The 72,089-nt window shown below is 39.7% G+C and overlaps 2 protein-coding genes across 4 annotated transcripts; both read right to left on the bottom strand.

The window, feature by feature from the left end:
• Positions 1 to 35,743: 35,743 nt before the first annotated feature.
• SELL (selectin L) lies at positions 35,744 to 54,624 on the bottom strand. Of its 2 annotated transcripts, none has more exon segments than NM_001112678.1 (9): positions 35,744 to 35,848; positions 41,839 to 41,857; positions 45,887 to 46,015; positions 47,576 to 47,761; positions 48,992 to 49,177; positions 50,994 to 51,101; positions 51,985 to 52,371; positions 53,574 to 53,655; positions 54,485 to 54,590. In NM_001112678.1, coding segments are annotated over 9 exon segments (1,119 nt in total). In that variant the 5' UTR covers positions 54,488 to 54,590; the 3' UTR covers positions 35,744 to 35,829.
• Positions 54,625 to 61,699: 7,075 nt separating this feature from the next.
• Positions 61,700 to 71,852, bottom strand: SELE (selectin E). Of its 2 annotated transcripts, none has more exons than XM_013996784.3 (12): positions 71,753 to 71,852; positions 71,334 to 71,417; positions 70,390 to 70,776; positions 69,732 to 69,839; positions 68,165 to 68,341; positions 67,870 to 68,058; positions 66,550 to 66,738; positions 66,174 to 66,350; positions 65,439 to 65,549; positions 64,689 to 64,710; positions 64,511 to 64,580; positions 61,700 to 63,596 (listed from the first exon to the last, which is right to left on the bottom strand). In XM_013996784.3, exons 2-11 carry the CDS (start codon positions 71,368 to 71,370, stop codon positions 64,526 to 64,528), a joined length of 1,452 nt encoding a protein of 483 aa, XP_013852238.2. In that variant the 5' UTR covers positions 71,371 to 71,417; positions 71,753 to 71,852; the 3' UTR covers positions 61,700 to 63,596; positions 64,511 to 64,525.
• Between the last annotated feature and the right edge of the window lie 237 nt (positions 71,853 to 72,089).

Genomic DNA, 72,089 nt, shown 5'->3' with positions numbered 1-72,089 from the left:
AATCAAATACAGGATAAAAATATGAATTTAGCACTTAGAGGCACCTGCTCTAGTTCAGAACAGTGCTCCTCCAGTTAAGCTTTTCATTTAATTGAAGATGCTTAACTGCATCTCTCAGACCAGCATCCAGCTATGTAACATTATCATAATCAACAAAAAATTATTGAATCTCTCTTTTATGTAGGACATTGTTCTAGGATTTGGGACTTCACAAAGCTACAAGACTCAGTCTGCTGCGTCTGCATGGAAAGCTGCTTCTAGGAGCTTTCAATCTAGTTGGAGATGTAAGCCAGATGCAAAGAAAGGAGAACTATCTTAATGAGACAGTGCATGCAGATAATAAGGGCAACCAGAGTTCAAGAAGAGAGCTGGAGCTCAGAAGATACAGAAGAGGAGAAGTATTTTGTGCTTTCTGCCCCAACCTCACAAGTCTAGATGAGGTCAGCTCAGTTCCCATAGCTCCCTGTACAGCTGTGAATGTCCCCAGACAGGCAGTTCTATGACAGTTGACCTTGAACAACTGTGGGATGTTAATTCATGTGCAATTTACCATTTGAACAGCTTTTGGTATCCACTGTTCCTCTATATCAAGGGATTCAATCAACCACAGACTGTGTGGAACTGTACTATTTACTATTGAAAAATATCCACATATAAGTGAATCCAGGCTGTTCCAATCTGTGTTGTTCAAGGATCAACTGTATTTCTTAAAATGCTAATATTTTGATCAGGTTTTAGACATTATGCTACTTCAGATTAAACAGAGAGGAACTGTAGGGGAGAAATGCATTCTACATTTCCAACACACACACACACACACACACACACACACACACACACACTGCAAGGCACTTTATTTTTAAAAAATGTACACATTTATTTATTACTATCTTTTATTTTATTTATTTTATTTATTTATTTATTTATTTATTTGTGTCTTTTTGCCATTTCTTGGGCCGCTCCTGTGGCATATGGAGGTTCCCAGGCTAGGGATCGAATCGGAGCTGTAGCCACCAGCCTACGCCAGAGCCACAGCAACGTGGGATCCGAGCTGCATCTGCAACCTACACCACAGCTCATGGCAACGCCGGATCCTTAACCCACTGAGCAAGGGCAGGGACCGAACCCGCAACCTCATGGTTCCTAGTCGGATTTGTTAACCACTGCGCCACGACAGGAACTCCAATATTACTATCTTTTAAAGTAAAAGAATTCTACTTTTAACTTTAAGGAATGTATGAGTGTGGCGAATATAGAAAACTTTCCTTTTTCTTTATTATTTGCGCCTATTACAGGTTCCTAAATTCAGACTCAGAAATTTATGTCCTCCTTTGAGCCCTGGCTTGTACTGGCAGGAAGGGTCTGAACCCTATTAAGGGGCCAGGACCAGGCCAGCTTCAGTTTAGGGCCACGCATGTCCCTGGGAACTGAAGGAGAGAGGCCCTGGGGAAAAGGGTCAAACAGGGGGGTCTGGGGCCAAATCCTGAAGATCAGGAGTCAAAACCCTGAGGCCACAAGCAGCATCAAGGTTAAAGGCTAGGAGAGGAGGGGCTTTGAAGGGGAGAAGAAGCCAAAGGTCAGTGGGCAGACAGACTGGAATGCCAGAGAGGAGTCCACCATCTTCCTTGGTCATCCTGGCTTAAGTACCAGAGGATCAGGAAAGGTAAACTGAAAGGAGAGCTTAACAAAGGGTCTGGGGAAGGAAAGTGTTGCTGGTTTTTGAAACCAACAGTACTAACAGCCTAAACCTAGCCAGAACATACACTGGGACTTGAACCCACAAGCCGGGACGTGAACCCACATGCCAGGACTGAAACCCAGCCTAAAACCAGACCAGGACTTGAACCCACGTGCCGGGACTTGAACCCATGTCCTGGGACTCGAACCTGGACCCAAACCCAAATTAAGACTTGGACCCACGTGCAGGAACTCGAACCTGGGCAAAAACCCAGACTGGGACTTGGACCCACGTGCAGGACTCAAACCTGGGCAAAAACTCAGACTGGGATTGGACCCGCGGGCCAGGACTCTAAGCTGGCACAAACCCAGACTGGGACTTGAACCCACTTGTCAGAACTCAAACCCAGGCCCAAACGCAGACTGGAACTTGAACCTACTTGCTGGGACTCAAACCCAGGCCCTAAAAACCAGATTGGGACTTGAACCCACGGTTTTAAATTAGAATCACTCACCCTGTGTCTGGACTCACTGATGCTCAGGTTCTTCATGTTTCTGCTCAGAAGGAATTCAGCGAGAGACAAAGTGATAGGCAAGAAACAGATTTATTAGGAGGGGAAGCTTGTAAGAGATGCAAGCAGGCAGTCAAGGAAGCTCTGCCCAAGGATGCGGTGGGCCACAGTTTTATCATCCAAGGGGAGTGGGGGTCGGAAAAGACTGCTTCTTCCTTTACTAGCTCCTCCTTGGTATCCCATAAGGTACCTATTCAAATCAGCAGAAGGGTGGTCTTCAAACTCCTACCCTTGGTCTAAATCTGAATGCAGGCCTCATCCCATTCCCTACCCAATGACCTGAGGCAATTCTCACACCTCCACTAGGCAAGAAATCCTGCCTTGTTCTGATGGCTTTTTTGAGCTATTTATTAACTTACAGTGATCTCCCAAAGTCCCCTAGATTTCCTTTTCTATCTATGATCCTCTACTGGGACTTCTGTAACTACCTGTGTCTACTCCATCCCTATCAGTTTGGCATCAGCAGCAGCAGCTCTTCAAGTATTTCAAGGAATGCTATGTGGAAGAAGAACTGTGTTTTCTGTGGAGCTTGAAGTGGCAGGCATATGGGAGGCAGGCATATGGGTAAAAGCTGCAGGCTCTGTAAGGAGGGCAAGGCCGTAGGCTTTTGCCTGGGTGCCAAGTACCCTGTACACCCAAACATACCCCTCTGCTGGTCGGGCCTGGGACCCAGTGTCCCTCAGTGGAATTTGAGTTTCTCCAACTTAAATGATCATGTCTTAGCTCATCTTTATATCCTCTGGCCCTTAGGATCCTCACTGAAACCCAATTCAAGTCACTTCAGATTCCCTGCATCTGATGTTTCCTTTGCTTATAGCAATCAATACTTCTCTATAGCCCTGATGGGATTGGCACCCTCTCCATGGCCCATGTTAGCCCATTGCTCTTAGAATGTCTGTGCATTTGCAGCCACAAACCCATGTCCTGATGATGCTGGAAAGATGTCACCAGAATCCGGGTTCTTATTCATGCAGTCGAAGAATGAACTCCACAAACACACAGGCAGCAAGCAAGCAAAGTCTTTATTACAGGAAAGCAAATAGCACCCAGAGATGAAGAGCCCCCCACCATTGTCCTATAGGGGTTTTTATCCCTTAAAGATGGGGGGGGGGTACCAATATGGGGTCCAGAAAGATGTGGTTTTCTCCTGTTGGCTTTGCCCAGTTACCTATATCAGTCCTTGTCCAATAGGTGTCTTGGGGTGGAAATGTCCCCTAAATCTCATAATTTCTTTGTCCTTTTCTTCCACTGAACTGAGTCAGAAGGGCTAGGGATTTACTATACTGCCTATAGTAAACGAGGCCTGTGGGGATGTTACTCCCTGGAGCCCTTAAGCCACAGATGTTAATCAATAGCCATATCAAAGAATGCATCGAAGCCCATGCTCCTGAGTTAGTATTCTGCCTCGCCCTCTCACCACACACGTACCCAGTACACAAATTTTCAGCTGAACAAAAATATACAGAATTGAAAAAATACTATATTTTTTACAGATAGATTTGGAAATGTATTTTTTGTAATGGCTTCCTTAGCAGTGTCTCTGCTCTGAAGTTGGGACTAAGAAGAGTTTGCTTATGTAAGTAACCTGACCAAGCAGTTCTTACACAGAGGACACAGAGTGCCCAGGAGTGATTCAAACAAAAGCAACTTTAATTGTAACTTCAATTAAAGCAACTTTAATTGTAACTGGCCTGGGAGTCCTTGAGTGAATCCTACAAGGATAGATAATTCTGAACAATGCTTCAAACCTTTCTGACATACACACATCAATTACTTCCTTTCCTTGTGAATATCTTTGTTGTCAATATGGGTAACTTATTGAAATACATGTAAACTCTGGCTGTGACATTAAACAATAGATTATAATCAAATAAAGAAATGAAAAAATGGCAGCTGTACAAAGTCCCTTAGCTGGAAGTAATCAAATTAAATCCAATTTTTTAATCTTCAAATAATTCTATGCTCCTGGCTCCTGATAAAAGGAATTGTCTTACAAAGAGGTAAAACAGCCTCCTAGGGATTTGCTTTCCTTTCCTCTAACAATGAAGAGATGGAAAAGGCATCTTTTGAGATTTTAATTTGAGTGGCTTCTTTGCACTTACCCTGTGCTTAATAAAAGTTCTTCTCTTTCTATATCTAGTGTTTGTTGTTTTGCTCTTTGTTATTACAATAAAACTACACTTCTTTAGCCTGTCACTATCATTAACAAAACTAAATTTTCACAGGAAAATAATTTTTTCTCAAATGAAAACATAAAAACAGGAGTTCCCATTGTGGCTCAGTGGTTAATGAATCTGACTAGTATCCATGAAGATTTGGGTTCAATCCCTGGCCATGCTTAATGGGTTAAGGATCCAGTGTTGCTATGAGCTGTGGTGTATGTAGATCGCAGATGTGGCTCGGATCCCATGTTGCTGCGGCTGTGGCATAGGCCAGCAGCTGCAGCTCTGATTTGATCCCTAGCTTGGGAACTTCCATATGTTGTGGATGTGGCCCTAAAAAAGCAAAAAAAAAAGAAAAAAAAATCCCATACTGATGAAAATCTTGCTCATAAACAATATTGCAAATTGCAAAACATCTTAGGATACTTACCTTTGACTACATTTGTCCTATGATTTCTCTAGGAAATTTACTAGAAGTGGATTTACTAGGCCAAAGTGTAAGTACACTTAAAAATGCTGATGACATTATTTCATTACCCTCCAGATAAAAGTACAAATTTGAATTCTCACCACTAATGTATGAAAGTGTCCATTGCCTCACTTTTGCTCTAATACTCAGCTTTGTCAATTTAAAGAAACTTGGCCAAGCTAGTAAACAGCTGCAACAAAAAAAAAATCTCATTTTTCTAATTTCTATAACTTAGATTACTATGGAGCTTACCCAGTGTGTAATGTTTTGAGAATGTAATGCAGACATTAAGACACTGCATAAAGGTGCCTTGGATGTTTTCTCCTGCCACTTTGCAAACTTGGGTACTTTGGTGCAATCACTGATAATTCTTTTTATGTTCAAATAAGTAACAGGAATCCAAAGAAAACAAAATGGTGGTATCATGATGATACTTGATGCCACTGTTATCATCTTCCTCGCAGAAGATAGTCCTACTGAGAAAAAGAGCACTTTGATCATTCAGTCTTTGAACTTTAACCTTTGACTGGAAGGGACCTATAGGCAATGAAGACTACTTCATTTTACTGTATTTTTACTCATGTGCATTCTGGGTGCATATTGATTGATGGTTCCGTCCAGGCAACTGACATGCTTCATCAGTCGTACAGTATTAATGCAGGTTTCAGGAAATGTCAAATATAATTCCATTTTTTTTTAAGCTTTTGGAAAAGTTCCAGGTCCTCATGCATTGTGTAATAACAATGACTTCCTTGGCGGCTTGGGGACGTTGATTGCTGGCAATGGACGTTGTAACAGGAAAAATTTTCATTAACTCCTGCCACCCAGTGATTAATGCATGATAGGGCCTATGACATGAACTTATCAGTTAGAATGGGATTATAAATAAAGTGAGGAATCCAACATTACCTTGAAAGTCACCCCAACTGTTTATATTTGGATTCTATGCACTGTGAACCTAAGGTTAACAGAATGAATTAACGTGCATCTTAATGAACTATAATGAAGGACTATAATAAAAGATCATTGCATATTTATTGAATTGTTTATATCTGCTGTCAAATTGTTTTGACATGGACAGTTTCCAAGTAACACTGGCAGAGAGGTGCAATATGTTATTCCTATGGTGAAAAAAATTCATTTGCTGTATATAGTTCCTCAATCTCTGAAGTCAAGGTATGAGTAATATAGGATATGAATGGTTTAATCAAGGCTTTATTTTGGAAGTAAGGAAAATGGCAGTGATGATTAAACTGCTGCAGTCCATAATTTGGGCTTGTTATTTGTACATTAATGATTTTTTTCCAAGTAGATTATGCTCTGTTACATCAGCATGAGCCCTACTGCTAAACACTATTTCATTTATTTATGTTTGGAAAATCCACAAACATTTTTGTTTGCAATATTGTTTCTTCTGTTACTTTTGTGTGTGTGTGTGTGTCTTTTGTCTTTTTTAGGGCCACAACCACGGCATATGGAGGTTCCTAGGCTAAGGGTGGAATCGGAGCTGTAGCCGCCAGCCTACACCACAGCCACAGCAACACAGGATCCCAGCCGCTTCTGTGACCTACACCACAGCTCACGGCAAAGCCGGATCCTTAACCCACTGAGCAAGGCCAGGGATCGAACCTGCAACCTCATGGTTCCTAGTTGGATTTGTTTCTGCTGAGCCATGATGGGAATTCCTCTTTTGTTACGTTTTAAGTCAAGTTTGAATGTTACAATACTTTAATTGAAAAACTTCCATCAAGTTTTTTTCTTATAAATTTTCCTTACTTGTAAGTATCATCTTGTCCTTCAATCCTGTACCCTAAAATAAGAAATACATTTTTGACAGAGGCTTAATGTTTAAAAAAAAAAAAAATCCTCCAGCTGTGATATTAAACAATAGATCATAATATAATAAATAAATTGAAAAACAGCAACTATATAAAGTCACTTAGCTGGAAGTAATCAAATCAAGTCTGATTTTGTGAGCCTAAATAATTCTGTGATCCTGGCTCTTGACAAGAGGGAATTGTTTTTCTCAGAGGTTTAAATCCCTGAGGATTTACTTCAAAGGCGATAAGGACCCTGCATGACCCTGAATGGAACACTGGGGTCCTAGTTCTGTAAGACAAGTTTAATTCTAGGTGCTATTATCTGAGGGGCAGAGTGGGTCTTTCTGAATGAAGTGGTGCTTGCTGAACATGTGAATCCATTTTTTTTTTCCGGTCTGCACTACTCATAACTTCAAGGATTCCATAATTTGCTTTTACAGGCTCTGGGGCTGTGTGGCCTTGGGCAATTTTCCCTATATGACCAATGGAAGAAATGGAGACTTTGCATAATGTACCATGACTAAATGGGATTTATCCCAGGAATGTAAATAATGGTTTAATGTTAGAAAACACCTACAGGAGTCCCTGTTGTGGCACAGTGGAAACGAATTCAATTAGTATCTCTGAGGATGCAGGTTCAATCCCTGGCCTCATTCAGTGGGTTGGGGATCCAGCGTTGCTATGAGCTGCGGTGTAGGTCACAGACACAGCTTGGATCCCATGTTGCTGTGGCTGTGGTGTAGGCTGGCAGCTGTAGCTCCGATTTGACCCCTAGTCTGGGAACTTCTATATACTGTGGGAGTGTCCCTTAAAAGCAAAAAAAAAAAAAAGAAAAGAAAAAACAGCTATATAATTCTCTATGTTTACATATTAAAGAAGAAAAACAATCTTCTCAATATACCAAAAATGTTCAATGAAACTCAACATCCATTTGTTTAAAAATAATCTATAATTTGATAAATAGTATCTACAAAAAAACTACAGTAAGTATTGCATGTAATGGTAGAATATTCTAAACATTCCCTTTAAGATCTATAACAAGATAGGATCCCACTAGTTCCACTTCTATTTAATATTGTTCTAGCTGTCTTAGGCAAGGAATAGAGGAAAGAATGTTAAAAAGATATAAAGATTGGAGAGTAAGAAATAAAATTGTCTTTATTTGCAAATTATGTGATTGAGTAGAAACCCTCAGTGAATCTACAGATAAATTATTAGAACTAATAAAAAACTTTAAAATGTAACTCAACAAAGAAACAATATACAAGTTGCAATTCTAATCATCAACACAAAGAATTAGAAAATATGATGTTTTTATACAGAGGCTTTTACAGTGTTGTAAAAATGTCAGACACAGAGGGATAAATCTAACAAAAGATGTATATGCCTCTGAAGCAAAAAATTATAAAATTTTATAGAAAACATTGCAGAACACATAAAGATATGTTTATGAATCATGAAAATATAAGTACTCCTAAAATGAATCTAATTCCATATAATTATGATTCTAATAAAAATCCCAGTAGATTTTTTTTTATTATAGAGCTTCTTATTAACTTAATAGCTGTTTATTGATCACTTAGTCCTTGCCAGACACTGTACTAGGCATGGTAGAATAAGCAATGAATAAGACATGTCCTTCTCCATGGACCTTAGTCTAGAAGGAGAAACTGACTTAAAATCAGCTAATACCAGGAGTTTCTGTTGTGGTTCAGAGGGTTAAGAAAGTGACATTGTCTCTGTGAGGAGTTCAATCCCTGGCCTCAGTGGGTTAAGGATTCAGCATTGCCACAAGCTGTGGTGTAGGTACCAATACAGCTCAGATCTGGTGTTGCCTGTGGCTGTGGTTCCTATTCAGCCCCTAACCTGCGAACTTCCACATGCTGCAGAGGTGGCCATAAAAAGAAAAAGAAAAAAAAAAAAAAAAACAGCTAATACTAGCATGCTATGCTGATTATAGGCTGTATAACATTTTGCACATAACAAAACTGAAGCTTAGAAGTTCCCATCATGGGGACAGCAGAAATGAATCTGACTAGGAACCTTGAGGTTATGGGTTCCATCACTGGCCTCACTCAGTGGGTTAAGGATCCAGCGTTGCTATGAGCTCTGGTGTAGGTCACAGACGCGGCTCAGATCTGGCATTGCTGTGGCTATGGCATAGGCCGGTAGCTGTGGCTCTGATTGGATCCCTAGCCTGGGAACCTCCATATGCCATGGGTGCAGCCCTAAAAAGCAAAAACAAAAAAACTGAAGCTTAAACAAGTTGCTTTGTCCAGGACTGCAGGGCTAATACCAGACCCACTTCTTAAATCCAAGGCCAAAAGCCCAGCCACTACACATTGCTCTCTGTACCTCTGTGGAGTCACAAATACTTCTAGAAGTTCCACAAAATTTATATGGCCCGGAGTTCCCGTCGTGGCACGGTGGAAACAAATCCAACTAGGAACCATGAGTTGTGGGTTCAATCCCTGGCCTCACTCAGTGGGTTAAGGATAAGATGTTTCCGTGAGCTGCGGTGTAGATCACAGATGCAGCTCACATCTGGCTTTGCTGTGGCTCTGGCATAGCTAGGTAGCAACGGCTCCAATTAGACCCCTAGACTGGGAACCTCTATATGCCACGGGTACAGCCCTAAAAAAGACAAAAGACAAGAAAAAAAAAATTTATATGACCTGAACACAAAACTGCACAAGTCAAGAGCTGCAGCAGCACCAAAGGGCATGTTGAAACTCATGTATGCCCATACAAGTGGGCTCGGTGCTTATGCAAAGTTGGCAGCTGCTGTGATGTGATGTGATCCTAGGATGCTTCTACTCTAAAATCTCTCCTTCCTAGACTATCTTAGGACTATTTCTAAAAAATTCCATCATTTGAGCTTAAGGCTAGAGGATTTCTTGGAAGATTGTGTAATAAGAGAACATACCAGCAACCTCCTGTTGCTAATGCCATTACTTTTGGGTTTTTTTTTTTTTTTTTTTTTTTTTTTCCCCTCCAGAAAGTGTAGTAGTAATGACACAAAGACTTGACCCTGCCTCACAATCAGGTAAGATTTTGCCACACTGGCTTTCTCCCCTTGGTCACCTAATCTCAGTACCCAGATGCAGAGCTATGCCTCAGAAATGGGATCTGAGGCCTATGCCCCGAGTCCAAGCTAAAGAAACCCAGTGGCTCACCTGGCGGGAGTCCAGGGCTGCCAGTCTGTCTTGCCTGCTACCTTGTCCTTGTCATAGAAAGTTTCACCAAGTAATTTAAGACAAGCGCTGCTTAGAACTATCTTTTCAGATTTGTGAATTACAATGAGCATCAATAAGTCAAAATCATGATGACTGAATATTAGGAAGGAAAAGAAATTCTTCATAGTAAAGGGGAATCAAAGCCAAGAGCTGAAAAAAAGCCTTTCTCCAGAAAGAGTTTTATTTCACGAACCTGAAAAATCAGGATACTATTTAACACAATGAGATATGTCCAATGAGATAAAAGAGAATATGGCATCAGGAACAGGCGTATGAAAAAAACAAGTCCAATGCTTTATCTGGTAGAGCAAAGAAAATAATGGCTATAAGCAGTAAAAATCAGAATTGTTACTGCAGAAACGAAAATGCACAATACAAAATAGAGTGTTTATGTTGTCATGACTGAGAACTCAGGTCTTGAATCAGGTTTAGCTGTAATTGAATTAAGCTCTGCCACTTATGCTCTTGAGAAATTTACTAGAGCTTTCCACTTCATTCATAAAATGAGGATAATAGGAAGATTAAACAAGATAATGCATTTGCACTGCTATTGCTGGAATTTGGCCTTTGTCTGCTGATGCCATATTGACATGCAGAGACAGAGTTTTCAGTAAAGGAGAAAAAAATAGATTTATACTTTGCCAGGCAAAGGAGGGCCACAGCAGGCCAATGCCTTAAAGACTGTGTCTCCCCTTTAGAAAGAATTGCAAGGAGATTTATATTACAAAGGAGAAAAACAGATTTTCAGATAGAAATCAGGATTAGGACAAACACACATTCTTTCTTTGGGGGAATCTTAGCCGTCAAAGCTGGAGTCAGGAGATCTCAGCCTGATCCCGATGGTGGTCTTCTGGGTTATTGCCTAGAATAAAAGTACTTGCGGAAAAAGGCATATTGATCAGAGATTAGAACAAACTAGGAAAGTTCCTGAAAAACATCATGTGCTAATAATCTTTAATCCACAGGCAATTATGCCTAATCTTTAGCTTACGGGTGATTGTGTTTTGGGTGTAACTAAGTCAGGGAGAGGGACAAGGAAAGACTCTAAGCTGTTCAATTTCAAAGTATTCATTTCAAAAAGAAGTGTAAGGAATATAACTTTTCTCTCAGGGGTATGAGGCGTCTCATCACTGCTTCACATAGTACTTGGCACATAGCAAATGTTCTGAAAGCTAATGACTATTATTATTTTTATTCTAGCCAATCAGCTCAACCAACATGTATCCCTTGGGTTTAGGCACTCAGGATCTTCTGTTAAAATGCCAGCATCCCTGAGAAAGGTCGACATTATAATACTGTTGTTGAGCCTCTGCGTGGTAGAGGCAAATTTATTAACTACCTAACTAAAAAGGAGGAAGAGGCCAATATTTTGAAGCCTGAGATAAGCAGGGGTTTCCCCAATGTGACCATGATAACACTAGGGCACAGGAGACAGACAGAGAAGAGCACCTGATTTTTGGTTCTTCCCACTTCCATGCACATAACTGACCTGACCATTCTAGAAGAATGATGATGGTACTAGCAGACCCCACTCTTTAGTATGGAATTACAAATTGTTCTCCATTGCCTCTTGAAGATTCATGTTCTCACTAGGGTTTCCCATATCTTACTAGGTTTTTGAATTCATATTCCTCTCCTTAGGAGATAACTTGGTCCCTAAGTATCTCTGACATAAAGACACCATTATACATGAGAGGGCATAGTACAGTGTAGGAAAATGGACTTATAATACTATCTCTAAGATCCCAACTGGGTTGATAAATGATGGAGAAATAGTCGAAAACTACTGAGTGAAAACATTTCTAGATGGTGTATATCTACTGATGAAGAAGAGGGCCATAATCAGAGGTTTCTGAGTGAGTCATGGGAAACTGCAGATGGTGGTAAAAAGAATGGAGCAAAAGCAGAGACCAATTTAAACCACGTCACATGCGGGCCTGGCTCCTACTTTGGTTTGGGCACCACTATAGAAGCGGAGAGACAGCAGCGTCTTTTCCTGTCTTCAAGCACCTAGGGAATTACACAGGAAGTCAGTTACACTAGCCTGGAAAACTTGGATGACAAACAGTGGATCTTTCCCAGGCAGCAGCATACTTGCCCTGTAGACACCCCCCATTGTGGAAACATTTAAACAAACCAGAATTAACGGGAATCCAATATTTTCCTTTCATAGTGAAAAATTTCCTTGATAAACTCTTTTAGGAAACTCCATGTGGCAGGGGTTAGGAAATGTGAGAAAGAAACCTTTAGCACCAGTGCATAATTATTCTTAAATCTATGTGTTGAAAACAAATATCTGATCAGAAAATGTTACACATACAGCAGGTTGCTCTAAAGCCATGACTTTGATAAACAACCTGGGTGAGTCTCATAGAAGAAATACTGAGTGAAAGAAACCAAACAAGAAAAGAATATAAGATTCTATGAAGTTCAAAAATTGTGTGGATCAATCTATGCTATTAGAAATAGAGAGAAGGCTTACTCTTGACTGGAAGAGGTAATGGGGAAAGCTGAGAGGGGTTGGTGATGGTCTGTTTCTTGATCTGAATGCTGATTACAGCAATGTGTTCAGTAGGTGAAAATTCATCAATCTGTGTGTATGTATATGTGTGTGTGTATACATATACATACATATATATATACACACACACATATGTGTGTGTGTGTGTGTGTGTGTGTATGTATATATATTGCTTCTCAGGGCTGCACCCGAAGCATATGGAGATTCCCAGGCTAGTTGGATGCTAGTTGGGTTTGTTAACTGCTGAGCCACAACGGAGACTCCTCCATTTGTATCTTATACTTCAAAGAACATTTGAAGAATAATTAGCAATCAAGACTAGCTAACTTAGCCTTAGCCTTCTGGCTTGATCATGGTTTTATCTTTTTGGAAAAGAAGTCATCAATTACTTTAAGAATGGGCAAATTTCAGGGGAAATCTGAAGTTTAAAGAAACTCAGAATTTAGGTATACTGGGTCATTAATTGAGTCATTAGCATTATTAAGTTTATAGGTTTATTCTCTCCCCAGATTACAGCAACAGGGGTTTGTTCATTCCTTGATTCCAGCCCTTAAGGGGTCAGGGCATTTTGTCTTTTTCTTTTAAAAAGTCAGGGCATTTTGTCTTTTTCTTTTACAAAGTTAAAAAGTCAACTTCTGTCTCCAGTGCCTGATACTTGCATTTAAACAGGGAAAAGGTTTTGGAGGAGAAATTTTTTTCTATGTCCTATCAGATACAGAAAGTATTTAAAACTCAGCAGGAGAAAGTAGTCTGAAAACAAATGTACGCTATAGATAGAAGTTCCAGACTTCTCTTTCTTTGTTCTCAAGATCTGTTCCCTAAGATCTTGGAGACTGTCCCAGCTCCTGCTGCTGCTCTATCCCTTTCCCCCAGAGCCAGCTCTGAGAAGAGCAGACTACGGCCAGGGAGGGCTCCCCAAAGAAGCACAAAGGGAAGTTACCCTAAGAAGAAGACATTTCTGAAAATCACTTGAAATCCTGCCACCTAGAGATACTAGCAGTTAAGAGTTCAATATAAAGTACATACATGCCCATGTATGTATATATGTATATCATCCCAGACTTATTTTCTTACTACTATGAATGTTGCTTATAACACATTTCCTTAAAAAAAAAAAAGGTGTGGGGGGGAGGTTGAAATGTTTTATGGTGTAAACTGAGCATTCATTTTAAAATAAAATATTTATTAGTGAAACCAATATTTATTGGAGTTTCTGTTGTGGTGCAAGGGAAACAAATCCAACTAGAATCCATGAGGATGGGGGTTTGATCCCTGGCCTTGCTCAGTGGCTTAAGGATCTGGCATTGCCGTGAACTGTGGTGTAGATTGCAGATTTGGCTTGGATCCTGCATTACTGTGGCTGTGGTGTGGGCTGGCAGCTGTAGCTCCAATTCAACCTCTAGCCTGGAAACTTGCATATGCCACCAGTGCGGCCCTAAAAAAGCAAAACAATACAAAACAAAACAAAACAAAATTCCAAACATTTATTGAGCAAAATGTCAGGTGCCCAATATGGGTGATGTTTAATCTCACAATGGACCTTAATCTCATAACAACTCTGCAGGATGACATATCCTTTATTTTATACACAAATGTGGAAATTGAGCCTTAGAGAGATTAAATTAGTGGGGCAAATCCATTTAACTTAGAAGGGGAAGAACCAGAATTTGGACCCAGTTCTGAATGATTTGGAAAGCTTTGCCCTTTCCACATTATATCATACCTCCCATGAAGAGTGGACACTTATGTGTTTATTTGATTTAAATCAGACAAATAAGTATTTAAATATTTGAGATTTACTGTTAAATGATCAAAAATTTGAGTCTACTATGAGATCTTCTGAAGTCAAAGAATTCTTATATACTAGTTAGTTAAGAAATATACTGGGGAGTTCCTGTTGTGACTCAGTGGCTAACGAATCTGACTAGCATCCATGAGGATGTGGATTTGATCCCTGGCCTCACTCAGTGAGTTAAGGATCCTGTGTTGCTGCGACTTGTGCTGTTAGCCGGCGGCTATAGCTCTGGTTGGACCCCTAGCTTGGGAACCTCCATATACTGCAGGTACAGCCCTAAAAAGACAAAAAGACAAGAAAAAAAAGAAGAAGGAAAAGAAAAAAAAAGAAAGAAATTTAGTGAATATAGTTCTCAATTTTTATGTATTTTCACCACAGAGGTGAGTTATAGAAAGACTCATTGTGAAATTTGAGTGTGTGTGTGTGTGTGTGTGTGTGTGTGTTTGCTATTTCTAGGGCTGCTTCTGCGGCATATAGAGGTTCCCAGGCTAGGGATCTAATCGGAGCTGTAGCCACCAGCCTACACCACAGCCACAGCAACTTGGGACCCAAACGCCAGATCCTTAACCCACTGAGCAAGGCCAGGGATCAAACCTGCAACCTCATGGTTCCTAGTCGGATTTGTTAACCACTGAGCCACGAGGGGAACTCCTCATTGTGAATTTTATTCCCTTTCAACATCAGGTTTTTTTCCCCTCAGTCCTTTTAAAAGATGATTTCTTAATCAAAACCTAGTTTCATAGCCCATGGGGCATTGTCCCAAGACTAAAAGAGCTCTATAGAGTGACTGAAATAGCTCAGTTGGGAGAGTGTTAGACTAAAAGTGCTCTATAATTTTATAATGATAAAATTCACATATTATTCTTGTTTTTAAAAAATAGCTATTACAAAAAATCATAAATTAATAAAATTTTAAAAATTGTTTAAACTCCTAGAAAATCATTGTTATAAAGTAAGAATCTCACCTAAAGTAAGTATACACACACACACATTTCTAGACTTCTTTCTCTGTTTAAATGTATATATGGGTTTTAATAAAAACTGAGACTACTGCCCTTTGAATAAAAATAAATACCATATTACTTGCTTCCACACTATGCATTTACTTTATAGCCTTTATCACAGCAGTCAACATGACATCATTGTTACTACTGCTAATAGTTAAATGCTTTTGGAGCTAGATTCCCTGGCCTTTAAACCTAGATCTGTCATTGGCCACTTCTGTAATCTTGGGCAAATTACTCTTGTTCCTCGGCTTCCTCATCTATAAAACAGAAAAATAGTATCTACCTCATAGGGTTGGTTTGAGAATTAAATACATGTATGTAAAATACATAAAACTGGGAGTTCCCATTGTGGCGCAATAGAAACGAATCCTACTAGGAACCATGAGGTTGCAGGTTCGATTCCTGGCCTTGCTCAGTGGGTTAAGGATCCGGCATTGCCATGAGCTGTGGTGTAGGTCGCAGATGCATCTGGGATCCTGGTTGCTGTGGCTGTGGCATAGGCTGGCAGTGTAGCTCAATTGGACCCCTAACCTGGGAAACTCCATGTGCCACGGGTGCGGCCCTAAAATAAAATGGTTGTTAACTATTATTATTAATGGCATTCAATAAACCTGTGTTGAATGGATGAGGGAATAGCCATACTGCTAGGGTATTTGATATTGAGGGAATAGTGGGAAAAGCCCACATTTGACCATCAATAGATTTCAAAACCTGATTTCCTCATCTTCAATTATTGACTTTCTTAGGGGAGATGGAGGTGGGGGGTTGGAAAAACAACATTTTGAACTTTTTGTTTTGGTTTTTGCTTTTTAGGGGCGCTCTTGTGGCGTATGGAGGTTCCAGGCTAGGGAACTGGAGCTACAGTTACCAGCCAATGCCAGAGCCGCAGCAACGCCAGACCTGAGCCACATCTGGGACCTACACTGTAGCTCATGGCAATGCCGGATCCTTAACCCACTGATAGAAGCCTGGGATCAAACCCGCAACCTTAATCCTAGTCAGATTCGTTTCCACTGCACCCCGAGGAGAACTCCAATTTTGAACATTTTTGAGCCTGATTTCCCATCTGTATGGAGATAACAATTCCTTCCTGCAACATTGTTATATGAATTAGAGAAAATTGTATTAGTTTGTCAGTAAAAAGTAACTGTTTCTTGAACAAATATAAATATAGTGTAATCATTATAGTACCCAGAGTATTATGCTCTGCATATCCCAGAGGGGCAGGATTCATGTGGAATACAACACAAATGGTGTACAGGACACGCTGCAGTTTGTAAAAATGACAAAGTAGCCTTTTATTAAAGGCTCTTGCGGTTGGATTTCTTGGGGTCCATGAGAACAATTTAGGGTTAACATTAGCTGCATAGACTTTCTGCAGGTGATATTTTCACTTTAAAGCCATGGAAAATTAGATACAACTATAAACTTGAAGCCTGGGTTTAAGCTCAAGCCTTTTAAATTCTGAGTTCACTATACTCTAAAACTCAGTAAATACAATGAGGGAGAAAGAAGGGTAAAACGAACTCTGAATAAACTAGTGTCAGTGTTTGTGCTACCTGCTCCTTTATCATTGATTCAACATCTATCAAATGTTCCAGAGGTAAGGAACATCAACTCCACTCTGCACTCCATCTCCCTCCTGCATCCTGGGGTGGATTCTGTTCAACTGGTATCTACAGTCAATACGGAGTTGCAAAATACAAAGAGAACCTCTGTTCCAAATCAGATGAACAGGATATTTAGCAATAACACGTTGCCTCTGAGGAAAAAGGAGTTTCTTGGCATGTTCCTTGTCAGCATTATAAAAGTGGAAGTTAAATTTATCTTGACTTATAGCAACATACCCTGTTGCCCAAATGTCTTGTTTCATTTGCCTCTGCTATTGCGGCTGTGCGTGCATGAATCAGGACCCCAGCCCACAGATTTCCCAGGACTTTCTTCTTGGCATGATCTGAAAGTGTTTGATGAAGTCATGGCTTGACACGCAAGAGGGCCAACCTGGAGGCTGGCTAGGGCTTGGCCAGGGAGGCCTTGGCAGAGCCCAGGTCATTTGCATTTCAATAAAGCTGGAAAGGGAAGTGGTGACCTCTAACCTCGGGCAATATTTCCAGAGGACCCATCCCAATCTCTCTCCTGCTTTGAGGAAGTGGCCTAGCCTAGAATAGCACTACCCATGGGAGAAGTGCAAACCTTAATCAGGAGAAGCAGACCCTTACCTAGAGGGAATAAATAGTTCAGGGCCACCACCAGATCCTGCTAAAATTTATTAAAGCACTCAAGTGTTGGCAAAAATAAGTAAATAGATGATCTTGTGTTAATTATAACTAGAATATTGGCTTTCTCTTTGTGGAAGAGTCAGTCAATCATATCTGCCTGCACCTATTCCCCCCAAGAAGAAAAAAATATACAGAGGTTGCAGAAAAATAAATGTAAGCTAGATGTAAAGAAAAACTTCCTGAATACTAGTTTAATAATATTGGAACTATTTTTTTTGTTCAGTGTCTTTCCTGAAGAGGACAAGCTAAAATGACCTTGTAGCTAACCAGTACCACTGCCCTGATGTTTATTCTACTATTACTGAAATAAAGTGTGGTGGAATAAGTGAAAATGTTTTGTATGTATGTTTTATTCTTATTTATAAGGCATACATAGATAGATTAGGTTTTGATGTGATTTAATGCTAACATTTATGAGCACATTTGTGAGTAATTTTCATCAGTTAATTGCCTGGCCCTGACCAATATTGAAGGTGGTAATCATCTGGTTAGAAAAATCATGCGGAGTTCCCGTCGTGGCGCAGTGGTTAACGAATCCGACTAGGAACCATGAGGTTGCGGGTTCGATCCCTGCCCTTGCTCAGTGGGTCAAGGTTCCGGCGTTTGCCGTGAGTTGTGGTGTAGGTCACAGACGCGGCTCGGATCCTGCGTTGCTGTGGCTCTGGCGTAGGCTGGCAGCTACAGCTCCGATTCGACCTCTAGCCCGGGAACCTCCATATGCCGCAGGAGCGGCCCAAGAAATGGCAAAAAGACAAAAAAAAAAAAAAAAAAAAAAAAGAAAAATCATGCACATAAATAAGATATGCATGGCAGAATGTGGATTCACAGAGTGATGTTGAATTTTAGTAAAGGCAGATATTACTCCAGTTTGGAGATTTAGGAGAAATCCTCTTTCATGGGCTGGGTCTTGTAGGATGAATTGACTTAAATAAATGGAGATTAGGAAAAGTAGAGGCAACAGCTCAAGTAAAGATTTGCAAACAAAAGCACAGTGAATTCAAGGAAAAGCAACTACTCTAGTGAGTCTAGAACCTAAGTCAAGGTTCAGAGATGGGCTAGCCAGATCGTCAGTTCATAGGGCAGTAGTGGGAGATCCCGTTGTGGCTCAGTGGTTAACGAATCCGACTATGAACCATGAGGTTGTGGGTTCGATCCCTGGCCTTGCTCAGTGGGTTAAGGATCCGGTGTTGGTCGTGAGCTGTGGTGTAGGTTGCAGACGCAGCTCAGATCCCATGTTGCTGTGGCTCTGGCGTAGGCCGGCAGCCACAGCTCTGATTGGACCCCTAGCCTGGGAACCTCCACATGCCATGGGAGCGGCCCTAGAAAAGGCCAAAAAAAAAAAAAAAAAAAAAAAGACCTAGTGCAGTAGTGAATAGAAGTAATGGTCGTTGGTGTGTCAGTTCATGTTTTCTAAGAAATAGGCACTAAGGTGGGTAGACATCCAAAGGCTGTGCTGAATATCAAGCTGTTCTTACTATATTTCTTTTTTCTTTCTTTCTTTCTTTCTTTTTTTTTTTTTTGGCTTTTTAGGGATGCACTCACAGCATATGGAGGTTCCCAGGATAGGAGTTGAATCAGGGCTATAGCTGCCAGCCTACACCACAGCCACAGCAACACCAGATCCGAGCTGTGTCTGCAACCTACACCACAGCTCACAGCAACACAGGATCCTTAACCCACTGAGCAAGGCCAGGGATCGAACCCACGCCTTCATGAATGCTATTCAGATTAGTTTCCACTAAGCCATGATGGAAACTCCAATTTTTTCTTTTTTTTTTTTAAGAAACATCTCTGAAGGATAAAGGGCCCAGAGCAAAGGTAGATGGGAAGAGACTTAGGAATGGAGTGCAAGCATGGCACCTATAAAAAGGAGAGAAGGAAGGGGTAAGAAACACCACACACTGCAGCACATCCCTGAGACAGCTTCATCCAGGCCAGTGGGGAAGCCTTGAGGCAAGGTTGCTGATGAGAGGAGTCCACACCCACATAATGGGCTTGCACAATATCGCAAATGTCAGTCATTGGCTAAGAGCAGCCTGAGGGGTGTGTAGCCTCAGCTTGAAAATGGTGGTGGATCCAGAGGTGTGGCAGCTAGGATTGTCAGCGGATTTGCCTCCCTAAACAGGACATCTGAATGGTAAATTTCATGGCTGCTACAATTGGTCAGCATCACCGATTGACCCCTGATTAAAGAGGCACAGTGTGTAACAATTCAACATTAAAGATGATGTTTGTTGGAGTTCCCATCGTGGCACAGTGGTTAATGAATCCAACTAGGAACCATGAGGTTGTGGGTTCAATCTCTGGCCTTGTTCAGTGGGATGAGGATCCGGTGTTGGCCGTGAGCTGTGGTGTAGGTTGCAGACGCAGCTCAGATCCCATGTTGCTGTGGCTCTGGCGTAGGCCGGCGGCTACAGCTCCGGTTAGACCCCTAGCCTGGGAACCTCCATATGCCACAGAAGCGGCCCTAGAAATGGCAAAAGGCCAAAAAAAAAAAAAAAAGAGGATGTTTGTTGCAGTGTTTACTAGGATTCCTTTTTTGGTTAAGGAAATCCTCTCTTCTGACTTCCTAAAGGCTTTTCTTTTCCTTTCTAAGAATAATGAATTCAGGAGTTCCTGTCATGGCTCAGCGGTTAGCAAACCCATCTAGTATCCATGAAGACACAGGTTCAATCCCTGGCCCCACTTGGTGGATTAAAGGATCCTGTGTTGCTATGACTGTGGTGTAGGCCAGCAGCTGTAGCTCCGATAACAACCCCTGGCCTGGGCACCTCCATATGCCGCAGGTATGACCCTAAAAAGACACAAAGACAAAGAAATAAATAAATAAAATTATGAATTCTTTCTTTGCAGTATTGATTGAGATGATTATGTAGTTTTTCTCCTCTAAGCTATTAAAATGGTCATTTGTGGTTAGAAATTTTCTAATGTCAATTCTATTATTGTTCAGAAATCAAGTTAAAATGAGCATGAGTTTTGGGGTTTTGTTTTGTTTTGTTTTTGCTTTATTTAACTTGCTCATACTGTGTTTAAGATTTTTTCACAAATATTTACAAGTGGGATTTGACCGTAATTTCTTTTTCTTGCAAAGTCCTTGTCTGATTTCTAAGACAAGGATATTTTGGCCTCAGAATAATTGGGGAAATAGTTCTTCATTTTATACTGCTAGAAAATGTTGAATAAATTTGGGAAAAAAATCACTTGGAAACTTGATAGAGCTCACATAAAAAATTATCTGAGCCTGACATTTGCTTTGTGGGAAGAATTTTAACTCCAGATTAAAATTCTTTAATGGTTATAGGAGACCATTCAGGCTTTTCATTTCTTCGGGAGTAAATTTGCCAAGTACATTTTTTTCAGCATACTTGTTGGTTTTGACTATTACCAAATACATTTTCATTGAGTTATTCTTAGGATTTTAAATAAAGAAAAATAATCTGTGATATCTTTAGATATAACCTTTTTGTACTCCTAATTTGTATATTTATGCCATTTTTCTTTTTTTCCCTGATCAGTTCATCTACTTTTGGTCCTTTTTGAGTCTCTCTTGTTCTTTGTTTCTATATGTTAATTTCTGCCCTTAGATTTATTATTTCCCTCTTTTTACTTTCTTATGATTTATTTTATCATCTTTTTCTCTAACTTAAGTTGGGTATTTAATTTTTAGCCTCCTTTGCTTTTCTAAAATAAGCATTAAAATGGTAAAAATTTCCTTGAGTTTTCTTTTGCTGTACTCTACAATTACTAATAGGTAGTATCTTAAATTATATTAAATTATAATAATTCAAAATTTTCTTTGTGATATTTTTGATGGGAGTTATTTATATATTTTTAAATTATTAAGCACGCTGGTATTTTTAAAAGTTTGTGTTTATTATTAACGTACAAATAGAGGAGGCTTTGATCTGTATGGTTCTTGTCCTCTAAGACTTGTTGACACATGCTTTATAGTCTATGATATGATCTACTTCTCCACATGTTCTATGTGTAGTAAAATTGTCTAATTGTTAAGCAAAGTGTTCTGTACTCTATATCAAACAGAAGTCTTTGCATGGGAGTTGCAATTGAATATACAGTCTGATGAAGATGAAAGATCTGATATCTGTAAATTCAGGGTCTTTAAACATCTTACAGTATAGGAACAAATAAATAGTAGTTTCTAATCTCCAGAACTTAACTTCTCTCTGGGTAAGGAGTCTTTTATTTTTATCATCCATTTATATGTTTGTATTTTCTAAATTAGTAGAGAGCAAAAATAAGTACTATCCTGCAATTTTTAAACTTTAATGAGTTTTTTGTCATGAATAGAAAAGTTTGGAAACTACTCCTGTGCGTGCATGCTTTCTAAAGAGATACTGATTTCTCTGGAACATTCACACAACACTCCAGAAGTAATTAACACAATTGTGCATGCCATGTGCACCATCAAACCTGCCTCCTGCTTATTAACTCTAAATCCACATGAAACTGACCATATAATCAAAGTTGGGCCCAATGGACAGGCTCCCAACACACAGAGACTGGGGAGGCCAGTCTGCATGAGGGTTTCTGTCAAAACTGCATTTTGGATACTAAACTCAGATTGCTTTCATTTTAGGGGTCAGAATTGATTCAAACCCACATTTTAAAAAGTCTTTAGTTTGGGGACTTGTTCTATTCTCAGTATCCACCACTTGTCTTTGTGTAGCCAAAGCCATTTTGACATCTCCTTGACTCAGTCCTATGTTGAGAATAAAGGAGACATGTTCATGCAGAGGAAATGTAACAAAGGAGGGACTTTCCTACAATATCTTAAAAAAAAAAAAAAAGAAAGAAAGAACATTTGCATAAACCATTTTTAACCAGAGTCTTTGTTTTATGTTTTTCCTTTCTGAATACTTCGTTGAACTCCCTTGCTGTCCTCCTCCCTGTCCCTGGACCCTCAACTAGTCAGAGACCAAAGACTTGACAATGCTTCCCTGTGGAATCTTCCTGGCCCCACCCTAATCACCATGCCTGTATGATTACATTTTCTGACCAGCCTCCCTGCTTCCGTTTCTTCCACTCCTAAACCCCCAGACGCGCTGACCTTCCCAGAATATCACTGTGATCCTGTCCCTCTCTTGCTCAGGTTTTCCCAGAAACTACCAAGTAAATTTCACAAGCATTAGTCTGGATAGTAAATCTATTCTATGCCTTTCCACAGCTGAGTCTCTGCTAAACCCATAAACCTGTCCTCCCTCTCTGACTTTAATGCCTTTGTCTTAGATGCTTAACTCACCTCTGGTTCCTAATTAGACCTCACTCTGGGTCTATTTTATCTATAAATTCTGCTGCACTTTGATAAGTGCATCTGGACTGCAGCATCTCTGAGTTTGCACACTCAGCATGCCGTGGCACACTCTGCCTCCCTCTGCTTTAGCAGTGCTTTTCCTCCTCCACTTTCAGATTCTGGATCCTTCAGAGGAGGACTTTACCCTGAGTGTCCACAGCCTCTGGTAATAGTTCTAACAATAGTGAATTTTTAGTAGATGTTTAATTGGTTAGTTGAAAACCACAATCCCATCACATCACCCCCCCACACTATATATGCCCATATAATTTAACATTCAAATAACCATTTTGAGCAGATATATGGGTGAGTTCTAAGGATGCTAAGATCAAGAGACACAGCCTGTTTTCTCAGGTCACTTTTTTTATTTTGGTGTGAATTGGGGAATAGCCATATTCTTTTGGCCTGCCCAAGCAGCCTAGCATTAGTATCTGAAATCAGATCTATTTTGAACGTTCTCTTAATTCCTGTTACTCTTTAGTATTAGACACACAGCTTTTATTTTATTTATTTTATTTTTTATTGAGTTTTAGTTTATTTACAATGTTGTGTTAGTTTCAGGCATACAGTATAGTGATTCAGTAAAACATATGTATTCCTTTTCATATTCTTTTTAATTATGAGTTATTACCAGATACTGAATGTAGTTCCCTGTGCTGTATAGTAGGTCCTTGCTGTTTATCTATTTTATATATAGAAATATGTATTTGCTGGTGCCAAACTCATAATTTATCCCTCCCCCACCCCTTTTCCCATTTGGTAACCATAAATTTGTTTTCTATGTCTGGGAGTCTGTTTCTGTTTTGTAAATAAGTTGTCCATTTGTATCATATTTTAGATTCCATATATAAGTGATATATATTTGTCTGTATTTGTCTGACTCACTTCACTCAGTTTTATAATCTCTACACCCATCTCTGTTGCTGCACATGGCATTATTTCATTCTTTTCTATGGCTGTGTAGTATTCCATTGTATGTATATACCAAATCTTTATCCATTCATCCTCTGATGGACGTTTAGGTTGCTTGCATGTGTTAGCTATTGTAAATAATGCTGCTATGAACACTGGGGCACATTGTCTTTTTGAATTAGAGTTTTCTCTGGATGTGCTCAGGAATGGTATAACTGGATCATATGGTAACTCCATTTTTAGTCTTTCAAGGAACCTCCATACTGTTTTCTATAGTGCTGCCACTAATTTACACACTTACCACACCCTCTCTAGCATTTATTTGTGGACTTTTTGATGATGGCCATTCTGACTGGTGTGAGGTGATACCTCACTATAGTTTTGATTTGCATTTCTCTGATAATTAGCATCTTCTCATGTGTCTATTGGCTATTTGTATGTCTTATTTGGACAAGTGTCTATTTCAATCTTCTGTCCATTTTTTGATTGGGTTGTTTGCTTTTTGTTATTGAGTTGTATGAGCTGTTTGCATATTTTGGAAATTAAGCTCCTGTCACACATAGCTCTTTTCAATACCACCTTTCCTTACCTGTTGGACATTTACTATCCATGTGGACTTAAGTTATCTAATGTCTCTGAGCCTCAGTTTCTTAAAATTTGAAATGGAGATAATAATACCTGTGGCAAAGTGTTAAATTCTATGGGGAATGTAACCCAGATGTTAAGTGGGGTCCCTCTGCCCCTTAAAATCCAGATTATTAATGGATTTTATGAAGTAATATTAATAGATTATACAATGGATTAAAGTACTGATCATTGTGGAAGCCCAAATCCCACATTGATTTCTCAAAATTCCCAGAGATCTTACTTTTCACGCTTGCTTTGGTACTGATTTTCTTCTAAATATTTTGTTTCTGCCAAAATCTTTTGTTCCGACATTGCTTTTTGTGGCTATTCTTTCACACCTGCTATTTTCCCAAACTAAGGAAAGCAACCTGAATATGGGTCTATGTTTGTAGTAGTTGTTTACAAGTTTGTGCAATGGGAAGGGAATCACACGATTTAATATTTTCATTAGTCCTAAGAGGCAGGGCTGCCCCTATGGGGGTCTTGCTTCCCACAACTTCCCTCTTTCTCCTCACACCCTCATGGGGGCAAAGAAAACTAACTTCCCTGAATTTTGTTCCACAGAACAGGGCAGCCTAATTACATATAAGTACTGCTTAAGTTCCCACCAACACAGAGTCTGCTGGGTCTCACCTTCAGCCTTAGAGGATTATTAAGAGGACATTCTCGGGAGGAGGCAAGATGGCAGAAGAGTAGGGGGATGTGATCGCCCTTTCAACAAACACACACAAAAAAACACATCTACACATAAAATGACTCACAAAACAGCAACAGAATGCTGGCAGAAGAACTTAAACCTCCAAAAATGACAAGAATCTCTTGACATAACTGGGTAAAACAAGAGAAAAGAGGAGAGAGAGAGAAGGGGAATTAGGACCGGACTGGCACGCCAAGAGGGAACTGTGAAGGAGAAAGGGAAACCACACCCTGGAAAGTCACCTAACTGATGGAAAGATCAACCCAGTCGGAGGGATCTCCAAAGGCGGAAAAAAGCACAGCAGCAGGTCTGAGATCTGAAAAGCAGAGTGAGAGCCTCACAGATCATCTGAACCACTGGCACAGACACCAAAAACCGAAATGCTCGGGTGAGGCTGGGCATGGAGACCTAAGCTCTGGAAATTAGTCTCTGGGAGCCAGCTGAGGTTGGCTATGTGGAGACAGCCTGAGGGGCTAGGAAGCAGTACATCGCAGATGGAGAGAGCAATACACTAAGGGCTGGGGAGTGGAAAGCCACAACAGAGGGAACCCAGAAGAAGGTCTGGATGCACAGGAGACACAAGGTGCCGGTGTTTGGGACAGGAGAGGAGGAGGGGTGGGCCACCATAGAATACTCCTTGCACCACAGTGAGCATGCTTGCCCACCAGCTACTAGAGAGCAGAGCTTCCTAGGGCATCCCCCTTCCCTACTCCACATGCGCCTGGCCAGAAGCCTCCTGCCATCCGGGCAGACTGGCCTCACCACCTGCGGGAAGCCAACCACCACCACGGCTTTCCCTGGCCTGGCCTGCCCGCACACAAGAAGTGCACCAATCCTGCAGAGCAAGCCGCCCAGCACCGCCCACCCTCAGGAAGAGCTCTGCAGCCCAGGAGCACCAGGACAAGCCCTCCCAGCCATGGAAATTGCACCTCCACCACAATGTGACCTGCCAGTCCTGCCCACACTCAAGAAGTGCTCCTTTGCCTGGGAGTGACTCTGCTAGCCCTGCTCGCCCTCAGAAAGTACCCTCTGCTGGAGTGACATGGCTAGCCCCATCCACCCTTGGGAAATGCCCCACTGCCTCAAAGCAGTCCAGCCAACACTGCCTGCCCTCAGGAAGCACTCTGCAGTAGCATCAGGGCAAACCCCGCCCAGCCATGGGGAGTTCACCTCCACCACGAAAAAGAAAAACACAAGCAAAATGAAGAAGCTCAGAAACTATCCCAGTTAAAGGAACAGGAGAACTCACCTAAAGCAGTCAACAATGAAACAAACCTCTGCAGTCTGACAGACTTGGAGTTCCAGAGGGAGATAGTGAAAATACTGAAGGAATTAAAAGAAGATATGAACAGTAACAGACTCCCTCAGAAAGGAACTAGAAAATAAAAGGAGGAGCCAAGAAAAACTAGAAAATTCAATTGCAGAGACACAAACTGAGCTAAGGGCAGTAAAAACCAGAATGAATAATGCAGAGGAATGAATTAGTGATGTGGAAGATAGAATAATAATGGAAATCATACAAACAGGACATCAGACAGAAAACCAAATGAAAAAAACATGAAAGCAATATAAGAGACCTATGGGATAATATAAAGTGGGCCAATCTACGCATAATAGGAATTCCAGAAGGAGAAGAAAAAGAAAAGGGGATTGAAAATATATTTGAAGAAATTATCACTGGAAACTTTCCAAATCTAAAGGATACTGATATAAAGATACAGGAAGCACAGAAGGCCCCAAACAAGTTGAATCCAAAGAGACCCACACCAAGACATATTATAATAAAAATGGCAAAAGTTAAAGATAAAGAGAGGATCCTAAAAGCAGCAAAAGAAAAGCAAAGTGTCAGTTATAAGGGAACCCCCATAAGACTATCAGCTGATTTCTCTACAGAAACTCTACAGGCCAGGAGGGAATGGCAGGCGATATTTAAAGCACTGAAAGGAAAAAATATGCAACCTAGAATACCCTATCCAGCAAGAATATCATTTAAAATAGAAGGGGAAATAAAAATTTCTCCAACAAACAAAACTAAAAGAATACAGCAATACAAAACCCATTCTAAAAGAAATGCTGAAAAGGCTTCTCTAAATTAAAAAAAAAAAAAAAAGAGGAAGAACTAGGATAGAGGAAACCACAATCAGAGAGCAGTCACTTAAGCCAGATCTAATCATGAAGATGTTTAAAATAAAATAACAGACATAAAAATCGTAAAATGTGGGCAATGGAAGTAAGGAAATAAATAGATTTTTTTTCTTTTTTGTTCTTTTCTCTTTTAAAAAATTTTATTATGGTAATTAAGCGTTTAAACCTACAGGACTGTCAGGCTAAAACACACAATTATAGGAAGGGGTTAACATACTTAAAAAAGAGGACAAGCACAAATCAAAACCAAAAATTACATTCACAAAAAATGAAAAAAAAAAGTACTCAAGCAGAAAATAATTGGAGACCATCCAACCAAAAAAAGAAAGGAAGAATGGAGAATCATAGAATCAACTGGAAAATGAGGTTTAAAATGGTAATAAATAGTCATCTATCAATTATCACCTTAAATGTCAATGGACTGAATGCTCCAGTCAAAAGACACAAAGTGGCTGACTGGATAAAAAAGCATAAACCTTCAATCTGCTGCCTACAAGAAACTCACCTTAGGACAAAGGACACATATAGATTGAAAGCAAGGGGGTGGGAAAAGATATTTCATGCCAATGGACAAGACAGGAAAACAGGGGTAGCAATACTCATATCAGTCAAAATAGACTTTAAAATGAAGGCCGTAAAGAAAGACAAAGGACACTATTTAATGGTAAAAAGATCCATTCAAGAAGAGGATATTACAATCATCAACATATTTTCCCCAAATATAGGAGCACCCAGATACATACAACAAATATTAACAGAAATAAAAAGAGAAATTGATGGGAATACAATCATAGTAGGAGACCTTAATACCCCACACACATCAATGGACAGATCCTCTAGACAGAAAACCAATAAAGCAACAGAGATCCTAAAGGAAACAATGGAAAAGTTAGACTTAACTGACATTTTCAGGACATTACATCCAAAAAAATCAGAATACACATTCTTCTCAAGTATGCATGGAACATTCTCAAGAATTTATCACATGTTGGGGCACAAAGCTAACCTCAACAAATTTAAGAGTATAGGAATTATTTCAAGTATCTTCTCTGACCACAATGGCATGAAACTAGAAACCAACCACAGGAAAAGAAATGAGAAAAAACCTACTACATGGAGACTAAACAACATGCTACTAAAAAACCAATGGGTCAATGAGGAAATTGAGAAAGAAATTAAAAAATACCTCGAGGCAAATGATAAGAAGACACAAGCTCTCAAAATCTATGGGATGCCGCAAAAGCAGTGCTCAGAGGGAAATTCATAGCAATACAGGCCTTCCTCAAAAAAGAAGAGAGATCTCAAATTGACAACTTAACCCACCGCCTAAATGAATTAGAAAAAGAAGAACAAAAAACCCCCTAAAGTCAGCAGAAGGAAGGAGATCATAAAGATCAAAGAAGAAATCAATAAAATAGAGATTCAAAAAACAATAGAAAAAAAACAATCAAACCAAGAGCTTATTCTTTTAAAAGGTAAACAAAATTGACAAACCTCTAGCTAGACTCACTAAGAAGAGAAGAGGAAAACCCAAATAAACAAAATAAGAAATGAAAAATGAGAAATCACAACAGATACTGCAGAAATACAAAAAAAAAATAAGAGAATACTATGAACAATTATATGCCAACAAATTTGATAGTCTGGAAGAAATGGACAACTTTCTAGAGTCTCATAGCCTGCCAAAACGGAATCAAGAAGAAACAGACCAACTGAACAGACCCATCACTAGAAATTAAATTGAATACATCATAAAAACACTCCCTACAAATAAAAGTCCAGGACCAGATGGCTTCACAGGTGAATTCTACCAAATATACAAAAAGGAACTTATACCCATCCTCCTTAAACTTTTTCAAAAGGTTCAAGAAGAAGGCACACTCCCAAAGACATTATATGATGCCACCATCACTCTAATTCCAAAACCAAAGATACCGCCAAAAAAGAAAACTATCAGCCAATATGTCTGATGAATATAGACGCAAAAATTCTCAATGAAATTTTGGCCAACCGAATTCAACAACCTATCAAAAAGATCGTACACCACGACCAGGTGGGATTCATCCCAGGTTCAAAAGGATGGTTCAACATACACAAATCAATCAACATCATACACCACATTAACAAAAGAAAAGTAAAAAACCATGTGATTATCTCAATAGATGCAGAAAAAGCATCTGACAAAGTCCAACATCCATTTATGATCAAAACTCTCACCAAAGTGGGCATAGAGCGAACATTCCTTAACATAATCAAAGCCATTTATGACAAACCCACAGCAAATATAATACTCAATGGAGAAAAATTGAAAGCCCTCCCACTAAAATCTGGAACAAGGCAGGAATGCCCACTCTCACTACTGCTATTCAACATAGTATTGGAAATCCTAGCCACAAGCAATCAGACAAACAAAAGAAATAAAAGGCATCCAAATAGGAAGAGAAGAGGTAAATCTGTCACTGTATGCAGATGACATGATACTGTATATAGAACACCCCAGGGACTCAACCCAAAAACTACTTGAACTGATCAACAAATTCAGCAAAGTAGCAGGATATAAGATTAACATTAAGAAATTGGTCACATTTCTGTATACTAACAATGAAATATTAGAAAAGAAATACAGAGATACAATACCTTTTAAAATTGCACTCCAAAAAATCAGATATCTGGGAATACACCTGACCAAGGAGGTGAGAGATTTATATGCTGAGAACTATAAAACATTAATCAAGGAAATTAAAGAAGATGTAAAGAAATTGAAAGATATTCCATGTTCCTGGATTGGAAAAATTAATATTGTAAAAATGGTCATACTACCCAAAGCAATCTACAGATTCAATGCAATCTCTATCAAATTACCCATGACATTTTTCACAGAACTAGAACAAACAATCTACAAATTTATATGGAACCACAAAAGACCCAGAATTGCCAAAGCAATCCTGAGAAACAAAAACCAAGCAGGAGACAAAACTGTTTCAGACTTGAAGCAATATTACAAAGCCACAGGGATCAAGACAGTGTGGTACTGGTACCAAAACAGACAGACAGACCAATGGCACAGAATAGAGAACTCAGAAATAAACCCAGACACCTATGGTCCATTAATCTTTCACAAAGGAGGTAAGAACATAAAATGGGGAAAAGACAGTTTATTCAGCAAGAATTGCTGGGAAACCTGGACAGCTGCATGAAAATCAGTGAAATTAGAACACACCCTCACACCATGCATGAAAATAAACTCAGAATGGCTGAAAGACTTAAATATAAGACAAGACACCATCAAACTCCTAGAAGAGAACAGAGGCAAAACATTCTCTGACATCAACCTTACAAATGTTTTCTCAGGTCAGTCTCAGAAAGCAACAGAAATAAAAGCAAAAATAAACCAATGGGACCTAATCAAACTGAAAAGCTTTTGCACAGCAAAGGAAACCAAAAAGAAAACAAAAAGGCAACTTACAGAATGGGAGAAAATAGTTTCAAATGAGGCAACTGACAAGGGCTTAATGTCTAGAATATACAAGCAACTTATACAACTCAACAGCAAAAAAGCCAACAACCCAATGGAAAAATGGGCAAAAGACCTGAATAGACATTTCTCCAAGGAAGATATACAGATGGCCAACAAACACATGAAAAAATGCTCTTAACATCCCTGATTATTAGAGAAATACAAATCAAAACTACCATGAAATACCACCTCACACCAGTCAGAATGGCCATCATTAATAAGTCCACACATAACAGTTGCTGGAGGGGGTGTGGAGAAAAGGGAACCCTCCTGCACTCTTGGTGGGAATGTAAGCTGGTACAGCCATTGTGGAGAACAGTATGGAGGTACCTTAGAAATCTATACATAGAACTACCTTATGACCCAGCAATCCCACTCTTGGCCATATATCTGGACAAAACTTTCCTTAAAAAAGACACATGCGGAGTTCCCATCGTGGCGCAGTAGTTAACGGATCCGACTAGGAACCATGAGGTTGCAAGTTCTGTCCCCGCCCTTGCTCACTGGGTTAACGATCTGGCATTGCCGTGAGCTGTGGTGTAGGTTGCAGACACGGCTCGGATCCTGCCTTGCTGTGGCTCTGGTGTAGACCGGCGGCTATAGCTCTGATTAGACCCCTAACCTGGGAACCTCCATATGCCACAGGAGCAGCCCAAGAAATGGCAAAAAGACAGGAAAAAAAAAAAAAGACACATGCAACCGCATGTTCATTGCAGCACTATTCCCAATAGCCAAGACATAGAAACAACCCAAATGTCCATCAACAGACTATTGGATTAGGAAGATGTGGTATATATACACAATGGAATACTACTCAGCCATAAAAAAGAATGACATAATGCCATTTGTAGCAACATGGATGGAACTAGAGACTCTCATTCTGAGTGAAATAAGTCAGAAAAAGAAAGACAAATGCCATTTGATATCACTCATATCTGTTATCTAATATACAGCACAAATGAAACTTTCCACAGAAAAGAAATCATGGACTTGGAGAATAGACTTGTGCTTGCCTGGGGGGAGGGGCAGAGGGAGGGAGTGGGAGGGATTTGGAGCTTGGGGTTAACCGATGAAAACTATTGCTCTGGGAATGGACTTACAATGAGATCCTGCTGTGTAGCACTGAGAACTATGTCTAGATACTTACAACGCAGCACAACAACAGGAGAAAAAATTATGTATACATGTATGTGTAAATGGGGAAACATTTGTACAGTGGGGAAAAAAAGTATGTTTGGGGAAATAACAATAAAAAATAAATTTAAAAAAAGAGAACATTTTCTCCTGATTTAGATTTGGATGCCAAATAAGATAATTGGATGCCAACTAAAATAACCTTAAAATAATGAACTTAGAAAAAAAACCTGTTAGCCTACTATTATCATCATCATGGCGACTACTGCTGTTTGAACTATTAGTATTGGAAACACTATAGCTTGATTTATTACTTGGGCCAAACATCATACCAAGATGCTGAGTAAAGCTGAGTTCCAGTGAAACCTTTTAGGGACATGCAGGGAACGCTGTATCTCACACAATGCCATGTGCTCCCTAGATCTGACAGGCCAAAGGGATGTGAAAATCCTATTATTTCTCCTAATAATTTTCCTATCCCTCACCATGGGTTATGGGTTGTTTTTGTGGTGACAGCTCTTCTTTCCTGAATAGAGCATGTGAACAGAAGGAAGAATCAAATTGCTGTAGTCAAGAAAAGGGAAATTTTAGAAGAAATTTTGACAGAGGGAAAGGAAAAGATGAGTCAGCTGGAAGAGAATAGGAACTTTAAAGGGGAAGAGCATAAATCTAAAGGATAACTTTATTAATTTTCCACAGTATGAATAGGTCTATTTCAGACATGAGTCAAGGAACAGAACCGTCTCAGGGAGCCCAAGGAGTGAAAAGTAGAGCCACACATGGGAAGTGGGTCACACTTAGCAGACAGATTTTTCCCATCAGAGCTAAAGTCATAAGATTAAATTTTAATTGAATAAAATATTTCTTTTTTCTTTTTTTTCTTTTTTTGTCTTTTTGCCTTTTCTAGGGCCGCTCCCGCGGCATATGGAGGTTCCCAGGCTAGGGGTCTAATCAGAGCTGTAGCCACCAGCCTTCGCCACAGCCACAGCAACTGGGGGATCTGAGCCATGTCTACCACCTACACCACAGCTCACGGCAACGCCGGATCCTTAACCCACTGAGCAAAGCCAGGGGTCGAACTCTCAACATCATGGTTCTTACTCGGATTTGTTAACCACTGAGCCACGATGGGAATTCCTGAATAAAATATTTCTTAAGGAAGCTAAAATAATACAGCCCAGCTCCACTGAGCTCTGGTGAACAAATCCAGAGGAATGGATCATTCCATTTTCCTTGGACTCTGTCGGTTTTACGAAGGCTGATGTTCTGGCTTATGGGAGAAAAGGGTTATTTTGTTTAACCTGGAGCACAACTTTACATGGAAGATAATGGTATCCCCATTTTATAAATAAACATGAAATTCAGAGAAGTTAATGACTGGCAGGGTCACACCAGAAGCAGGATTCCAGCAGTGTGGGTCTGATACCCCAACTCATTCCCTTCCATCATAGCAGAGCTGATCTGTGGTGAAAATCTGAGCAGTGGGTTCCTATTTGAACACAAGTGAAGGACCCCTTCTGGTTTCTAATCTCAGGAGAAGACCCAGAATCCTATACTAAGAGTGCATGAAAGTCAAGATTTGGGTGGGAAAAAATTTCATACTCAATCATTGTAATAACCCTGTGAGGTCAACAAGGCATATTTCATACTTATGACTAAGTCTTAGGGAGTTTAAATCCAAGGTCTTTGAGAAATTTATCTTATGAATCTTTTTTTTTTCTTCTTTTTAGGGCCACTCTCACAGCACATGGAGGTTCCCAGGCCAGGCGTCAAATTGGAGCTACAGTTGCCAGCCTACACCACAGCCACAGCAATGTGGGATCCAGCCACATCAGTGACCTACACCGCAGCTCACGGTGATGCCAGATCCTTAACCCACTGAGCGAGGCCAGGGATCAAACCTGCAACCTCATGGTTCCTAGTAGGATTCATTTCTGCTGAGCATGGCGGGAATCTCATGAATCTTTATTTTTTATGAATCTTATGAATCTTTAAGGAATATAGCATGATGTAATTCCTAAGATCACATAGTAGCCTTAGGGCTTAAACATATGACCGAGTTTTTCAGTCTGTCTATATCTTACCCCAAAGAAGTAGCCTCCACTTGCACTCTTTCTCCTGATGTCCTAGTTGGATAAGCTCTTGCAGTCAGAGCTGCCATATGACTCTGTGCACTGCCCAACTCTGAAAGATATGTTCTAAGCTACATGAATGTGAATGGCACATCCTCAGTTTATGGTGCACAACATGGAGAATCATTTGTGACACCCCTGATGTAATGCAAAATCTGAGATGGCTTTGAGAAAAGAATATAAACATTCTCATAACAAACACAGGTTTGTATTGAAAGCTGTATTGGCCAAAGGGCAAGCAGGTATTTTGAACTAGTTTTTACACAGGGCCCCATTCTCTGATAAGAATTCAGCCCTTGGAGTCCCCTCATGGCTCAACAGACTAAGGATCTGGCATTGTCACTGCTGTGGCTCTGTTTACAACTGTGCTACGGGTTTGATTCCTAGCCTAGGAACTTCTGCATGCTGTGGGCATGACCAAAAAAGAAAAAAGGGAGAGAATTCGGCCCTTGACATTAGATGTATATCTGTTTGGGTCATCACATGCCATGGAGAGTGAGTTTGCAGTAACCGATATCAGCAATACACTATTTGCTCTTTCTGATTTATTTTGAATACATTTATTTGATATTTAGTAAGAGTCAAGTAATGAATTAGACACTCCAGGTATGTGTCACAATCTCTGCCCTTACAGGGAGTAGAATTTCACTGGGGAGAAAATATACATACCAAAATTTTAAAAATAAAAAACCAGGCAACATTAAAAAAAAAAAAAACTGTACTTAGGTACAAAATTGAATGTTAACAGACTAATTTTGCAGTGGGAGGTCAGGAAGGGGAGATTGCCACAGTTTGGACTAGTTAAGGACTAGTTACAAAAAAAGCAGCCAGGGTAGTCGATGCCTGAAATGAATCATAAAGAGTAGACAGAATCTAGGTAGATACATGTGAGGACTGGCAGTGAGGAAGGAGGAGCATTTCAGCACAAGTCAAATAATTCTTTCTACTTATTTTAACTCTCCTGTGTAGTATCAAAGAGATGCCCATAGCTGGCATTCTGGTAATGACATTTCTTTATTAATGATAGAGTGATCATAAAGGAAACACTAACTTCAAGAAATCTAGATTGGGTTAATAAAAAAGAGACATCAAAACCCAAATCCAAAATGAACAAACAAAACAGTGCAAGCTTTCTTTCTCTTCTCTCCTTTTGTTCGGTGCTCATGAGATGTTGCTGCCAAATGAGAACGGGAGTTGGCTAAGGAGGTGGTAGACTGGAGTCAGTTAAATAGGATGGCCTCCACTTATAGAAGGTGAAGCCACGGTGCAAGAGAATTTTTCCTATTGGGAGCAGAACCCCATTACTTTGCTGGAGTTAGAAAGCAGGATAATTTTATGAACTTTTTATAAGACTATGCTCTCAAAATATATTAGAGGGCAGAAGGGTAAAATGTGTCACAAAAGTGAGCTTGTAGTTGCATATATATCAGATTTTTGCTATATTTAGAAGTGTATGTCATCAGATACAGCACTGAATTGAATCTGGAAGCAAGAGTCAAGAAAGAGAGTAAAATCAGTATATTTGTATTCCACAGCAATTTTTTCCCCGTGGTCTTGTTTCTCCATGGAAAAGAGAATAAGAGACTGAACTAATAAAGACTACAACTGCCAACTGAAGGTGGGGGAGTGGATGAGGGGCAAAATGGGAACAGACGGAGCGGCTGAAGTTTCATGCTGAAAACTTTTCAGATGCACTGAAAAACACACACTTCATCTTCAGTGCAGGAGATGCCACGAGGCAAAACTTGTCATGGACAGATCTGAAGGATCCAGTGATACTTCAGTATCCAAAGTACTTCCTTTCACATCAGGTGGTTTAATATGGATCATCCATGCTGAGTGAAAAACAAAGGAATATAAATTAAATTAAAGGGCTTAAAAAGTGCATAAGTAAAGTGTTGGTAGTAAAAGAAAACATTCACTCAAGGTCAGAAGGGGAATGAAGAAGCTATCTTTCAGAGGAGTTACAAAATGCCAGAATATTCACTAAGGCACAAAAATGAGAAAAGAACCCTAAAGCAGCAGTTTTTACCCTTGCACATGCTCATGATCCAGACGTAATGTGAAAGTATAGATGCTGATTCAAGTCGGGGGGTGGGGGGGCTGAGATTCTGCATTTCTTTTCTTTTTAAAATTTTTTTTAAAACAAAAAAATTTTTTTTGGAAAAACAAAGGGTGGGGGGAAAATGTATACATGTAAGAGCAACTTGATCCCCATACTGTACAGCGGGAAAAAAAAAATTTTTTTTAAAGTGTCAGAGTTATACACAATGGAATATTTAAAAAAAAAAAGTTTCTGCACAGGAAAGGAAACCCTAAACAAAATACAAAGACAACCCACAGGATGGGAGAACACATTTGCAAATGAAGTGACCCCATTTGAAGGGGTTAATCTTCAAAATTTATAAACACCTTCTGCAGCTCAATACAAAAAGACAAGCAACCCCTTCAAAAAATGGGCAGAAGATCTAAACAGACAATTCTCCAAAGAAGACATACAGATGGCCAAAAAATACATGAAAAGATGCTCAACATCACTCATTACAAGAGATATTCAAATCAAAACCATTATGAGGTACCACTTTACACTGGCCAGAATGGCCATCATCAAAAAATCTATAATCAATAAGTGCTGGAGAGGGTGTGGAGGAAAGAGAACTCTATTACAATGTTGGTGGGAATGTAACTTGATGCAACCACTGTGGAAAACAGTATGGAGATTCCTCAGAAAACTAAAAGTAGGATTACATATTGATCCAGCAATCTCACTCCTGGGCTTCTATCCAGAGAATACCACGACTCAAAAAGATACATGTACTCCAGTGTTTTCATTACAGCACTCTATACAATAGCCAAGACATGGAAACAACCTAAATGCCCATTGACAGAGGAGTAGATAAAGAAGATGTGGTACATATAACAAATGGAATTTTACTCAGCCATTAAGAGGAAAGAAATAACAGCATTTGTAGCAACATGGATGAACCTAGAAATTATCATGCTAAGTGAACTCAGTCAGTGAGACCCCAATGTCAAATGCTATCATTTACATGAGGAATCTTAAAAAAGAGCACAATGAACTTCTTTGCAGAACAGATACTAACTCACAGACTTTGAAAAACTTACGGTTTCCAAATGAGACAGGTTGGGGGTTGGGGGGAGACACTGAGGGTTTGGGATGGGAATGCTATAAAACTGGGTTGTGATGATCGTTGTACAACTATAAATGTAATAAAATTCATTGAGTAATAAAAAAATTTGAAGTATAGTTGATTTACAATGTTGTGTTAGTTTCAGGTGTACAGCAAAGTGATTCAGTCATAGACATAGAAATATGTCTATTCTTTTCAGATTTTTTTCCCTTATAGGTTATTATAAATTATTGAATACAGTTGCCTGTACTATATAAGTTGGTCCCTGTTTTTTATCTGTTTTATACACAGTACTGTGTATATGTTAATCCTAACCTCCTAATTTATTTCCCTCTCCCTTTCTCCTTCTGTGACCATAAGTTTGTTTTTATGTCTGTCAGTTCGCTTCTGTTCTGCACACAGATTCATTTGTATCACTTTGGTTAGATTCCACATATAAGTGATATCATATGATGTTTGTCTTTGTCTGGCTTACTTCACTTAGTAAAATAATCTCTAGGTCCATCCATGTTCCTGCAAATGGAATTATTTACCTCTTTTTTATGGCTTCTAACAAGCTCCCTGGTAATGTGTAAGCAGCTGGTTCTCAGATCACACTGAGAGAAATCTCAGCAGTACAGGCTTTGTCTTCAGATCCAGTGAATATAAAGGACATTTTAGATAGATTTTGAACAGCAGAAAGCCAGAAAAGTAGAAGACAACATGTTCGCATGGATAGAGAAATCAGAGAAAACCAAAATTCACGCAAGGTGTGGTGGTGGTTCTAAATGCCTGATTCTAGTGGCATAGGATTTAAGGAGATGATGACAAATTTAGTTTCATGAGAAAAAAAAGTGGTATGTATGTGTGCACAAAACAACTGTCTCATTCTTGGAAAGAATAGGGGAGAACCAAATATGGTAGGTCTTAATAACACCTCTCAAAAGGAGAACCAGATTCTGAGATTCTGTTCTCATGATGAACTGCCAGAGTAAACCACAGTTCAGCAGCTGCAAACGTGCTTGCCAGTTATAGAGATGAAAATGTTTCTGAAAACAAAATTTCACATATACCCTCCTCTGAGGTTGGCATCGTATCTTCCTGTGTATCTTGGGTGTAGCTTTTACCCAGGCAGAATTTAGATTCTAGAAACCAAATGAGGTGATAAACAGAACCATTTTGCAGAAGAGTCAAAATAACCCAGCAAGAGTTGAAACCACAAATGCCCTAGGAGTCAGTCATTCACCAACCAAATGCTAATAGGAATAAGCTCAAAGGACTATGAATGTTAGTTCAAGGACTTTAAAAAAACAACAACAAAAACTGATATGCAGTGTTGAGTGTGATAGTGTTCATTTTACCTTTGGCTTTTTCTGGAAACACACCCTATTTAATCCACCCCACCCTTCCTCAGTGCCATCACACACTGGTTTCAGTGCAAAATAAAAAATTACACTACTGGAGGAGGAGAGTATCTGGGACTTACAACTCCAGCCTGGGCATCAAGATACCTGAGTTCTAGAAGCATTAAGGTTCAGAGCATGATCTTTGGATCTAGATGGGTACAAATCTCAGCTTTGCCTAGTTATTGAATTTCTCTCTTCCTTCACCAGTAAAATGGAAATATTAATACCTATACACACAGGATTTGTAGGCAAAATTTAATGATTTAAGACATGTAAAACACTCAGAACAGTGCACAGCATTGAATTAACATTTGATACATGTTTAATATTACTGTAACTAACTGTCACTAGCTCAAGGACTATAGGAAGGTTATTCAATTAGCTCAATTATTAAGAGAGTTTGAAAACCATGTCCATCGTGATCCTGTTCAGAACAAAAATTCTATGATTCTATGGTCACTTGGTGCAATAAATTTGAAGTATCCCAAGGCAGCTGGGCAGATATTTCTTTCTTGCCAGGTCCTTTTAGAATGTCTGGTGAAAAATTCAAACCTGTATGGTGGAGCAAGACTTCCCTTCTAAATTCTGTTCACAGCACCCCCAATATATCCTGGGCTCTTGGTAGTTCTATCCACTGGGCTCTGACCATGCTTTCAGAGTGCCAGCATCATGCCACTTAACATCATTTCCCTCTTTTAGATTGCCTTTCCTGCTTCTCTCCATACACCTAAATCCTATCTATCCTTCAAAAACCAACCTAGGTTCCATCTTCTTTATAAGGTTTTCTGTGATCACCAAACTTCTTCTGTATTGAAAAATCTTGTCTTCAATATAGACTTCACTGACCATTACATATTCTGCTTTGGTTTTTCCCAATTTTCTTCCTATCTTTCTGTCTTAACTAGATAATGATCTCCCTTAGGTCGGGCACAAGGACTTACTCCTTTTGGTCTCTCAGTCAAGCTTAGCATTGATCCGAAACAAAGGTGTTCAATAAGCAGCTGGTTGATTGATTCATCGGAAAAATCGGTGAACCATTAAACTTAATATGGCAATTAGCTTAATATGGTGATTAACCCAACACTAATAATCTTCCTGCCCGAAGCTCTTCCTGTCCCCCAAGGTCGTCTAAAAAGTTGAATTGATCTGCTTCCATCTAGCGGCAATTAAAACACAGGTGGTTCCTGTGGCCAGAAAACAGCTTTGGGTAGATGGTGCCAGAAAAGACTTTCACTCAGTGGGTGTGGGCATGAGAGAAATCTTTATATCTTGTGGATTTCCTGCCCACATAGATGGGGATGTCAGCCTAGAGAAGGGTCTAGGATCCTAGCTACACTATCTAGTGGAAGATAGGACAACAAAAGAAAATAGAACAAAAGAAACTTCACTGACCCTTTGTCCCTATCCAGTTAGCTCTCCTGACTCTCTCACCTCCTTTGACCAAGCTCTGTAAAAGAGATGATGTACATGTTGTACCTCCACTTTCTTACCTCTATGGATTCCTCAGCCCCTGGCTATCATGACCTCATCGTTGAAAACAATTTCCCTCTGATACCATACTACATCCATGGAAACCTACTGGTTCTCCTAATAGTATTTGAGATAGTTTCCATTCCCTTCTTTCCTAAGAGTCATGACCTCATCCTTTCCTCATTTTCCTTCTGCCTCTCTGGCAACCTTTTCCCATTCTCCTTTTCCTTAGCTGACTGGTCTGATACTGACTTTCCTCTGGTCCCTGCCCTCTCACCCACATCCTCTTCCATGCCTCTATTGCACATAATCTTGCGTGTTTGTACCTGTTCCTGAGATTCTGTGATGTGAGAACCTCCAAATCAATTTCTTTTGGTACAGATAGAACCAACAGACCACAGATGAGTCACAGACACCTAGAGCTGAACAGGTACAAAACCAAACCCATAACTGTCACCTCCAAATCTTCTCATTCTTTGGGTTCCCTTCTCAGTAAAGAGGATAGCAGAGAGATTAACCACCCACCAGTTCCCAGATTAGAACAATGGCAACTGATTTGATTCTCTTCTTTCTCTCTCTTAGCCAGTTAATAATTGTATTTACTTGATTGTACCACTAGTTATCTCATGAACTCATCCTCTTTACTGTTGCCCTAGATAGACATCATCAGCTTTAACTTAATAACTTCAAATGCCTCCCAAACAGTATTTTGCTTCACTCAGCTCCCATGCTGGCATCCTTTTATGCAAAGTGATCCTCACAAGGTGCTCATTTCAGCATGGCATTCATCTGCTACAGCCCCTCATAGTAATACCCCAAAGACCTCAAGGCTAAGTCCATGCTCTTTCATATGACTTATAAATTCTTTTATAATCAGCCCCTGTTGCCTCATGTCTCCCCAGTTTTTCTTTTGTATTCTAAACTTCAGTTCACTAACCTACCAAGAACTTCTCAACAACAATCTGTGATTGGTGTTATGGTCGCCTGAACAAAACACCAGCCTCCTCAGGGACAATCTTGCTTCATTTCCTCTAGCATTTTCAAAGGGAGCCCTGTTGTCTAGCACTCTAGCTGTCACCAAAGTCTCATCTCCATTTTTCTTTTGACTGACGCTTCCCTTTCTAAAATTCAAAGCAAGTCACTAAACCCTGAAACTGAGAAATGTTTTACCATCTTCATTTCTGCCAAGTTGGCCTTGTAGTTTCACATGCATGTATTTCTCCAGTTGAAGAAATCTGAAGTTCAAGACCAAACCAATAAACTTCCTCTTTAGGGGAAGCTGCAGGAAGAATTCATGCTCCCCACCTTTCCCACATTTCTGAAGGCCAGTGCTTATCAGAACAATCATTTACCTTCTAATGCCAAGCATTCACAGCCTAGGGTCGGGAATTATACTTTCTTTTTAGGGCCCAGGATTCATTAATTTTTCAATAGATGCTTGTTAAATTGACTGTTTCCTGAATGCTATATTTAGCATTACCCTCATGTTTAGCTAAGACAAGAAGAAATAAACCATAATGTTTCTGATCCTCAAAGAAAATTCAGGAGCGATCAGAAAAAGCTGTCTTTACATTAACTGGCCCTAACTTTGATAGAGCATTACTTATTCATTCATTCATTCAGCTCCACTGGCACTAAAAGATCTAAGCTTTTAAGGCAGGTTAATGGATTCATTACTTTATCTGGAAACTTCATTTGGATGAGACCCCATGTAAATAACTACTAAGGAGTTAATGTGTCTACCTATAACAGGAAGTACCTTACAGGGGGTAGAGAAGAGATCAACAGATGTAGAAACTTCTTCCGGATAAAACTTACCTTCTCTGAGACTTTTTGCCTAAAAATAGAAGAGAAAAAAATGGCATCAGCAAAAGTAGACAATTTCTTTTTTTTTTTTTTTTGCTTTTTAGGGCCACATCTGTGGCATATGGAGGTTTAAATTTAATACTCTAAAATGTTAGAAATTACTATTTTAAATATTTCTTTCAAAATTTAGCCTGCAGGTGACAGGAACCAAAAGCCCCTGAGCAGGGAGAATCGAATCAGAATGAATTTCAGATTCTGTTCATTTTCATATGACTTGATTTTTCCTTTAGGAATGATGAGACACACAGAACAATACACGAGCAAGAATCTGTTCCTACTGAAAGAGTTTTTGTTTCAAGAAAAGGGAACTAAGAGGCACATGCTCACTTTTGAGTCCTGTTATAACACTGTGTGTTAGTTCAAATAGAAAATTCTTCTGCAGGAACAAAATAGAGCCTTGTTAATATGAAGACCAGTGGGTTTTTTTCTTTTTTGGCTTTTTAGGGCCGCACTCGTGGCATATGGAGGTTCCCAGGCTAGAGGTCTAATCAGAGCTGTAGTCCCCAGTCTACGCAACAGCCACAGCAATGCCAGATCCCAGCAGCATCTGTGACCCACACCACAGCTCAAGGCGACGTTAGATTCTTAATCCACTGATCGAGGCCAGGGATCAAACCTGCAACCTCATGGTCCCTAGTCAGATTCGCTTCCACAGCACCATGACAGGAACTCCAAGACCAGTGGTTTTAGGGGGCACATCTGGATGGGAGTCTGATCTCTGACTCTGGCCCCTGCTGCTATGGAATTTTAGAGATTTGATCTAAAATATCATTGCCTCAGTTTCCTCATTTACTGAACAGGGCCAGTGATGATGACTGATTAGAGAATGAAGATGCTAGCGGTAAAAAAAGTATTTCTAGACAAGCCCCTTACACAAGAGAGGCATGTCTCTGGAGCCCACCCTTCTTCCATTCTCAGAACACAGAAGCTAAAGTTAGGATATCAAGAAAACTAGGGCAGGGGCCAACATGCAGTTTCAGAAGATCCATCTGAGGATAGCACAGGGTCAAGGTTCTGGTCATTTCATTGGTTACTATGCTGTAAAAATGTACATGCCTACTTTTCCCAGCTTTCTGAACCCCTAAAGCCTATATACTTCTCAGATGGATAAATATTGTGTACATACAGATTTATTGCTTTTGACTTTTATCCTTAAAAGTCCATCAGTTATATTGTAGTAGAAAAGCTCTAGGGGTTTAGCCTGAGAACTTATGCATCATTCCTAATAATTGTCTCTAGGATATATTCTATATAAAGGATATAGATCCTATGTAGAATATAGGAAACATATTCTTCATGTTTCAAAGAATTAGCTTACAACTAAATTTTTAAAAGACAAAAATCACTTGAAAGCTGGAGCTATCAGAAGATGTTTCACAACTAAAGACAATTCAGTGTGAGATTAACCCTGACTTTCCTCCAAAATCATTGATCGTCTGGGGCTTCTCTTGTCTTGTTCTCTTTGTTGGCATAACTGTAACTAGCCTAACTGCCCGTTATCTGTTTCCTGTTTGCCCCACACTGATTTCCACAGTAGGGGCATGCAGTTTTCAGGTTATCAGTTTGAGATCTTGTACAGAAATGACTCCAAGGTAAAAAATTTAAAAACAGCCCCAATGCTTTTCTTATCACTGCATATCAAACACCCGCCTCCCCATACCCCACTACTAAATACACATGACTTCAATTCTATTCTTTTTATTCTATAGACATTTATTAAAAGATTTGGGAATTTGGGAATATCCTCCTTTTTTTTTTTTTGTCTTTTTGCTATTTCTTGGGCCGCTCCCGAGGGATATGGAGGTTCCCAGGCCAGGGGTCGAATCGGAGCTGTAGCCACCGGCCTACGCCAGAGCCACAGCAACGAGGGATCCGAGCCACGTCTGCAACCTACACCACAGCTCACAGCAATGCCGGATCATCAACCCACTGAGCAAGGGCAGGGACCAAACCCTCAACCTCATGGTTTCTAGTCGGATTCGTTAACCACTGCGCCACGACGGGAACTCCCAATATCCTCCTTATTAAGGTGACTCACAGCCCAATAGTTTTTTAGATAACAGTCCCCTTATCCCAGAGGGCAGAGTGTAATTACCCACTCTGTTCTCTATCCCTCACTCCTACCATCCTCGTCTGAGGTAGGAGGAAGGGAAGGATGATGGGGCTCAGGTTTTAAGTCTCAATGGAGAGGATAATCAACAGTGGGGGGGAAATCTCATTCTTTTTTCCCTTAGTGCAATACTTAAATAAATAACAAAGTATCTAAGATAATGGAATTCAATCTTAGCAGAAGTTCCAAGAGCAGCAGGAGAGACATTTTAAGTGTTCAGGGCTCTCACTTTCTAGTTAATTGAGTTCTTTCAACAGCACCCCCTCCATTGTGTTTCTGGGTTGATTATGAAACATATCTAGCACCCTTCTTAAATTTGGAATGAAAGATCACGTCACAGCAGAAGATCGTGAGGGAATGGTAGATAGTATTCCTGCAACTACCAGTGAGAATGGGTGGTGAAGCAGCCTTTACATGTTCATGGGACAGAAGACATACTAATTCAGTTGACGGAAGTGAAATTCAAATGGCAATCAACCGATCCCAAAGGCAACACAGAACAGTTGGCCAGCAGTTGTTCTGAGGTTATTGATGGCCCCTGAACTTGAAGCAGAACTATCTGAAAAGCTGCCTAATGTCCATGAATGTCATACTTGCGAATGTTTCTACCTGACAACTTCAAACACATGTGGCAGCACACACCCAGGGTGTGCCACAGACTGTGGGCCTGTAACCAGCAGGTTGGTTCAACCACGTGTGGCGGCATACACCCACGGCCTGCCACAGACTGTTGGACACACTCGGGAGGCAGTGAGGGGAATGTTGCTATTCTTCCCTGGTAGTGTTCCATCTACTGTTCCAAGCAGCAGATACTAGCTTCTTAGGGCAGCCTTCCTCATCCCCTGTTTCCTTTTCTTTTCTAGTCCAGAGTGGAGGGGGAACATGAGGTGCATTTGGTAAAGCTGTGATCTTAATGAATAGACACTGAGGGCATTCTCTTGGAGTGCAGAGGGCTAAGGATCTGGTATTGGATCAGGCATCGTCACTGCAGCAGCTTGGGTGGCTGCTGTGGCATGGGTTTGATTCCTGGCCCAAGAACTTCTGCATGCCATGGGTGCAGCCAAAAAAAAAAAAAAAAAAAGAAGGAGTTCCCATCGTGGTGCAGTGGTTAACAAATCCAACTAGGAACCATGAGGTTGCGGGTTCGATCCCTGGCCTCGTTTAGTGGGTTAAGGATCTGGCATTGCCATGAGCTGTGGTGTAGGTCGCAGACATGGCTCAGATCCGATGTTGCTGTGGCTCTGGCGTAGGCCGGCAGCTACAGCTCTGATTAGACCCCTAGCTTGGGAACCTCCATATGCCGTGGGAGCAGCCCTAGAAAAGGCAAAAAGACAAAAAAAAAAAAAGAAGAAGAAGAAGAATAGACACTGAGTGAGGAGAAAATGTGCGGATTTCTCCCAAGGGACAATGCAACTTCCACATGTCAGGAGCCACACGGGTGTCTGACTCTTGACAAGGTTAGTTGTGTTTGGGAGCAGTGCCTTTAAAACCTTATGGGACATTAGGTTCAATTCCTAGTAGAATTTCACTGAAATCAAAAGCATCTTGGCTCTTATAGGTCAGACATTACATACCCTTTTTAAAGAATTAAATAATAGTAAGGAACCATTACAATTTCTCATTTGTCTGTTAACACCCTAGCAAGGTGCCTTGAAGATAGTAGGCATTTTTAAAAGACATGTCAGGTGAAAAGCAAAAAATCAGCCAACTTATTTTAATGAAAGAACGTACTGGGCTGCTTCACACACCTCCAAGGACGGATGGCTATGGAACCCAGAGCGTGCTATCCTGCTTTAGTTGAAGCTCTCATACTTAATTTCCTGTGGGTTACTACTTTTTTTTTTCCACTTTAAAGTGACATCATTTTCATATGAAGGTAAACACACATACCTTTTTTTAATTTCCTCGCCAGAAAAATGATAAATGCCAACCCTGAGACTGCAGTAACAATGACTGCCACAGGAATGAAGAGGGGGTTATAGTCGACCTCCTTATTTATTGAGAAGTTCCTGTCCAGTTCTGAAAGAGAAACAAGTAAGGCACATGGCATGATACCACAAGCATTGTTTCCTTAGTGCCTTCTCATGATATTAAACTTTATTCCTCCTTACATCTTCTGGTAATAGCCCATTGAACTCTTTTTGACAGATGAGGAAATTAGCATGTGAAAGCCCATGATGAACCTATAGCAGAGGCAAAACCTAGACCAACTTTTCTAGTGCAATTCCTACAGAACCTCAGTCCTCAGAGTTGTAATCCATGGAATTCCTGGGTGATATATTTAAAACTTTTGGCAAGAAAGTCATCCTTGTAATTATATCTTCAAGGCCTGTTCAATGGTTAGGACTCTGAAACACAGAGAAGGGCTAAAAGGTCTAATAGGACTTCAGGAAAAATAAAATAAAAGCGAACTAGACCAGGCAACTTCCAATCAAAGGAAGCTATTAATGCTTTTACTTGGAATCAGCAGTGCAAACATATACATGTGTTGTTTACATGCCAAGGACCTGTACTAATCTGTCATTCAAATGATGTATTCCTACCATTTCCCTCCACAAATAAGTCAAAAGATATATCTACATATCCTCTAATAAGTGTGAACTAAGCTCACTTGGAGACCTTTATTGAAAAAAATATCAATATGAAAAAAACCTATCTTCTGATACCATCAATTGAAGAGACTTACTTTTACATATCACAGGGTCTGACTACCCCTGATTCTTCACATTAATTATTTTGATGAACCCTTTCAAGGTGCTTTCATCTCCACACCCAAATGTATAACGGAAAGGAGGTGAAAGTTCCTTGAAGATCTGAACAGAGAGCATCAATGGACTGCACAAAGATGAGGAAGCAGACAGTAGCCCAGCCTTAAAAGGAAATACCCCATAAACCTGATACACAGTATTCCCCAAAAGACCCCATGCCACGTCCCCCGGTTCGCTACCCCACACCCTGGCCCTGGGCCACAGAAAGATCAGCTTCTCTGATAGCTTCTACAAATTCTTCTCTTTAAGACTTCTGTTATTGGTACAGATAGTCTCAGGGGCAGACAGGAGTAACTATTCTTTCACATGCTAATTTAACATGCATTAATTTAGCACCTGTTGCCAGCCACTGTTTCAAGGGAGACAATGGAGAGATAAGGAAGATGCATTCCTTAGGCACAGACAGATTTGGTAGGCATCAGCATAGGAATAATTGAGAAGTATCCATTACTTTGGGAATTAGGTGGTCATTGGTGACTTTTGTAGAGACATTTTAGTAGAGTAATGGAGAAGTAAGATTGTAGTGGAATAGAAGAATGGATAAGAAATAAATCAGTAGAGACAGGTGAGTTTAGAAGTTAAAGATTAAGATAGGAGGAGTTGAGAGTGGCCAAAAAGAAAAAAAATCACTGTCATCGAAGGTAGAGGCAAGAGTAGCCAAAGATTTTATAGTAAATTAATGTGTACAAATTTATTTTTAAGCCACATACATTTAGAAAAATAAACTTAAAATTTCAATATGTCATTCCCTACCATCTGCTCATCTATCAGCTACTTCAAGTCTTCAGTGTAGTGGGGCAAACTTACTCACTTTGACATATCGGACTAGGACTGGACCAGTTTCCAGATGATCCACAAATAGTTTTCTTCTCCCCGATTAACTGTGTTCCTTCTGAGCAGTTGAAGGTACATGTGGAGGTAAAGCCAAAGCTGGCCAGGGGGTGACTACAGTCCATATTTCCCAAATCAGGTGCTGTTAGGGGCTCACACAGAATCACTTCAAAGAAAAAGAAAGAACACGGATTTCTGAGCAGAGACCCTCCCATAACCAGAAGGTTTTAGCCAAACTGCCTGACTCAACTGTGGAACCATCCACGTGAATCTAGACATTTCTAATTTCTAGAATGACTTTGGACGATGCTTCCAGATTTAATTTTCTTGAGAATGAAGGAGAGTGGTGAGTCAGAGGTGAAGCCAAGGGAGCACAGAAAGCCCTTGCAGGGCAGCGGAGGGGTTGGGGAGAAGAGGGACGGAGTGGCTTCTCCAGGTTGCTATCCCAGCCCTGGTAACTCTCCAACTCTGCTGGAAGTGCCATGCTACTTGGCCTTGTCCTCTTCCAAGAGCTCCTATGGGATATTCTCAATGAATGTAGAGAATTTCTACCCCTTTCCCCTATTCTAAAGCCTCCCCAGTTAGTTTTGAAGAACATTCCAATTTTGTGAACTCACTCAATTTTGTAAAATTCAGCGGGTTGGTCAATTTGTTCTATGATTTCAAAAAATGATTTGGATAGTGCTTTTGAGAATTAAACCACTTAAACTAGTGAGTCAAAAGTATGAGTGTAGAAAAGGTAACCAAAAATTCTCAAGTTTAGACATCATCAGTTTTCTTTCCCCTAAAGGGATAATCTTGACAGTGAAAAAAGAAGGGAAAAAAATGAACACTATATTTAAAAAAAAAAAAAAAAAAAAAAGCCAAGAGATGGTGTTTTTGTTTTTCACAGAAGTTGCTATTCTCCTGACAGTTCATGGAGGGGAAATGTAAAAGATGATTTGAAGGTTAAACCAAATAAAACAATTTTAAAAAGACCTCTAATCACCTGAGAAGGAAACTGTTTTGTGTTAAGTAGGACCCCACATAAAATATGTGTTATTGAAAGGAGAGAAAAACTAAAATTTAACTGTGGTTCAGCAAGACCAACAGCTTATGCCTTAGCAATGACAAAAATAAAAATGAAATAATATAAAAATACAGTATAACCACATTGCATCGCTGAAAAAAATGTATATAGTGAGATAACCTCAGAGATATTTGATTGTTATTTTTTGTTTGTGGCTTTCCTTTTTTAGTACAATGACTTCTTTGAGAAGCATGACAGCATAATCTAAATTAGGCTGAATTATGATTCAAAAGAGGATGCAGCCTTCTTAGCAATACTCTACTGAATTTTCTCAGTTTGCAGTCCTAGGACTGCCACGACAAAGCTCGAGTCTAAACAGTTACTCACCTCTACAGGTTGGTTCTGGAGATGACCAGTTTCCAAATGGTCCACAAGTGGTTTCTTCAATCCCAGTTATGTCAGTTCCCTCAGAGCAGTTGAAGGTACACTGGGATGTGAAGTAGAACTTGCCCAAAGGGTGAATACAGGCCATGGTACCCAGCTCTGGGTCCCCCAGAGGCTCACACTGAGTCACTTCAATAAGAAAAGAAACAGCTTTGAGCAGTGTTAAAAGGACATGATGATTGGGTTTGAATCTTAGCTCTGCCACTTGACAACCATTTAAATCATTATTTAAAAAAAAAAGATAAAACTCAGTTCAGAAATTACTACAGTTATCTGGGGGAAAGATAATGAAGGTAATAGTGTAGGGTTAACAAGCAGAAGACAAACTGGAGAAATAGCAAGCTATAAATGTGAGTAGTGTGTTACTTTGCAAAAATATAGGGAGTGGTAAGGGAGTTTTATATCAGAGTACACATGTAAGTCTGGCACCACATACTAAGACAAGGAATACGAAGAGGGCAGCTGGCTGGGGACAACTGATTTTCTCAGTCTTTGGGGCATCCCAAAGATTATGCTTAGCATATTTGGAGCTCAGGTCTGGAAACAGGTTTGTAAATCTAAAAATGTCTAGGTTTGACAAAAGAGGGTTTGTAAAGTCAGAAGAGCGAAAGATGAAAGATTGAGGATGGGAAATAACAATAAGTGTATGAGATTGGGTAAGTGCCCATGAAGAAATACAAGGAGAAATGATCATAGGTAGAAAGAAAACCAGGAGAATGATATGACAGAAACAAAGACCAAAAAAAAGTTAAAATGTTCAAAAAGGAGTGAACTGGGCACACCAATGATGTAAGAATTTTTAAACATTTAGAAATGGAGAGAGGGTAAAGTTTTGGGTAGAAGTCTTGGCTCAGGAATTGAGTGAGATGAGTCAGATCAGTTCCAATTGGTTGATCATTTACATTTATTTTGGCTTCTTTATTTAGTCATTGCAAACATCGCTTATTTTCCTATTACAATTTTCTATGTTACGCACCAGATACTTCAAACACAGTTTTGAAACTCAACCAATATCAATCAAAGGACTTAAAGTTTCTTTCAGTAGTGAGTTGACTCTAGGTCAGAGGCTCCTTGTCTTTGAATCTACTCTGTATTTTTTTTTTTTTTTCTGTTTCTACCACGAGTCTGAATGATTTCCATAGACTCCTAATGATGCTATCTTCTTACTTTTTGTTCTCCAATCCATCTTATGCACTGCTTCTAGGATAACTGCCCTAAATGCAGGTGTTAAAACCTTAAGTGAACTCTCATTGTCAAATAAAGGCCAGATTTCTTCACTCGGCAGTTTTCAATCTCCACAGGCTTACTCCAGTCTATCTGACTTTCCATCAAACTAAATTGTGGACACCTATAATTTCCTCTAGTTAACTACCAATCTTTTAAGGGCAGCATCTAAAATAGATTTGCCTTTTGTGTCCCCTGAAATACCCAGCACAAGTGAATGTGTTGGATTTATTATTCTATTCTCTGATCCATACTATGTGTTATTATGTGAACTTTTCTCTTTGGCCTTGCCCTTTAATGACTTTGAGGATGACATAAAAAAGCAAGGTTATCTTCTGGGCAACTCACCCTCCTAATGATAAATGGTACCGTTTCTTTCAGATTCAGGGTTCTAATGAACACAACAAGCTCACCAGAATATGAGTTCCTTAACGGCAGGAATATACCATGTGTGATTCATTATTATAATCCTTACAGTTTTTATCTGAACACAGCCTTCTTTGTGGCACTCACCAAGACTTGTTGAGAAGTGAATTGAAACTTCATGCTGACTTATGAAATGTTTACGGAAAGGTAACAATATTGTGCAAGCATAGCCTTCTGATCAAAACTTCTCATTTCTCAGAATGGCTAGTATCATTTTGCCCCAACCAACTTCCATAAACAATAACAGCCTCAGTAACTTTACATGGAAAGAAACAAAGAAGTGAAACAGGCTTACCAAACTGACACTGGGGCCCGTAGTACCCTGCATCACAGTTGCAGGTATAATTGTTGATGACTTCCACACATTGTCCATGGCCACTGCATGACCTGGGCTGACAAGAAGCTTTAAGAGGATCGTAAATAAAGCATTGAAAGGTGAATAAATTTTTAGTTCTTTCAGATATAGATAACTTTTGACTGTGACTCTTTCAATAAACAGGAAAAGTTTATTTGTACATTTACAGCATTTTTGCATAAAAACCATAGTTAAATTTTTTATTTATGTAATATATTTGCCATACAGCCACAGACATTTGTTTTGAGAACGAATTTACTGATGCTAACACTCTATAACATTTAGGGGAAACTTAGTAACATACACTGAAACTTGAAATTTTTTGCTTTTACTGTAGTAAGTAGGTTAAATGATGACCTAACCCCAATCATTTCTGCAGTATGCTTGGTAATCCCTTTCTTTAGAGGAAGTACTGAATTAAGATTAGAGAGTTTTAACTTGCCAAAGTAGTAGCAAGTCCAAGGTATAAGAGACCAAATGAACAATGTTTTACTGTTAAAATATGACCTGGAAAAATACAGATGGCTTTGGAACTGCTATAATTATCTCAACAGAAATTTTCATACCCCACAGATAATGAAACACTGCAGTGTTTCAAAATATAGAATTATATAAGATTAGGCCAAGAAGGAAGCCCATAGCACCAAGCCACCAAGTAAACAAGGAGGAAACAGGTGACATGAATCTGAGCTCTTGGCTGAGCTCATCTCTCTGCTTTCAGGAACTCCGACTGTCTAGTTCTGCCTCTTTTCTTTCTACACATATTTATCATCTTGTTGTAAATCGATCAGGGGTAGAGATTTAGAGTACAGGGCCCAGCCTCACAGACCAAAACTGCTCAGAAGTGACACGATTCAGTCTTAGAGGATTGAACCCTTCCTTCCCTTCCCTCTGCCCTTCCTGACAGCAGAACCTTTTGGTCACTTCCTACCTGTGTAACAGAGGGCTCTCTTGGCTTTGTGGCAGGCATCATCATTCCACTTCCCGGAGTCTTTGCTCCTTTTGATGTAGATCTCCACACAGTCCTCCTTAGTCTTCCTGTTGTTGGGCTCCCCATCGCCCCAGTTTTCCGCCTCTTCGGTGAGAGATTTGTTGGTTCCCACCCAAGTCCATACCCCTTCCACCTTCCGGATTCCTATCCAGTAGTAACTACGACTGAAGGGAAGCGTCTTATTCAGGTATTCAATCTCCCCCTTGTTTTGTATGGCAACCAAATCTGTGTAATTTTCTTGACAGAACTTCCTAGCCTTCATCCAGTTCATGGGTTTTTCAGAATAGTGGTAAGTCCAGCAATCAGTTCCATGATATGCAAAAAAATCTGAAAGACATCAGTGTAAACTTTGTAGATTCAGTTACAGCTGAAAAGAACCCAGAACTTGGGCAGGATGAGCCAGCCACTTAGAGATGAGGAAGCTGAGAATTACCTTTTTGAGGCCCTGGGACCAGTCATTTGGAGATTTAAAGTAGAACCTAGACCCTTTTGGTCCTAATAACTTTTCACCATAATATAGAAAACTTTTGCTCAGAGCTCTGTTTTAGAGAATTTGGCAGCTTTCTAGATTTATTTTCATAATTTTTTTCTCAAAATTTAAGTAAAATTGAACAAACATATTTAAGAAATTCATATTTATCTTAGTTGCTTTCAACATTTAAAATTAATTAAGTATAATATCATATAACTTTAAAATTTACTGTCTGCTCTTTTATTCTGAGATAATTTCCTAAAGAGCAACATTCATGTTGCTAAGGGAGAAGCAAAATAAGGACAGAAATAATGGCACACTTTTAAGTAATCTTTTTTATATGAAAAAGACAATGTTTTACCATAGGAAGAGCTACTCCTGAGAAAGTATACAGCCCAAGACCTATAGATCTAGCTAAAAAAGAAAAAAGAACAATTTACAAAACCAAATGATGTCGGATTATGAAATTGATGATGGTGTTTAATAATCTTAAGGGTGCTTCAAATATGAGGGCTTTGAAGAAACCGGAACAAACACATAATCATACAATGACACCATAGTAAGATATGCCATCTAAGCATGGTATGATCTATGTGAAACACTATTATGCCATAAGGTAAAAGTTTTCACAGCCAACACCATTTACTGAGTTTTCACTGTGTAGTGCAAATATTATGGAGAAATTCCAAAGAAAACATAGATCCAATTTTTATAATTTCCCTATGATTCTGGGAAAGGAATAACAGAGGCAAAGAAAACATAATCTTGATCAAATTAAACATATTAAAAATATACAGAGAACTGGGAAACAGTTACAATTGATGAGTAAAGAATGTCATAAAATAAACCCTGCAGTGGGGGATGGGGCGAGGTTAGGAGGTTTTTGGGGAAGTATTAAAGGTGAGAGGAGGAAAAGAGATGTTCAGAGAAAGGGTAAAATTAACAGCTATCTACCTAATAATTTTACCTGTGACTATGTACACCCAGTGGATATTTACCAAAAAGATGAACATAAATATTTTTAAAAGCTTAGCAATAATCAAATATCATAACGTACCACAACAAAGCATAGTCAGGACCCACAACTTGAAGACATTCCATAAGCCCCTCTGAGCACTGTGACATTTCCATGGAAATATCTGCAAATAAAATACAAAATTATACTCAGATTTATATGCTAAATCACAATTTTATGGCACTTTGAGGCAGTGCCTACAACTTTCTTAAAGTTCAAAGTATAACATATGCTTACTAACCCTGTCTAAAATAAGAGATTTCTCAAATGTGTGTGTAGAATTAAATTTGCCTCAAAATGGATTCAGAGTTGTTTTTTTCATATTTTAGCCTCAAGTTGTTAATTGTTACTTTTCTGATGTATTCTACATTTTAGGTTTTTTTTGGTATCTATTTTTCTGCTGAGCTATTTGGTATATAGTATGTATATTTCTAAAGTGTGCATTGGCCCTTAATGAACTATTGATGTTTAGATTTAATGCTAAAAATCTCACACTTGACTGTGATGGATCAATGCTCCAAAAACCAAAAAGAATTAGGTAACCAAACAGATGTTACTCAAAAAAAAAAAAGGAGTTCCTTTTTTTTCAACTAACAAGAAACACATTTTGAGCAACTCAAATTATAAGACCACTAGTTTTTCTTCACAGCTTAAAACCATATTTTCTGAAGTGTATCACTTCTCAGGTAACCCCCAAGAATTTTAGTGACAAGAGTGCTCATTTCAACAAGATAAAAGTACTTCAAGAACCTCGCCAGAGATAAGCCAAAGAGAAGGAATCATCATATCTGAGAGATTTTTGGAGCACATTTTAGACTCAATATTTTTAGTTTTCTCTTTTTAAACCCCCCCAAATAAAATGTGTTTCTTCTTGTCCTTTGCCACCTGCCTCTGCAATCCCAAGAAGATATTCTGTTTGAGCATCTGGAAATCCTTTAGGCTGAAAAGCTTACCATGGCTTTGGTTGGCCCTTCTCTAATGCTTCCGTAGAATTTCAGCCTCTCAGCTCAGCACCAGGGGTCTCCGGGTCCTTGCCCAAGGCTGAGTGTGCAGGGAGACTGCTCACTGTCTCCAGAAAGTCTTACTTTCTTTTATTTCTCTAACCAAGCCTCACATCCTTCCCCTCCCTTGCTCCCTCCCCTTCCCCCACCTCTTCTGCTCCTCTTTCCCCACCCCTTTCCTAACACCTCCCCTGAGAAAAACAGTTACTGACCAAGGGTATTATTGCTACATTCTCCATTCTTCTCTCTTTCCCCCTCCCTCCTTTCCTTCATACCTTCCTTTCATCCTCCTCCTCCTCCTCTCATCTTCTACCTCTTCCTCCTTCTCCTTCTTCCTCCGTCTCCCTCTGTCTTTGTCTCTCCCTCTCTCCTATCTTTTTATAAATATTAAGCTAACTCCTGGCCATCCATGGTAGAGAACCCCTGATAACTGCAAGCACCACACAATCAAAACAATATTTCCAACAAATTTATAAGGTCTGTTAAACTTCAATAGAGCTAACCCAACAAACTGGATTAATGTCAGCTCCTTCTCCTCCCTCTTTCCTTGCTCACCCCCTAGTGGATGTTCTTGTTAACAGCGCCTCCTGAAGGTGAGCACTGAAGAGAGCAAAGCAGCTCTAGCTCTAGCTTTTCGCCCTAGCAGGTCTCAAGGCCTACAAATACCTTCACATTTCTGGAGTATAAAATGTAAAGGAGATAGTTTGCATATAAAATTAGAATCTGGGAGTTCCCGTCATGGCTCAGTCATTAAGGAACCCAACTAGTATCCCAGGATGCAGGTTTGATCCCTGGCCTTGCTCAGTGGGTTATGGATCTGGTGTTGCCATGAGCTGTGGTGTAGGTCCCAGATGTGGCTCAGATCCTGTGTTGCTGTGGCTGCTGTATAGGCCGGAAGCTGTAGCTCTGATTCAACCCCTAGTCTGGAACCTCCATATGCCATGGGTGTGGCCCTAAAGACTAAAATTAAATGAAATTAAATTAAAATCCATATTATGAAGGCAATGGAAAGGAAGAGCTACTAACATAATCCAACTTGCATTTTTAAAAATATAATAACAATAGCTCAACACCCCAGGTTTATTACCTTAATCTTTATAAAGCTTAGCTACTTCTGCTTACCAGTGGATACCATTATTATCTCCATTTTAAAAAGTCTCAGAGAGGTTAAGAAAGTTGCCCTAGTCACTGAGCTAGCAAGAGACACAGTTGAGGTTTTGAACCAGGGCCCGTCAGTTCTGAAAACTGTGCTCCTGATTAAGCTGTATTTATGGAAGGAGCTTAGGAGACACAATGAGATGGGGACCAAACCAGAGCCAAGAAGACTTGGAAGTGTCAATGCTCTTGCAACAACCCCGAAACATTTCTAGACGTGTATTTCGAAGTCCTTTCCTTCAATTCTCTTTTGTCCCATCAGCTTCCCCCCACACCCATTTCCTGAGACCACTGTTGCTAAGGCCCTCCACTTCACCAAAGCCAAAGCCAGTTATCTGCTCTCATCTTATTTAACCAGTCAGTTCCTGGATTTCCTCCTGCTTCACTGACTAGTTCTTTTCTCTTTCACTTGTCGATTCCTCCTCTCTCCAACCACCAGGACTTTGGAGTGTTTCAGTGCTCACTGCTTTTCTCCCCTTATTTACTCTCACAGACTTAATGATCCAATCCAGGCTCTTAATGCTGATTACCATCGAAATGATGATGACTCTCAAATTTCTATTTCCAGTCAGGCCATCCCCCTGCCCTGGGAATGTTCCCCATTCCCAGTCAATGGGAATATCTCCATTTAGTTACTTAACAAGCCTCTCGAACTGTACATGTACCAAAGTGAATTTCCAAATTTCCTCCAAACCTGGCGGGCTCTTCTCAAAGCCTTTCTGATCTCAGTAAATTATAACCCATTCTTCCAGTTAGTTAAGCCAAAGCTTTTAGAGGTAACCGGGACTCCTTTCTTCTTCTCACAATGCACATCCAATATGTCAGCAAATGTTTTTGGCTTTACCATCAAAATATTTTCAGCATTCAATCACTTCTATTCTATGACTCATCCAAGCCACCATCATCTCTCACCTATATTATTATTGCAAAAGCCTCCCATCTTGACTCCATATTTCTACTCTTTTCCTCTTATGGCCAGTTTTCACCAAAATAACTTAAGTGATTCAGTTAAAATATATATCCTTCAGGAGCCCCACCAAAAACAAAATTGACCCCAGCTGGGTGAATTCTTCACCCACTGAAGAGTCTTTACTGGAGGGGCCCCTTACAATAGGTTAACAATAAGATTAAGAGAACAAACAAGAGGAAATAAGACACCTAGAGACTAATAATACAGGAAGCTACTGCATTCCCTGGGACTGAAGATTCAAGGGGAGAAGATAGTGCATCAGAACCCAGTGAGGACAGAGACCCTAAAGGAGAAGTTACCCATCAAGAGCTGTAGAGCAGGAAGGATGCAGAATCTTCCAGAAACAGCACCAAAGCAAGGAAAGAGGAGTTAAGAAATGCCCTCGTCACTTTCTCTTCTTTCTCAGTCTCCAGTCTCCTGCAGGGGTCTGTTCTTAGTCAAACCAATTGAAAACCAGCCCACCAGTGACTGGGTGATGCAGTCTGCAAATGTCAGCCCCCAGGACACTGAGCAGGGCAGAGTGGGTATGGATGCTAGGTGACGGCTGGGCAGGGGAGAAGATAATAAGCACAGTGGAACGTAAGTCAGACCACGACATTCTTCTGTTCAAAACCCTCCAGTGGCTTCTCATCCCACTCAGAGTAAAATCTAAAGTCCTTCAGATTTAGAGTATAAGTCCCTCTGATCACCTTTCATCTTCTAGACAATTCACCCAAGTCACTGTCTCCTGACCTGACCTTTCTTTCCTTCCCAAATTCTTCCTTGTCATCCTCTGGAATTCCTGCTGCACAATCAACAAACTCCAGTATACGCTCCAGTTCCTCTCCAGACTTTCCTCTACCTCCTGCATTAACAGGAACCTGGCCTCCTGAGAATATCGCTTCCCCTGCAGATCTTTCAAAGTGATAATGTTTATTCTTTCACACTCCACACACCTCAGGGTTGGAAAGCAGAGTTGATTGTTCTCCTTTATGATAAGTACCTCTTACCAATCTTATTTTTCCAGCTTCTTGTTAAAAAATGAAAGAAAAAATAAAATAACTCTTCTTCTTTGAGGCGCATGACATTGAGATATACTGTCTTCTTCCAGTTCTCATTGCAATGACTCACCAGCCCCTCATGCACTGATCACCGGCACCCAGCTCCTGGACTCCCTCTTCCTTTAAGCGACTCCTGTAATCCTGTGTGGCTTCACCATCCAGGTGTGCAACCCCTCTCACAGCTTGGATTCCCAGCTCTCCAGCATTCTCCTCCACTCAGCTTCAGCTACCTTCTCTCCTGGACATAGCCTTGATCTTGACATCACCCAAACTGTATCAACTCTAAAATCACATAATCAAGCATCCCACTCTTTAATCAAACTCTATTCTTACAGATTTAAAAAAATTATTAGACCGTATTTGATTTACAATGTTATGCCAATTTCTGCTATAGAGAAAAGTGACCCAGTCATACATATATATTATACATTCCCTTTCCTATATTATCTTCCATCACACTCTATCCTATGAGACTGGATATAATTCCTTGTGCTATACAATAGGATCTCATTCTTTATCAATTCTAAATGCTATAGTTTACATCTACCTATTCTTATAGATTTATTACTTAGGTATCTCAGCATTGCTTCATAATCCAACCTTTTTAAACCTCCAGGCCATTAACTAGTTCCTTCACTTTCCTCCTTTTTTATTTCCATTCTATTCTGCATTATTGCCAAATGTATTTTGCTCCATAATTGGATTTTAAAATTTTTGCCTTGTGAGACAACTCCTTCCATATGTGAAAAGCTGTCTTGCTTCTTAAGATGAGCCAAAATCTCTATCCATTCATCCACTTATTTATTCATTCAACCAATATCTGTTGAGTATCTACTGTGTCAGGAATATGCTAGGTTCTAGGAATACAGCAGTGGACAAGGTAATTTGTTCCTACTCTAAGAAATGTAGAATCTAGTAGGGAAGCCAGATATTAAACAAACAATTGCAGAAGTAATTATTTAGTAACAATTAAAGGAAGGAAGAAGAGGAGTTCCCATTGTGGCTCAGTGGGTTAAGAATCCAACTAGTGTCCACGAGGATGCAGGTTCGATCCCTGGTCTCGCAGTGGGATCCAGCGTTGTTGCAAGCTGCAGCGTAGGTTGCAGATGCAGCTGAGATCCTGCATTGTTGTGACTGTGTTATAAACCTGCAGCTGCAACTGCAACTCGACCCCTAGCCTTCGGAACTTCCATATGCCTCAGGTGCGACTCAAGAAAAAGAAAGAAAGGAAGGAAGGAAGGAAGAAGATCATGAGGTGTGAGAGCATTAAAGAGGTGACTTAGTCTAAGGAGTCAATTGTCATGAAGGGAAATTTAAGCAGAGAACCTGAAAGATGAGTAGGAGTCAAGCAGGCAGAGTGGGGCGTTCCTAGGTGGAGAGTAGGAGTAACTACTGGCAAAAGAAGATAATGTGTCTAAGGTTGGCAGAAATAGCTCTTCCTTGTGGCTGTAGTGTGATGCCTGAAAAGGCATGGTGTAAAATGAAGTTGGGAGATGAGAAAAGACGATATTTTTACAGTTTATAGGTTGGCACCAGTATAGTTGATTTACAATGTTGTGCCAAATTCTGCTATACAGCAATGTGACCTGGTCATAGATGTAGATTCGTTCCTGTTGTGGGTTTTATTTATTTTGGCAAAGACAGGAGGCCTATCTTAGTGTTACATGCCACTTTGCAATAAAATGATTTTATAAACCAGCAGCATGCCTGTATATAAAATACATATGTGAAAAGAGAAGTATTTTAATTTCTCTTGGCTTAGTATCTTTTGAGAGAGGGAAGCTAAAATTTTGAGGTGGAAGCTATGCTTATTATTTCTAGTTGAAATAGGACCAGGAGCTTTTGCTGTTTAGGAGGATTTTTGGTTTCTTTAATTAAAAAGCATTCTTCTAGGGAGTTCCTGTCGTGGCGCAGTGGTTAATGAATCCGACTAGGAACCATGACGTTGCGGGTTTGTGAATCCGACTAGGAACCATGAGGTTGCGGGTTTGATCCCTGGCCTTGCTCAGTGGGTTAAGGATCCGGCGTTGCCGTGAGCTGTGGTGTAGGTCGCAGACTCGGCTCGGATCCTGTGCTGCTGTGGCTCTGGCGTAGGCTGACAGCTACAGCTCCGATTAGACGCCTAGCCTGGGAACCTCCATATGCCACGAAAGAAATGGCCAAAAAAAAAAAAAAAGCATTCTTATAATCCGCTAACTTCAAACATCCTTCCACTTCTCACCTCTGTGCTTGCTATCTGCCCATGGTTTTGTTTTGTTTGATAATGACAAAGTTTATTCATTCCTTTCTTTTCATTTTGTTTTGTTTTGTTTTGGGCTCGTAAAAACAACATATTGCAAATCAAAGTGCATCTTTTAAAAGATGCATCCAGAGTTCCCATCTTGGCTCAGTGGAAACAAATCTAACTAGTATTCCTGAGAACTCATGTTCCATCCCAGGCCTGCTCACTGGGTTGGGATCCAGCCATTGCTGTGAGCCATGGGGTAAGTTGCAGATGTGGCTCAGATCTAGTGTTGCTGTGGCTGTGGCTTAGGCCTATGAAGATTCCCTAGCCTGGGAACCTTTATATGCCCCCAATGTGGCACAAAAAAGACCAAAAAAAAAAAAAATGCATCCATTTGACTTGGGCACCTATCTTCCTTCTGAATACATTTAATTCACTCAATTTATTCTTTCTTTTTAGACCTGGGAAAATTAATTTTTCCTATTTTCTCTGCATTTCAAATTGATAATGCAGGTGTGTGCCCATTTCAGTCCTACATGAAAATATCCCTAACTGACAGAATATGTCTCTAGTTTTCATTTTTTATTTACTTTTCTTTTAAGTAATACTTTCAACTAAGATGAACTATAAGATCAAAGTGAAATCAACATTAGCCTATGGCAATGGTGTAGCTACAATTTTTTTTAGAGTGGATAACCAAACCAATACTTAAACCATGTTTTCTCAGGAACTTCAGATATTCTGATTCTTTGATAACAGTGAGATCTTTGAGGTGGTTTTTAGCTTGATACAAACCAGACCTTGGGGACTGACACTACTCCAAGAAAGAGAAGACACATATCTTGAGTAGGAAAAAACTACTCTGGCTTTAATCCTGGAGAATAACTGAGTCTAGAAAGTAAATCAAGAAGAATTGGTTGACTTGAGCAGCCTAGAATTGAGACTGACATAATTCAAAGACTTCAGGATAGGTACTTTGTTTCATTGATCTTAATGATTTTTTAGACTATTAATATTTTTAAACAGCTGTACAGTATTGATGCAAGAACCTGTATATATACCGCTTCACACCCACTAGGAGAGTGATAATCAAAAAGACAACAATAAACATTGGACAGTAGGTAGAAAAATCAGAAACCTCACATATTGCTAGTGGGGTGGTAAAATAATGCTGCCCTTTTGGCAAACATTCTGACAGTTCCTCAAAAAATGAAATATGGCGTTACCATATGACCCAATAATTCCACTTCTAAGTATATGCCCAAGAAAATTGAAAACATAAGTCTACCCAAAAAAATGTGTATGAATGTTCACAGCAGCATTATTCACAATAGCTCAAAACCAGAAATTATCCAAATGTCCATCAAATAGAAAAAGGAAATGTGGTGTATTCATGCAGTAGAGTATTATTCCACCATAAAAAGGAATGAAGTGCTAATATGTAGTACAAATGGGTGAACCTTGAAAACACGCTAAGTGAAAGGCACTCAACACATTCTATGTATATTAAATGTCCAGAATTGGTGAATTTATAGAGGTAAAAAGTAGATTTGTAGTTACCAGAGCTTGGGAAAGATGGGGAGTGACTACTAATGGGTCATGAGTTTCTTTGGGAGATAATAGAAATGTTCTAGAGTTAGAGATAGTGATGATGGTCACATGACCTTGTGAATATCCCCATAACTATTAGATTATGCATTTTAAAAGGGTGAATTTTATGGTATGTGAGTTTTATCCAAGTAAAATAGAATTTTTTAGAAAGAGCCTATACACAGAGCTAAATATAAACATGTTTATTATCAAACTTTACAGTGCCATGTCAAATATAATAGGTATGACATAAGCTTAAATAAATACACACTTAAAATGTAAAATATTTTAAATCATAATTTAAAATACTTTATAAAACCGAAACAAAGACCACATATATATTTCACACAGCTATTTCCAATGCAGTATATACAGCACTTGAACAATATTTACAACAGTAGAACAATTGCAGAGAAAATAGTAATTCATTCCATATGTAGCCTGCTCATAATACTTGTTTTTTTCTCTCTCTCTCCCTTATTTCCCAGAGTTCTTTTGTACCTTGAAAACCTCTGCTATTCTGATCTTCATCATATCTTCCTGTTACTTTTGGTTTCACATTTGCCAATACGCATTCAGCCCTTCTCTGAAACTTTGCTTTTTCAACACATCCATTTCAATGAAATAAAAAATGAAAAAGTGGGAGAGTTTTGATTTGCACATCATCCTGCAAGGTTGGAGCAGCTTTGACAATTACTGGCCCAGTATTTCTCATGGCCAGTGATCAACCAAAAGCTAGAGATTCCTTAGGAATTTTAAACTCCCTTATAAATAAGCATCAATACTTTCTCAAACAGGCTTTCCTCTCTTTAGGAACACCCTAACAGCTGAATAGGAAACTTAGGGAATAATCATTAGAAATCTTCACTTTAAAAAGATCCACTGACAGATCCTTTATATGGTGAGTTTCTATCATGGATTTAAAATCTTATTACTATATACAAATTATATGTAGACACATCACATCTGACAAATATCTTTGCAGGAATGCAAAGCACATTTATACATCTATGTTTTTTTCCCAAAAAAAAACCCATAAAACTGTACCTTCATTTGTTTTCATTTATGCTTTTATCAAATCAGAATGTTTGGCTCCATGGAAGTATTTTGTCATGGAAACCGCATAGCTCTGAAAAAATACCTGACAGTGTACAAGTGTATGCCACTCAGATTTTGCTCTCCTGCTACTATTTATGATCTTTTAAAGAAACCATAGTAAAACATTTGGAATTTTATACTGATTTATACCCTGCTAGGGGATAGTATTTTTCCCCTCCTGAAATAAATTTACCACAGATGTAACCTTGGAATTTAATAAACAAAGATTTGGTTAATAAACAAAGATTTTACTCTATCATAGTCCTACTATTTACATATTTTAAGGTCCCTACAACACTTGTACTGAATTAAGACTTATGGGATTTATACTACACTCGATACAAGTAAAAAGAACACAACCTCTACAAACACTTTAAAAACCAATGTATCCCACAGGGATAAAAGTGATTGAGACTGTGCTTGCTGATCCTTGCACAGACTGCTAAATAGAATTTCCCCACTATCAACATTTCCCACATAGTCACCCTATGCCATTAAAAAATGTCATTTTTCCCCCCAAGTCAGTTAATAAAAGGTCTTTGGCCAATTTTTTTCCCCTAAACTTTTGACAATTATTATTCATCCCCATACAGCAACCACGTAATCAGTGGTTGAAACACTGTAAGGGACAAAAGAAAGAAATGGTGTCATAAAATACTGTGTTTCACACCGAGATTTCACAGTGAGCAAAGGGAGAGTTAGAAAATGAACTCTGAAACCCCAGTCTCTTCACTTTCAAATAGAAGAGAATATTCCTTCCTTCCAGTATCCAGCACTGGAAAAGAGAAAACTGAGTCTTTTTGGTGGTAGACTGGCCTTGTCCACTGGATTTTGGTCCCTTGATGTCCTGGTCTTCACAGATGCCAGGGTCCCAGCTGAATATGCAGCCGGCAGGTGCAGTAGCTGAGAAGAGCCAGAGACCTTAGGAGAGGTCTCTTCTCTACCGTCTTCAGGGTATCATGGTAATTCCCAAATTTAACTGTGCTCCTGCAATTATAAAAGTGCATGCCATCAGAACACTTAATATTTTGCATACCAGCAGCAGTAACACAATTCACCTTCTAACACAGATAACTGTGGGCACTCTCACAAGGCCAGTCCAAATATGAACATCAAAATCCTATTTAGTTGGGATAGTGAAACTATTCTGTTCAATACCATAATCATGAATACTTATCACTATGTATTTGTCAAAAGTTATAGAACATACAAAACTAAGAGTGAACTCTAAAGTAAACTATGGCATTTCGTCAATAATAATGTATCAATATTGACCCATAAATTGTAACAAAATAACATAGAAATGTAAGCCATTAATAACTGAGGAAATTGGAGGGCATAAGCAGTATGTTGGAACTCTGTACTTCCTGCTGAATTTCTCCCCAAACCTAAACTGCACACACACGAAGTGTCTATTAATTTAAAAAAAAATCTATTCAGAGGGTACTTGACGTTTCCAGATTCTCACAAAATAGGGAAGGGTTGTTAAGAACACAGATTCTAGAACCAGACTGCCTGAATGAGAATCCTGACTATAGCACCTACTAGTTTTGAGATTTTAGACAAGTTACTTAATTTTTCTTTACCTCATTTTCTTCATCTGTATAATAATACATAGCCCCTATCTCATAGAATTCCTAGCTTAGAACAATTCCTAGAACATAGTAAAGGCCATATAAGGGTATTACTCTTATTAACTTTCGTAAATGAAGTGACTTAATAAAGGCCAGATCCTTGTTTCTTTCCTGTCCTTCTACAAAGAAATGAAACAACTTTCCATAGAATAACATGAAAGTGGTGGTTCCCCCCTAGAAACTGGCAGGTTTGCAAGGTTGAAGAAGCAACAGAATATGTAGAAATGATATCTTCTTTCAAAATCATAAGTCACTTTCAAGTCTTACCTGATTCCTTTGGACTTAAATTAAGTCAGAAGGCATTTGGTAGGATCCATTGGGTTGAAGGCATTCGGAGCTGCTGTGGAATAGATGAGAACACTAAGTAAAGCACTGGTTTACAACATGAAGAGAGAAAAATATGTAGAATGTTCAATAGGGTGCTTCATATAAAAATGCAGCTTACCTGGAAGGAACAAATTTTTTTGCTGCAAAAAAAGAAAAAAGAAAACCATTACTTTGGACTAAATAAATTTTAAGGACATACTAAATCCAGAAATGACATGACTCTATTCATCACGGTTTGCAAACTCAATGCTTTCAGGGCCCCTATAACTATCAGAGTACAGACAGGGATTGGTGGCAGCTGGGGCTGGGGCAGTGGAGAGGAAATGCAAAGTGCACACTCGTCCAAAAGGCACAGCAGCTTCCTGATGCAAGCAGATAGCTTGACAGGTTCATCTTCCAATTTCTCATGAGAAGTCCCAAATCTGGATTTGATCTAAAATTTCCTATTTTATAAACATCAGAATTTAATTCAAAAAAATTTTAATGACTCTGTAGGACAAACCAACCAGGAATGTGGCTAGATGTTTTTGCACATTCCCTATGAGATACTCCCAAATTTAAGCCTCTATTACAAATCAAAATTTTGGAAACATTTATTCCTTTGCCTGGGAGCACTAATTATGGCAGCCTCATGGCACAACCCCATGGGGTAACCACATAATTCAATGTGAAGAACATCCCCTGGAGGTGTACGATGTTAGCACAACTAACATTTATATTTCCTAAAACTCTTTCCCCGAGACTCCTGCAGTTGATTAATGTTTGACTACATTCTAACAACTCGTTAAATCTTCATGAGACATCATTCACCAATGAGAAAAAATACTTTTCAAAAACCTTTTTGGAGTACCTTCATAAATGCCCTCACCTCTCTTCCGAAGGCGTTTCAGGAGCCAGAGGAGAAATGATGCTGATGTCATGAAGGAGACTCCACCAGCAGCAAGTCCCATTGCCAAGGGAATTTTGGACTCAGCAGGAGCTAAGGAAACAGAGTGGGGAGAACTGTCACGAGAAGGAATTAAATTTATAGTCTTTCTGTTCTGTCCATTTGCCCTTTTCTTTGTACATTGATTATAGCATACAAAGCAAAAGAGCCATCTATAGTAATGTCTCTTCCTCATGTATTGAGCAGATGAGCCAACAGAAGAGCCTTATCTGTTCGATTCACGAAGAAGAGACATTAATAAAGTCCTTTGAGACTGGCCCCAAAACACCTTTGCTTAGGAAAGAAGGTAACTGCTTGGAAATAAGATAACTGCTCTTTGCTAGGAAATAACTGCTTTTCTCCTAGCAGTTCCAGGCAGAACTCTAACTTCCTAAGCTTTCACAGCACACCTTGGTTAATCTCTCTCTCATTTTCCTTTCTTCCCTACTTTGCCTTCTAGCACTCCTTTTTCCAGCTATCAGAATTCCATCAACATGTCACTTCTTTTGTTTTTCTCGCTGTCCCCGTAAAACAACATGTTCATCCATTCAATATTAGCCTGAGCAACTTTTCTCATCTTTCTAGTTTGAACACAATGTTATACCCAGAAAGTTTCTTTCCTTAGCTCCCTTTACTCTCTCTGGTCCCTCAAACAACCACCATCAATCAATGCTTCACCTTCACAAGTAGGCAGCATCCCAGACCAGTGTCCTGTGGCACCACACGTCAGAGCTACAGAGCCATTGAGCATCCATCCTTCAGGACAGGCAAATGTACACACAGCACCAAACACGGGCTCCCCACTGCAGCTCATGTTGATCTCTCTGGGAACCTCCAAACTTGAACACTGTACCACTGGAAATGAAAAGACAGGGAAGAGGTTAAGAAAAATCTACCAGAAAAACTAGCAGAAAAGTCCCCAATAACTGTTAATGTTTAAGTATTACATAATATTCAGCATCTAAGAAATTAGGATCAATGCCATAGGGCAATCTAGGTTCATAAACATCTGAGGTACTGACCTATACTCCTTAAAGTCTGAATTTAGTCCTACCTTGGCAGGAGGGAACCTCCTGTGTCCATTGTCCTTGAGATGTGCATGCAAGTTGAGCTGATCCACGTAATTCAAAGCCTTCCTCACAGCTGAAGGCACAGGAGGACTTGTAGGTAAACTCTCCAGTCGGGGAATGGGTAAACTTCACCAAGCCATTCTTGGGCTGGGAGACAGCAGGACATTTCACAGCTGGAAGACATAAGTGCATACATTAGAAGGTTGTTTGTTGTTTGCAGGAACAGATTTCCCAAGCAACTAGAACAAGTCCCTAGTTCTTCCATAGTGCTCATAGGAAAACTCACAGCTGAACTCACTTTGGAACTTTCAGAAGCACTGGGAAGACAACTTATGCAGCCTCTCTTGGGCTGGACAAGGCTTTGTACTGGAAAACTGAGATACCGAAACGACAGTCAGAAAATAATGCAGTAGAACTAGAGAGTACTTAGCACTTAGTGAGTGAACCCAGTTCACTTTGGACAAAGCAACACTCGGAATTCAAGACTTTTCATTCATCTTTGGACAAGTGGGAAGATGGTTGTGCTTTCTTTGAATTTCAGGCCCTTCTTTGACAATGGCACTAATTAAAGGATAGCCTTTAACAGGACCCATGGTTTCTGAGCTCTGTTCTGACAAGTGAAATAAGTTAAGATCAAGAGAAAGAGTTCAAATAGTCAGGGAGTCCTAGATGCTTAAGGATGGGGCCCAAAAGGAAGGAAGGTAAAAAAGCAGCCACATAAATTGTTTGCTTTTGCAGTTTGGTTTTGGTCTTGTGGCTTCTGGCCACTGAAAATAATTCTGTGCTATATTTGGCTATAAAAATACCAGAAACTGATAGTGAAACCTGCTTTTTTTTAATATCCTTGCTCTTTTTTTATTAAATTAAATTAAATTTTAGTGCTTATGTACATATTAAGGGTGTCTGTATCTGATGCCATGATTAAAAGATTTTCATCACTGCTAGTTAGGAGCAATTTTAGAAGAAATGTAGAACAGAGTTTTAGAATCATGTTCTCATAATCCTACTTTTTAAATTTTCTAATGTGATTTTCCTTAAGATTTCTGCTTACTCTATGCCAATGTCTATAAAGTTATATTAGCAGAGCACAGTTAAGAAACCAGCAAAGTATCCACTCTTATTACAGTCCTTTTCCTGGACAAAAATTGATTCTTTTATCTGAGCCGCAAAAGTATAAGATTAATGCTGTTCATCAGGTCTGATTACTATACTTAAAGTAGGCATTTGGTTTTATTTAAAGTGCCCAAGTTTGAAGACCAGGGCTCTCTGAGAAAGGGAGAGTGAGAGGAGACTCTCAGGCTTACCTTTACAAACTGGGGCTTGCTGGGTCCATTGCCCCTGGGCAGTGCATTCAATCTGGGCTGGCCCCTGCAGCCCGAAGCCTTCCGCACAGGTGAAGTGGCAGGTTGACTTGTAGGCAAACTCTCCAATAGAGGAGTGGTTACAACTCACATCACCATTCTGAGGATGGCCGACGGTGTCACATGTCACAGCTGTAATGCATGCACCCATTTACATTAGCAGGTCAGCCTTGCCCATTTTGAGTATAAGGTGAGAAAGAGAATGTTTACTGTCAATCTTGATGTGAAGCAACACTACCTTTACACGTTGGCTTCTTGCCGTCCCAGCTCCCAGATGAGGTACATTGCAGGTGCTCAGGTCCAATGAGTTCAAATCCTTCCTTACACTCAAATGCACAGGTTGTGTTCCATGGGAGGCTTTGGGGACATGTCACGACTCCGTTGACAGGATTTTCCAAAGCATCACACTCAACCACTGGAGGTGTGAAAGAACACCATGAATTTTACAGAATGATGTATTCACTCCCTTCTGAACTAGAGTTTATAATAGAGTAAGGAAACTGCCTTCAGAGGGTAGATTCCAAATTCCTATGTTAATTCTTGGGGACATCCATGCCCATGCTAAAGTTTTTATGTTCTTCTCTTGATATTTTCATCTTCCCTGATTTTTCCATACTTACTTCCCAAAGTAAGACTATGCTAAATGATCTCAGATATATTTTTATCAGATCTATCATCAGGTCTCTGATCTATTTTATACAAGGCAAAAACAGAGTCTAGATCAGGATTTATAAGGAATGATAAGTGATATGGACATATGCAGGACATTCATTAATTTCAGTATAGCATGACCTTCAAGAAAGAATATTTTTTTTTTTGTCTTTGGCCTGGAAAGATAAGACTGAGATAAAAAAAAAAAAAAGGACATATTGAGTCTGCTTGATTATCATGATCTTAAATTAGTCCAATTGCATGGGTGATGTTAAGCAGAAAAAGAAAAGAGAAAGCCATTAAGCTTTCAAGAGTGTAATTCTACTGTTTCATTACAAATCACAGAGCCTCAGAAAACTGACACAAAACAGAGGATAAAAACCTCTCTCAAATCAAGTACTAGCATATTGGCTACACACACACACACTCACATGCACACACACACACAGGTTGAAAGAACAAGTTGAATTTTAAAAAATAACAAAAAAAAAAAACTTTCCCTGAAGTGTTGAAAATGTATAAATTGGATTAAAAAAACGAAGGCCATGAGGGACAAGTTAGAGAATGTTCTGTGCCTTCTGAGAGAGAGTGACCATTGCAGCCTGGAAGAGAAGCACTCTCTCCTCTGGAGGAAGTACCCTGCTTGGCCTCCCTGCTGCTTGGGAGATAACCCTCTCCACAGCTGACAGAGCAGGAGGAATTATAGCTGAATTTCCTCCAAGGGTGGTTTCAAATCTGGCTTCTGTGCTCAGGGGCTTCCTGTCCTTGACAGGTCACAACTGAGAAGGGAAACCAAAGCATCTTTGCTCCCCTCTCACCTTGTAGCAGATGGAAACTATTACCACCGTTTATTGAATGCCAGGCAGGATGAAATATAGTGCCTTCATTTGTGCATATCCTCTAAACCATAAGCCTGTGAAGTTGGTACCATTATTGTCCTTGCTTGACAACGAGAAAGCTGGAAGGCAGAATGTTTTAACTATGTTGTCAAGGTGCCCTAACTAATAAGTGGTGAATCTGAGATTCAAACCCAGGAGGGTCTGGCCTCATAACCTCAGCTCTTAACCATCATCTGACACCATATACCCCAGCCAGCCAGGACACAGAAGTGTGCTATCATCTTTAGTAGAGGAAAAGGTGAGAAGAAGCCTTACCTTGCTCACACTGGAGGCCTCGGAAGCCGGGGTAGCACTGGCAAGTAGAGCTATTGATGGTCTCTATGCATTCACCATGGCCGCTGCAGGATGTAGGGGTACAGGCAGCTGTGGAAAAGACAATCCATGATGTTGATTTATTATTAGGCTGATAATAAGTTCCTTTGAACTTAGGATCTACAGTGTGTAACAAGGATGTCACCAATGATACAGAATGCCAGAGATTTTTAGTGGAAGCGCTTGACAAAATGCCAAAACAGAGGTTTAGGCTCAACCATTTTAAACCTTGATGATAAAGTATAGATCTCAGGGGTATAGCTGTTACTGCCACCAAAAATAGAAAAGTCACCTTATCACAGATTCTAAGGAGTGGTCCTCTACTGCAAATAAACAAATAACTAAATACTTATTATATGTGTGTATACACTGTATATAAATATACACTTATATATATTTATGGATACATAATACATATTCTTGCCTGCATTCACCCAAAGAAGAAAAGGGGACAATTTATCATATCAAACAGAATGTCTTAAAACCATGTCTTTTAGAACATAAAATTACCATAATAGAGACCAGCTTTTGCATATAGTCAGCAGTTTGTCAAGATGCTCACACCCAGAATCTACCTGCCACTGCTGCCTCAAACTCCTACCTGTGTAGCACAAGGCGAGCTTCTTTTTGCTGCATCTCTCATCATTCCACTTGCCCGAGTCCTTGTCTCTCTTGATGTAGATCTCTACACAGTCCTCATTGCTTTGCTTATTATTTGGTTCACCTGGAGCCCAGTTGGTGGCCTCTGGGGTCAAGGCCTTCTTGGTCCCTATCCATGTCCATGTACCATTGATCTTCCTGATTCCAATCCAGTAGTAACTTGCTGAATAGTTGAACGTGGAGTTCAGGTATTCAATCTCTGCATGGTTTTGAATTGCGACCAGATGTGTGTACCTCTGCTGGCAATAAGCACTGGCATCATCAAAAGTCATGGTTTCTGTAGAGGCGCTGTAAGACCAGGCTCCACTTTCTCTAAGCAGGAGAAGCACTAAGGGGGGAAAAGTGAAAGAAATGGGAAAGTTCAGTCATGGGCTTTTTATTGTTTTATTTTTGGCATCCAATGGGATGACTTGACATTTTTTCACCTTTCCCAAAGTAAGCAGGGGGGCACATGGAGAAACTACCATTTACTGTGTATCTCTTTTGTGATTGACCCTCCACTTGGTGCTTTACCTGCACACACACCATAACCTGTATACCTACTTAACAGTAGAGTGATCATCAGAATAACTTACTACGCTTTATTGAGTACTTCATATGTACCACCAAACACTGTCACTTTCCAGGAGCCATGAGACCGTACCCTCACAATGCCTCTGGGAAATAGGTTATTTATGATCCACGCTTTACACATAAGGAAGCTGAGACACAATGAGGGAAACTGCTCCCAGCCCAAGGCACAACACCTTGTAAGGAGATGCCAGGGATGCTGCTAAACAAGCCCCAATGCACAAGGCAGCCCCTCACAAGGAAGACTTATGTGGTCCAAAATATCGGTAGTGCCAAGCATAAGAAACCCTGGTCCCACTACTGAAATGGACTTACCCAAAGGGAGAGCAGAGAGAAACTGTGAAGCAATCATGACTTCAAGAGTTCTTTTGATCCTAAGATGAGACTTGAAATGCTTTTCTGGAGGGGAAAGTACAAAATTAATCACAGAATGAAAGCCCAGGTTGCCAGTTACTCACATCATTCTACAGCGATGCATATAGCAGTGCCTATCATGAGATATTTAGAGAAAGGAGTGGAACGCTTTGCCACAATAGTCATTCATTTCCAAGAAGTTTACCCAAATGAATAAAGATAAAAGTTAAGATGTTCATCATTTAGGTCAAAGAGAAAAGCTAGGTTTTAACTAGTCTGAATTCAACAAGAACTTGCACAGATCTTTTATCAGAACTGTGTATATCTATAATCTATGTTTCTTGGTCAAGGCCGATCTAGTACAAACTTCTCACACTTACGGTTTTGTGAAGTGTTTATCTTGGTGTCAAATTCCTCCTGTGTTGCTCTGGCTTGCTTCGTGCCTCTTGCAGTTCTGATGAGAAGTCAGCCAAGAACAGTGGAGCACTGCTCCTGCTGGAGCTCCTTTATAGGCCAGCTCGCTTCCTGTGAATAATAGGAGGATATGTCCAAGCCCAATACAGAGGAATTCCCAGCAGCATCCATAAAGTTTCCCCGGAATATCCATAATGCTAAAAATTACGGTGATGTCAGAATCCCTATCCCTTAAAATAAATTCTTCTTTTTGTTGTGCCTTTTATCTTATGTAATTGTATTAATATGACACAAATGCATGGT

This window comes from Sus scrofa, chromosome 4 (genome assembly GCF_054392235.1).
Source record: "Sus scrofa isolate SSC_HxYL_T2T_F1_AM1 chromosome 4, Sscrofa_HxYL_maternal_Yorkshire_Landrace_v2.0, whole genome shotgun sequence".
NCBI classification, from domain to species: domain Eukaryota; kingdom Metazoa; phylum Chordata; class Mammalia; order Artiodactyla; family Suidae; genus Sus; species Sus scrofa.
Note: the sequence above shows the minus strand (reverse complement) of the source record. Positions and strands in the feature narration are given on the sequence as shown.

Excerpts from the sequence above, each read along its gene's own strand:
- SELL (XM_085020174.1), bottom strand. Across the intron at positions 51,102-51,984 it reads GAGAGCCCTCTGTTACACAG|CTTCTTGTCAGCCCAGGTCA; the intron begins GTAGGAAGTGAC and ends ATCCTCTTAAAG. Across the intron at positions 46,016-47,575 it reads TCCTAGTCCGATATGTCAAA|AACTGGACAGGAACTTCTCA; the intron begins GTGAGTAAGTTT and ends TTTCTCTTTCAG.
- SELE (XM_013996784.3), bottom strand. The coding sequence starts at position 71,370 with ATGATTGCTTCACAGTTTCTCTCTGCTCTCCCTTTGG. Across the intron at positions 65,550-66,173 it reads GATGCTGCCTACTTGTGAAG|CTCCTGCTGAGTCCAAAATT; the intron begins GTGAAGCATTGA and ends CTGTTTCCTTAG. Across the intron at positions 64,581-64,688 it reads AAAAAATTTGTTCCTTCCAG|CTCCGAATGCCTTCAACCCA; the intron begins GTAAGCTGCATT and ends ATTCCACAGCAG.